The sequence below is a fragment of the Miscanthus floridulus genome, unplaced genomic scaffold, assembly GCF_019320115.1.
Source record: "Miscanthus floridulus cultivar M001 unplaced genomic scaffold, ASM1932011v1 os_1960_2, whole genome shotgun sequence".
In the NCBI taxonomy this organism is placed as follows: domain Eukaryota; kingdom Viridiplantae; phylum Streptophyta; class Magnoliopsida; order Poales; family Poaceae; genus Miscanthus; species Miscanthus floridulus.
In genome coordinates, this window is record NW_027098013.1 from 37,663 (window position 1) to 98,611 (window position 60,949).

Below are 60,949 nucleotides of genomic sequence, written 5' to 3' on the forward strand. Positions count from 1 at the left end.
CAAACCCCCTGGTCCGAGTCGGCCCAAGCCTAGCCGTAAGGGTATAGGGGTTAATACCCCCACACTCGGCACTGGATACACAAAATCAAGAACGACGCCGACATCATCCTTCGAAGGCTCCATCGCCTCCTTGATGTGCTGCGCCACTTCGGAAGGGGGAGCGCTTCATCAACAAGCGTCGTCCCCTCGAGTGATGCTCCGGGCACCATAAGGTATAGGGGAAGCGCGTGACTCATCAGCGGTGCCACCCTCCGCGTATGGTAGGCGTCGATGATCCCCGACCCCTTCATGCTCCTCTCCTTCAGAATTTTGAGGGCAGTGAGATGGTCCTGGATTTTCTTCTTGTCTTTATCCGAGACCCCCACATCCTCCATGATTCTGGGACCTCTTCGATGAGGTGTCCGGTGAATGCTGGCAAGGGGGCGGCTATGTCATTCTTGACATAGAACCAATGCGAATGCCACCCCTTGTTGGAGGTCAACAGACGCATCGATAGGTACTCGTTGACCCGGTTGTTGCAGAGCGAGATGCCGGCACATCCCATCGGCACGCTCAACTCTCGCTTCTTCCCGCTTCTTCAATAGGTTGACGGTGAAGAGATATCGCCACAGGTCAAAGTGGGGTCTAATCCCCAAGAACCCCTCACACAGGACGACGAACGCCACAATCTGCTAGACCCCATTAGGAGTGAGGTGCTGTAGCTCCACCTTATAGTAAAGCAACAACCCTCGAAGGAACTTGTGGGTGGGGGTGACGAATCCCCGCTCGTGAAAGCGAGCGAAGGACACCACGTATCCTTCGGGCGGCGATGGTGCATCTTCATTATCGGGCAGCCACCACTCCTCGGTGGTGGTCCACGGGCAAAGGAGGCCACGACGAATGAGGCCCTCCAAGCGCTGAAGGGTGATATCGGATCTACACCATGGCTCCATTGAACGATTAGGAGGGGGTGGATGCGATCTTGACAACGGCTGCGATGCGGGTGTAGGAGGCTCAGGCGATTGGCGGCGGAGGTTGTAGACACAAAGGCAATGAGGCAAAGTATGGAACCCTAGGGTGAACCCCTTAGTTTTATAGGGGCGATGGATACGAGAAGGGCAACCGTCCGCCTAGGTCTCCGTGCCTACCACGATACACCACCATGTCACGTTACGGGATATGCGCCCATGATCCTTATCCTTTCCCACCAAAGTCACGTCGAACGTTTCGTCTCCCCGGGCAGACCAGGACTCTTTTCCAGTAGAGGGGATACGGGTAAAAAAACATTTCTTTGGCTCGCCCGAGCCTAGGAGTTCAAGGGTTGGCCCAATATTTTCGACGGCCATCCCAACGAGGGATGGGCCCACGAGCGGCCAAAACTCAGGCGCACGAGCCTCAAGGGAGTCTCGATCCATAATCGAGTCTCAACCGGGCTGACCCTGGGCGAATCCCCATGAACGGGTTACCATGGTTCCCTTTAACTATCCGGTTGTCAAACACCAAATCTCACAACCATACCCACGAAGGGTCCGAATTACCCCTCGGGTGAGGTCAAATCACCCCCCGGGCGATTCTGTCTGAATCACCTAGGGGCTTAGGGGCTACTGTCGGGGACCTAATACTGTGGTGCCCAATGAGGTGGAGTTAATAACTATCAAACGTTGATGCTTCCAGACAGACAAAAGTGCAACTGCACTTCTTGCCCATACGACCGAAGGTTGGCCACGCCTCGCCCGCCCCCTGAGGGTTGGCTCCGCCTCGCCTGACCCCCAAGGGCTAGACTCCACCTCGCCCGACCCCCGAGGGCTAGACTCTGCCTCGCCCGATGTCTAGGGGCGAACACCGCCTCGCTCGATGGCTGAGGGCTGGCTCCACGTCGCCCGATGACTAGGGGCAGGCTCCACCTCGCTCGACGACCGAGGGCAGGCTCCGCCTCACCCGACGGCCGAGGGCGGGCTTCGCCTCACCCGACGGCTGAGGGCGGGCTCCACCTCGCCTAACCTCTAGTGGCAGACTCCGCCTCTCCCGATGGCTGAGGGCTGGCTCCGCCTCGCCCGACGACCAGGGACTGGCTCCGCCTCGCCCGATGTCCTGGGACAGGCTCCGCCTCGCCCGATGTCCTGGGACAGGCTTCGCCTTGCTCGACGACTGCACCCTGCTCCTTCATAATGATGAGCACAGGGTAAGACAGGACATTCGAGTCAACCGCAATACCGAGGACCGTGCCCTACACGCCTATAGGAAAGTACCGTCAGGATATGACAGGACGGGCGCTTTAAGCCTTTCTAGGCATGACAGAGCCCAAACTGTGTTGTAGGCGCCGACTTTTGTCTTACAGTTTTGTGGGCGCCGCCATCAGCCCTCGGACGCGGATCCTGACATAAGCATACGACAACCACTACAATCCAGGAGGAAACTCGCATCATCTATAGTTACGGACGTATAGTCACTTCCCCCTCTGCTCCCCGTAGGGTCACGGCTCGGCACCCTAGCAAGTCGCACTGTCCGTCGGAGTAGGATGGGACGTGACCACTTGCTGAAACAAAGCCAGAGCATGGCCCTATCAGGATCAGCGAACGTGCTATTCCTGGCATGGTCTGCCATGTCAACAGGGCAGGCTCACGGAAAAAGAAAGACACGGCACCTTCGAAGGACCTTATCTACCTTTGGTTTTTTTTCCTCTTTCTCCTATCAGTAACCCCTGCTCCCCCTTGTCTATAAAAGGGAGGGCAGGACACCCCACTAAGGGGACGGATCAATTCAACACACATCACACATACAGCCAAGCAACAATCGAGCTCTTGGCATCCTTTCGACCATTTCATCAAAGACTTGGGGCATGTTCCTCTCTCGACCGTTTGTACCCCTACTATGAACCATTTTCAGTGCTAATAACACGAGCATCAGCAAACTGGACGTAGGGATATTCTGCCCAAACCAGTATAAACCTTGTGTCCTTTAGTACACCATCCAGACCAAACGCGCAACAAATATAAATTTACTAGTTGGTGTTTGTTGAAGAGAAATAAAATAGTAGTCAGTGAAAGTTAATCTAATATTTTGTAGAGTATCTCTAGTAGTTAAATGGGACTAATTTAATAGCACGTTCCAGTCGTTGAGCATATTTTTTAAAAAAATATATAGGTAAATCCAAATTTGAAAAATGAATGGTCCACAATTTGAGAAAAAAAAACTAATGCGGATTAGCCCTCAATGTCCTCGGCCATATTAGCATCGCCAAGTTTTCATGCGGAGGTGTCAAAGCATTTTGCTGCTATGATAGGCAAAACAAAAGTGGAAGAAGTTAATATTGCCTCCCCTAACTATAATGAAAAAAAAAATATCACATTTTACTTCTCCACTTTGTCCATGTTGGTGCCACATCTGCCGTGGAAAGGGAGAGGGGGCAATGGGCCCACATGTCATACAAAACACAAGTGAAAACAAAAATGCTCACACCATGGACTGCGATCATAACTGGACCAAGTGGGCTATTGGGCCATGAAGCAGACTGCAGACTTATGGGCCGTCCAACAATGCAGAACTCGTCTTCATTCAAACTTCAAACAATCTCCGAAAACAGTGACCACAACATTTAGGGCTGGTTTGGTTCATTGCCATACCACATATTAAGTCGTTAGTTCCCCTCAAAAAAAAATATTAAGTCGTTAGTAATACCACATTTTCTTAAGCAGCTGTTTGGTTCATTGTGGCAACCATAGCTCGCCATATTTTCTTAACACCATGTCCCACACATCATAAACTCATCTCTTGCTAAACATAGGCACCAACCAAACAGGACCTTAAGCTGACAAGAAGTAATCAGCATCTATCAAGTCAGCGAGAATCAGCATATTTTGCCAAACGACCATGTAGGCTCTGGCTGGTTCCGCCAACTAACTCATCGGATAAGGTAGGGCAGGCGGCAGGTAACATGAGAAACAATGACAAGCAGTAACACTAAGACCACAACCTCATGTGCAGCATTGCATCATGGAGAAGTGAAACTGATTTAAGAAGGAAACAATGCAAAAAATCAAAGAACCGAACAATTGTTAAATACCCAACCAACCCAAGATGAATTCCTTAGGTGCCAACATATAACCTATACAAATAACAGGAGACCAGCAGGTTCCTCATCCAAGAATGCTTCTACTCCACCTGAAACCTAGGCCTAACACTTAGGTAGCAATACCTGGGCTTGCCTTGCCTCGGTTACCTACCAGCATCCCCTATCACGACAGCACGTCACCTTGGTGATTTAACATCGTTTCTGAGACAGTTCATGATATAGCTTAGATTTCCAGGCCTCATGGTTGAGATCTGTCAGATGTTGAGCTTCCAGTCCTTTCTACCTTCTTTCCAAACTCCGCCGAGTTTGAACCCTCTGCAATGGACTCAATATCCATGCTTCCAGTGCGACTTCTACGATTTCTTCGATCCTTTTGGCAAGAGAACATATACGTTAAGCAGCCATCTTTACTTATAGTATACATCAAGGTAGGTATTTTTCTTTAATCATTACCTCCCGGTATGGAACTTCTTCTGACTCAAGCATCCTAACAACCTGGCCCATCTTAGGTCTCTTTTCAGAGTCAGGATCAACACACCTCAGTGCCACCAAAAGAGCCCGCTTGAGAACCCTAATACTGGGTCTAACCTCTAAGCTTGGATCAGCCACTTCCTCTGCCCTCCGATTAGCCACCATTGTTTTGAGCCATTCAACAAGATTGACCTGATGGAAGGGTGGGTTATCATCTGGACAAAATGTATGTTCGCAATTTGCGAAAGGGCGTACCCAGTGCAGAGAGCTCCCGCTCTGTGCGGAGTCTGGGGAAGGGTGTTAGTGGCAAGCCTTACCCTCGCCTGTGCAATGCAAGGAGACTGCGACTCGAACCCGGGACCTTCCGGTCACAGACGGTAAGACTCTACCGCTTGCACCAGGACCGCGACTCTACCGCTTGCGAAAGCATAAAAATATTTACTGTTTTGATAGGACGAACAAAAGCCTAAGGATCTAGGAATGCAAAACTGATGGGAATGTTCATAACAACTACATTACAAGAAAGTCCAGTTAAATACTGTTGTATTGTCAATTGTGACACTGGTCCTGATTATTAAAATGGTACTATAACAAATAAAATGATGTAAAATCCAAATGGATACAATTGGATACAACAAAAGACATTCGTGTTCGGCTGAAATTATTTGCAGCAGCAGCGGCTGCAGCTGCTGAGAGTTTATACACACATTGTGTAATTCGAAAAAAAAATGTATCAACAGTGGGTTCCTGCAGCTGCAGCGCTGCCAAAAATAAGCAGCCGAAAAGACAACGAATAAAAGTAAATAAACTCCAACGTTATACCTCATTGGAAGATCGGCTGTAGTCAACAGGATTCCTTCCTGTCACAGTTTCCAACAAGAGAACACCAAAACTATAAACGTCACTCTTTTCATTTAACATTCCAGTATTAGCATATTCAGGTGCAACATATCTGAAGCAAGAAAAATGAATGAGGAAAGTTAAACTCTATAAATAATTGTAAAGATACAAAGGAAATGGACAGGTATGGGTTAGAAAAAAGAATAATACCCAAATGTTCCCATCACTCTAGTAGTAATGTGGCTTTTGTCTGATCCCAAAAGTTTAGCCAATCCAAAGTCAGATACCTTGCCATTAAATTCATTGTCAATCAATATGTTGCTTGATTTTATATCTCGATGTACAACTTTTGGCTCTATAGCTTCATGAAGGTAAGCAAGCCTGCAACCATCAGAATTAGAAAAATAAGAACCAAATTTAAATAGCTAAAACAGAGCAAACTATGTAGGTAACTTGCAGATTAAGTTTGAAACTTACGCTTTTGCAGTGCCTGTTACAACCTTCATGCGATTTTCCCAGCTGAAAACACCACGCTGATGCATAGCTCCATGAAGCCACTGCTCTAAATTACCATTGTTCACGAACTCATATACTAGCATCCTATTAAAAAGGAATACTGTTGTAATATTTACATGACATAATGATAGACCCTATGAAAAAGCTACAACAGGCTATTTAGAACCACTACACTTTTGGCAGTTGGTAGAAGCCTACTACAATCCAATGGATGATCAATCAACTCGATTCCATTCAGTAGAATAAAAAACGAACACTAGCAAAAGAAGGCATTGTTTAAAACTTAGCTGTTAGTTCACAGAAACAGAAAATGCAGAACTTCTGCTAATCCATTTACATGGTAGTAGCTAATATTCAGTTTTGAATAGTCCTTACAAGGTTTAACATAATATTCAGATTAGCATACTTTTAGAAACTCTTACCTAAATGCACACATCACTGAAAGAAATGGTTGAACAAGCTATTCATGCCTTGCAGTTGAACATACCTGTTTACCCCCTCAACACAATATCCCAACAGTCGAACCAAATTCTTATGTCGGACATGGCCAATAGCCTCAACTTCCACTCTGAATTCTTTTTCTGCCTGGCCCCTACAAACCCGGAGATAATATGATCATAATTAAGTATCCTAGTTCGACCAGAACAAACAAATTACAAAGATCAATGTGATAGTCAGAGACCACAAGGTGAGCTTACATGTTGTTAAAGATCTTTTTGATGGCGACTTCAGCTCCATTCACTAGACGTCCACGGTACACAACTCCATAACCACCCTCTCCAAGCACATTCTCCTTAGAGAAACGGTTGGTAGCAAGCTCAAGGTCACGCTGAGTAAACCAGTGACCCCAACCAAGATGAGAGAACTCTGGAAGGCCAACCAAGGGCGACGCTGACACAAACGCCGCAGGCGAATTTGGTTTCCTCCGAGGTCCTGAGCTCCCATCCTCCCCGGAGTGCACGCTGCCAGCATGGTCGACATTGCAAACCGAGCTCCCCTGGCTCATGTTATCATGATCCGAGGATTTGCTGAGTGCCAGGTGGCCCAGCGGCGCCCCGGCCGGCTCCCGGTTCGCGTACTTGTCCGGCGGCGGCAAGCTCGGCTGCTCGCGCTCATGCATTGTCTGCGCAAGGCTGCGCCCGCCGACCCGGTCGACGGGGATCTCCTTGGAGTAGATGGGGATCTGCGTCTGCCTCAGGGTGTCCATGGTTCTCTTGGTCCTCCGGCGGGACGCCACCCAAATGCAGATCATCAGCAGGATTGCCACGAGAAGGGCGACCACTCCGATGGCAATCCAGACCCACAGCGTCAGGCCAAGAACCTTCCTCTCCATCTCCGAGCTCAAATCGCCTGAACCCATGGTGCTGTCAGGCTCAAACAGTTGATTCAGTCGCGCTTGTGGGATTCAGCTGTATATTATCAGCACGGAACCGATCCTCTTATGCACATCAGCAACACGTGCAGATGAAGTTTTCTCCCTGCAGAACGCGAACGAAGCGGTTAAAACGTCACTTATATAGGGGCTAAAATTCCGAGGATAAACAAATGGAGACTGCGCCGCTCCCGCAAATCAAGACAACCTACGAACAAGAACAATATCTGCTCCTTACAAAAACTACCGTCAGAGATATTAGATGTGACCAAGATTGCGCCCCCTCTCTTCTTCCATCGATGCGTACAGGATGCTGAATTCTACACCCAGGGGAAAAGGAAAACAGGTCCCCAAATCCTCTCGTGATCCCAATCCCATCAGGATACCAACGCTCGATGGAATAAAACGAGAGGACAGTTTAAAGCTTACCTCTTTCTGCAACCGGGCCTCCTTCCACTCATCTCACTCCCACAAGCAAAGAACCTGAAACCACAAAAAGGAGAGACCGAATCGTGCACTTCGCCAAGTCCCGGCTAGAATCTCTGAATCAGGACAGAGATCGTACCAGTAGCAAGGCAACAACCGCGCGGCGCGGCGCGGGGATAGACAGCAGAGAGCGAGGGAGAGAGAAAGAGGAAGAGAGAGGAGAGAGATTTGGGGAGGAGGAAGAGGAAGGTAGTGATGTATAGCAGCTGGTGGCATTAATGGCTGGATCAGCGAGGAGTGAAGGAGGGGTGCGATGCGAAGCAAAAGAGAAACGGGTGGGGCGGGCCGCGGGCGCTGGGCGCAAGGAAGGCGGCAGTCAACGAGAGAAGAAAATGGCTGGCGCGGTAGACTGTAGTAAAGTAAAAGCGGTGAAAACTGAAAACCGGAGGAAGATCTCGACGACGACGAAAGAGGTGAGCGAAGGAGAGGGGAGAGTTTTGCGCGCGCGTCTCGTGTGTGTGGAAGGGAGAACAACGTGCTGGTCTGCTGACAGAGCAGATTAGAATAGTAACTGAAGGCGCATCAGCACGACACCAACGAGGCGTTTGGATTCAGGACCGAGCACGGCAGCTTTTGCCACGCCGCCCCACCATTCCCCGACCTCGACCTCGGCCAACCTGCATCGCCTCATCTCAGGTCAGCCTTCAATTCTGCGCTGCGGCTGGTTTCGTTGTTGTCTTCCGCATTTTTTTAAAAAAATTGGCCAGGTCTGATGGTTCTTGGTTGCATGCCGCCGGGTCACAGCTGTCGCTGCTCATCAAAGTCACATGACAGATTAGGCGGTCGGCGATTTGATGCCTCGACGTGGGTGACTGGATAGATGTTTAGGAATCTGAGCACATGTTGGGTCCGGAAGCCATCAGTCACCTGACAGATTAGGCCAACCAGGGTGCACTACTCCACTCTTTGACCCGTCAAACCACGACGCCGAAACGATTTTCGCAGCAAGTTTTAAAGGGTCGTATATGGATGCAGTCATGCTACGTTCTATGTTTGGATCATTTCCTAGTACTTTCTCCATTTTTTTTTGGTGACATGTATCAGCATTTTTTTATTTATGCTTTAAGCTAGTGTTAGTAGAGGTTTCATGTCACTATTCTTAAGACTCATTTGTTGGAATAGTATAGACAAGTTTTTTTTATTCTCGTGAAACTTATTTCATGCCACCAAACTTTTCTAATATCTCTTTTTAATACTATGTCACATCAGCTTATTTGATGCTCATAAAACTCTTATGAAATCTCCATTAATACTGGCCTTAAAATAGAATGTTGCGTCGTTACCAAGATACTCCCTCCATCCAAAAAGAATGACGCTATGAGATGCGTACGGGTCAAACTTTTTAGAAAATGTTACAAACATTTGTATTACTAAATAAATTTATTATAAAATGTATTCACAATTTATCTAATGATACTAATTATGCATTATAAATAATAATATTTTTTATATATAGTTAGTCAAAGTTAAAAATATTTGATTTCTCAAAAAAATGAGAATGATATTCTTTTATGGGATGGAATGAGTAGATCATTAAAAGCTCGTTGCTGAATGGTGAGCCTAGGTCACTGGCAACAGCGGCGGATCCAGAAAAAATTTTAGGGGGGGCTGAACAACACATATCTCCGACTACTGCTCGATTTAAGTCTCAGCTCCTCCTACACTAGAGAACACTATAGAACTTTGCCTAAAAATTCATGAGAGCTCCAAGGGGGTTCCACTGCTCCGGTTTGGGTAAGGGGGGGCTCGAGCCCCCCCCCCCCCCCCCCGCCCCACCGTTGGATCCGCCCCTGACTGCCAACAAGCATGTGGAACGCCCAAACGGCGCACAACATTTCGTGGATAACTGGCACTCTCAATGCACAAACCACATAGTTTCTATGTTTATTAATTAGAGTGCCAACTAAATAGAAAAAAAGTGATGTGGCACTGTAATTAAAGAAAGAGAGGAGGAAATAGTTTCTTTAAGAAATTATATCTACACGAGAACCAATGCAGGAAAATAAGTGATATGTAGATGAGTGGGAGAGAAGACATGTGATCCATTGGAGACATAGTTTATATGTGTTGTGTCTACATAAATTAAATAGACATTATGTGGTTTCTAGCATAGGACTTCCCTAACTAATCCACCATGATGACATCGTATCTAAGTAAAATCCATGCACGCCTAATAAAAAACATGAAAAGCAGTAGTCAACTACTAAAATTCAGTGGAGAGTCCAAAACAACTGGATAATAGACAACTCAACTCTTTATTAGTGCATGTTTGACACTCTACGTGGTCCTTCGGAGGAGTCAGAGCCAGAGGGGGTGCCACAAATTGTAGCTCCTCCCTACACCTAAAAGGCTAAAACGGCTTTGGGCCCTTTTCTCCTCTTTCTGGGGTGTTCGGTGTGGTTCCTCAAGCTCCTCTGTCGAACCTGCTGCCGGAGCCATAGCTGAAGTCGTGACAAATAGACCCTTAGTTCTAGCTCATCATAAGTCTATTAACCACCCAGCTGAGAAACTAATGGTTTGGGAAAATAACTCTTTTGCAATTCACTTTAGTCAACACCTCAGCTCATCATGAGTCCATTAGATTCCCTAGCGTAGCTAATGTTTTGGAAATGACTCTTATACTCTTTGCTATATCCTTTATCCGACAAGCATTGAGCCAGCAGTCAAGCTGCTTGAAAGGATCATTAATGGGTTAGAGGAGGTAAATAGCCTAATTAACCTTAAAGTTCACAGAACAAAAAGAAGTTTTTTTAGGCCTTTTTCATCATTGCGCCTATCATTGAGTGGGCTAGATATTTAACTTATCAACTAGCAAATCAATAGGGATTCTATTTGGGTATATGCACCTGAATTGTCACCCGAATCGGATTGAACCGGTTTTTGTCATTGTCGGGATATTGTTCTTCTATTCTTTCGAATCCATGAAGTAAGCATTGGTTCTAACACTTCATCTGGGAATCCTTCGTGACATTATCAGTCCCACGTGTTATAGAAAAATAGGGTTTGGATTCGAAGATTACTAGTGGAGTTTAAAGTGAAATTTAAGTCTCTCAAAAGTAAGGGAGTCAACAGATAAAAAAAAATTGTATTCTTAGAGTTGGGACAAAATCAGGTTTGGCTCATGGATCACGTACGTATATCAGCTTACATACCCAGGCTGGCATGCACCGCAGATGCTAATCACCAGCCGGGTGATGTAGACGATCGTGCCGGTTCCAAAAGTCATTCGTACCAGCCCCGGCGGACCACGATGCTGATGCAAGATAATGCGACGCGAACTGGAAAGGCACGCAGGGAGGGACACAGGCCGGGGCAGGCTCGCATGGCACAGGCGGGCACCACCCCGCGTCTCCCTCTCATGAGCAGCCGCAGCCGCATGGCCATCCGAGGGGAGCGGAGAGGGAGAGGCGAGCCCGGACATTCTTGATGTCCGACGACTGCTTATTCGTCGAGAATGCGGTGTCAGACAAGGAGCGGAACGAGCAACACTCCCGAGTAGGTTTGAAAAGGGTATGGATATTTTCCGACCGTATTTTAAACCGAATCTGTTTAGAGGTATTGAGATCTGTCCGTATCTGAGTCCGGATATCCAACATCCGATACCGTATCCGTATCCGAATACTCAAATCGTATATTTATGATGTCGATATCCAATCGTATCCTATCCGACATAGTTGACACTATCCGTATTCGAATCCGAATCCGAACAGAAATATAAAAACAAATGTAATATTGGTGATATCCGTCCGTATCCGATCTGTTTTCATCACTGCTCCCGAGTCGAATCACTTGCTGGCCTGCTGCCTACGGAGTAGGAGTACTAGGTATACCAGCTGCATGCTCTCGGCCGCCGATGTGGACCCAACCGATGGAGAGTCATTGCATGGGTTCGTTCGATCCTAGCTTCCCGGACACCACCAACGGGTGCCTGCTGGCGCCCTCGGCCGTCCGCCGGCGCGGAATTCTGATCACGACGCCCGTGCGCGCCCGCTATCGCCAGCTGCCACCACCCGCCCACCCCGGCCGGCTCCACGGATGATTGGATCGCGACGACACACGCTGCTCGCTCGCCGCTTTCGGTTGGCGCGTGTCGTTTTCCCGAGCTCGGCAGGCATGGGCTGGTAGCTGTTGCTGGTTGACACGAGTCGCGACGTCTGTTTGTGTGTCCGGGAAGTGGAGGCCGCCGAATAGTAGTAGCTCGCATCGCTTAAAACATAGCAAGCAGTATATATACGACGACAATCGACAACGCTTTGGTTGAAGTAGGTGACGCGCCGTTCTAGTGGACGGATCGGATCAGAGTAATATACTCTACCACAGTAAGTAGTACGTTCAACAACTACTAATCTACTGCTGCTATGCTATTATTAGTAGTAGTAGACTAAGTAGTAGTAGCTGCTCGTCCATCTACCAATCCTAGTACGACCCAACCAACAATAATGGACGTTGTTTTAGTGATCTGTCTGAGCAGCATGCAGTGTGTCGTGTTGGTGAAACATCACACACGTACGCAGGGCGCCTGGCATCTATCAGGCGATCAGAAAATCCGTGCGCCGGTCGAATGGTTAGCGGAGTACGTACTATATATTCCTTTATGCTGTCCAGTTACTACTTGACTACCACCACTCGCGACGTAGATTCGTCTGCTGTGCAGCGCTTCGCTAAGTGCCTAATGCACTCGATAAAGACTACTTTGTCCTTGACAAAGTCTTTGTCGAGGGCAGCATTTGGCAAGGAGCTTCCGATAAAAAATTCGTCGACAAAGAATTCTTTGCCGAGCGTCTTTTATCGGGCACTCAGCAAAGTCTTTGTCGAGTGCAATCTCGGCACTCGGCAAAGAAAAGTGACCGTCACGACGCCGGTTGCGTTAGCACATGCTTTGCCGAGTGTCATGTCAGAGACGCTCGGCAAAGATTTTTTATTTTTATTTTTTAAATTTCTTTGTCGAGTGCCCTACCGGGGAGACACTCGGCAAAGATTTTTTTTTATTTTTTTTAATAATTTCTTTGCCGAGTGCCCTGCCAGGTCAGCGCTCGGCAAATATTTTTTAATTTTTTTTCGTAATTTCTTTGCCGAGTGCCCTGGCCCTGGCACTCGGCAAAGCTGGGATTCAAATCCCAGCTTTGCCGAGTGCCAGGGCCAGGGCACTCGGCAAAGAGGCTAATTTTTTTTATTCTATATTCATAAACACAGCATATAAGAGATATATATAACATCTGTGACATCACAAACACAATATAGCACATATATATCATATCCATCTCATCACAAAGGCAATACCACATATATATCACATGTCGATCACACAATATCTCACATACACGACATCACAAGCATAATAGGTCAAATATCCATCGAAACAAGTCGATAGTTGATCACAGTGCATTACATGTCCATCAAACGGTGAAAAAGAGATACAAACTACCGGTGGGGAGGAAACTGAGTGCTTGGTGAAGGAAAAGTGCCGTCGCATGCTTACGCCTGAGATGGGTTATTCGAACCCGCCAACGGAGGCTGCATAAAGGATAAGAGATTGCATCTGTTAGAGTGGTCATCTAATGAAAGCACTAGTCGAAGCAGTTTGGTTTCATACTCACAGGACTAGCTATAACTGGCGGCAACGGTGGAGCGAACTGCGGCACAGCTACACCGTGCATTTGCTCAAAGTTCTGCAGGAACGTCGTAATCTCCGCCAGCTGCTTGGCCTGCCTTTCCCGCTCGGCCCGCTCATCCTGTCTTTCCCGCTCGGCCTGCTCGGTCCTCGTCGCCATGTCCCGCAGCTCCTGAGCCATCCTCTCGTTCTCGGCCTACAACATTTCAATCGAATGTTTCAGTAATGCAAAGGTAACTAAGTTATTTAAAGATCAATGTATGAAGAGTTAAACGGGACTAACCTCCAACCGTATATCTTTCGGACGGGAGACACCTAACTAGGTTACGCGACCAAAGACCACATACAGATAGAGGGGTTATACCTAGGGTGCCGGTGAGGTCAGGGTAGCGGGGCGGTGGAGAGTCGGTGCAGTGGCGAGTCGACGCGGTGCAGGAAGACCCGCAGCGCCGACAAAGACGATCGGGGTCGCCGAGTCCCTCCCACAGGTCCTCCTGCAAAAAAGGGCAAAAATGGTTAGTGTCGACTCAAAATTTCGACAGCACCTCCCCTGTACGGGGAGGTTCTCAAAACCTGCAAAAACATGGCACAAAGGCCAACAACCACATATATACCAAACATGGGCACGAAGGCCAACAACCACCAATATATCAAGAGGAGATGTAGGAGTTCTTTCCATGCAGATGAAAGGAGGAAGGAGACAACAACAATTACTACTAACCCTACAACGACTACGAACAACGACGGAACGACGAACAGGACGAAGACGAAGAACGACGGAACGAGGAACAACAACGACGACGACGAAGCACGACGACGACGAAGACGACGAGGACGAACGACGACGACCACGAACCCGACAACGAACACGACGAACGACGACGACGAACCACGACGACGGACGAACGACGACGAGGGACGAACGACGACGACGACGAACCCGACAACGAACACGACGAACGACGACAACGAACAGACAACGAACACGAAACTACGACGACGACACTACAAAAACTACTACTAACACTACTAACTACTACTACTACTAACCCTACAACTACTACTAACACTACTACTAACAACTACTTAACTACTAACAGTACTAATACTAAGAACTACTTAACTATTAACAACTACTACTACTAACCACTACTACTTACTAACTACTACTATTTACTAACTACTACTACTACTAACCCCACAACTAACACTACTACTTACTAACTACTACTATTTACTAACTACTACTACTACTACTAACCCTACAACTAACACTACTAACTACTACAACTAACACTACAACTAACACTACTAACTACTACTACTAACACTACAACTAACTACTACTAACACTACTAACTACTACTACTACTAACACTACAAGGGTAGGGCTTACCTTGGCGGCAAGAACGGCAAGAGCGAGGGCCGGCGACAACGGCGGGGATGACCGCAGCAGCGCGAGGATCAACGGGCGATCGGAACGGTGCGAGGATCGACGAGCGATCGGGTCGGCACCTTCCTCTTCTTCCTCCTCCCCCTTCTCTTTCTTCCTCTTCTTCCTCCTCCCCCTTCTCTTTCTTCCTCTTCCTCCTCCCCCTTCTCTTTCTTCCTCTTGCTCCTCTCCTTCTCCCTCTGCTGGCCGGCCACAGGGCACGGCGGGGCCGATGGAGCTCGGGGCCGGCGGGGGAGCTCGAGGCCGGGGGAGCTCTAGGTGGCTCGGGGCTAGCCGGGTCGCTGTCCCCGGGGAGCTCGGAGCCCAGGGTGTCGGCGAGCGCCACCGGGACAGGGGCGGGGGCGCCGGGGAGGGTGAAAGCTCTAGTTTGGTTTTGGTGAATTGATGAAACCATAAGTGCTAACCTAGTTTATCAAGTGATCATGAGATAGGTAGCACACTCCAAGTGATGAAGCAAATGAAGATCATTGCATGATGATGATGATACCATGATGATGATCAAGTGCTTGGACTTGGAAAGAAGAAAGAGAAAAACAAAAAGCTCAAGGCAAAGGTATAAACCATAGGAGCTATTTTGTTTTGGTGATCAAGACACTTAGAGAGTGTGATCACATTTAGGTTTGATAGCCATACTATTAAGAGGGGTGAAACTCATATCGGAATGTGGTTATCAAAGTGCCACTAGATGCTCTAACTCATTGCATATGCATTTAGGATCTAGTGGAGTGCTAACACCTTTGAAAATGTTTGTGAAAATATGCTAACACATGTGCATAAGGTGATACACTTGGTGATTGGCACATTTGATCAAGGATGGTGAAGTTTGGGAGCAAGGGTAAGAAACTCCACCGGCAGAGTGTCCGCCCGTAGAGTGCGGATAGTCCGACGGTGCCACCGGCGCCCTAGACAGAAAAGAAGAAGGTCACTAGAAGTGACCGAATGCTGGCCTCGGTTGGACCGGTGCGTCTGGTCAGGTGTAGCAGCGAAGACGCTGACGTCGGTCAAACGACCGGACGCTAGGTCGTTCTGCGACCGGACGCTAAAGGGCTGCGTCCGGTCGTGTTATCGGTCAGCACAGTAAGAAGTTGGTGATTCATTGACATAGCAACCTTGTGAGCTTAGCCAAAGTCCTCCCACTCATCTCCATCATTGATTCATCATCATAGTAAGATTGGGAGAGAATCCAAGTGCATTGCTTGAGTGTTTGCATCTAGAGGCACTTGGTGTTCGTGTTTCGCTGCGAATTTCGTTTGTTACTCTTGGTGGTTGCCGCCACCTAGACAGCTTGGAGCAGTGAGGATCGTCAAGCGGAGGTTGGTGATTGTCTCCGGCTTTGATCATGGTGATTGTGAGGGGTTCTTGACCTTTCCCCGGCGGAGAGCCAAAAGGTACTCTAGTGGATTGCTCGTGGCTTGTGTGATCCTCATCTTGTGTTGGTTGTGCGGCACCCTATTGAGGGTTTGGCGTGTAAAGCCAATTAGCGCGTGAACCTCCAAGTGAGTGAATCGCCACAACGAGGACTAGCTTGTCGGTGAGCAAGTGAACCTCGGTAAAAAATCATTGTGTTCATCATTGATTCCGAGGTGATTGGTCTTCATTGTTATTCATCCTTGTGATTGATTGGTTCATCCTTCTACTCGACGGTATAACCTTCTTGATCACTCTCTTTACTTTACCACAAACTAGTTGACAAGCTCTTTAGTGTAGTTAGTTATGAGAGCTTGCTTGCTTGGTTAGTGTGGCTCTTTAGTTAGCCTTTGAGAGCACACTAACATAGAGTAGTGTCATAGCTATTGTGTGAAAAGATATTATCTAAACTAGAATTGTGGTAGGTGGCTTGCATTTTGAGTAGGCTAGCGCAACACTTGCTTCGCCTCATAATAGTCTAACCATTTTGTTAAGTATTGTTGTAGAAATTTTTATTAGGCTATTCACCCCCTCTACCCATTAGGACCTTTCAAGTGGTATCGGAGCCGAGGTCACCGTTATTTGAGGCTTAACAACCTTCGGTGTTAAAATGGCTCAAATCAACAACACCAAGAAGCCACCCCAATTTGATGGCTCCAACTATCCCTATTGGAAGGCCAAGATGATAACTTATATCAAGTCAATCAATAGGAAGGTTTGGGAGGTGGTAGAAACAAAAATTGAGATTGAAGATCCGGAGAATCCCACCACGGCCGAAGAAGTACTTCTCTAAAACAATGACATTGCTCTAAGTGCTATTCATGATGCAATTGATGAAAGAACATTTGAGCAGGTCAAAAATATTGAGATGGCTCATGAGGCATGGAAGAAGTTGGAAGACTCATTTGAGGGCACTCAAGCCATGAAGGGTGCAAAGGCTTACATTCTCAAAGAAAAGTTTGCAAGCTTCAAGATGAAGAATGATGAGTGTGCCGGAGATGTTCCATAGGCTTCAAGTGCTTATCAATGATCTCAAAGCACTTGGAGAAGAAGTGAAGGATAAAGACTTCTCCCACAAGTTCTTAAGATGCTTACCCTCAAGATTTGGTACATTGGTCACTATTCTAGTGAGGAGTGGTTTGGACACCATGACACCAAACTAAGTGTTGGGAGATATAATGACCGATGATACTTATAGAGATGATGATAAGGAAGAAAAGAATGAGAAGAAAGATGAGAAGAAGGATGAGAAGAAGAAGAGCGTGGCATTCAAGGCCACATCATCCAAGGGCAAAGCTAAGCAAGAAACATGAAGTGAAGAAGATGAATCATTAGATGATGATGATGATGAGAAGATGGCTCTATTTATCAAGAGATTTGGCAAGTTCATGGTGAAGAAGGGCTACCGTGCAAAAAGAAAGAAATCTTCATTCAAGAACAAAGAAGAGTCAAGAAGGTGCTTCAAGTGTGGAAGCAAAGATCATCTTGTTGCTCAATGCCCATACAATAGCAACAATGATGATGACAATAAGAAGAATAAGAAGAAGGACAAGAAGGAAAAGAAAGAGAAGAAGGATAAGATGGCATTCAAGAAGAATAAGGGTGGTTCATATGTAGTCACTTGGGATAGTGATGCTTCCTCAAGTGATGATGATGATGATAGTGATGATAACAAGACCACCAAGAAGAAGGCTCTTGCAAGCATTGCTATCAATGAGAAGCCTTCTCTCTTCGAATCTTCATCATGCTTCATGGCTAAGGCCACTAAGGTACAATCTTGTGATAATGAAAGCGATAAAGAATATGATGATGATAATGAACATGAAAATGAAAATGATAGTGATAGTGATAATGATGAACCTACTAAGGATGAATTATTTGACATGCTAGAAGATGCTAAAGAACACTTTGACATTAAGAGAAGGGAATGCAAGAGCTTGAATAAGGAGGTAAAAGCCCTTAAGCAAGCCCTTGATGAGCTCAAAGCAACTCATGAGAAGCTAGAGGAAGCCCATGAGAAGCTTGGTAAGGCTCACAAAAAGCTTGAAAAGGCTCATTCCATTTTGCTTAATGAACAAGATAAAAAGAAGCATGTTAAAACTTATGATGTAGGTTTAACTTGTGATATAATTGATGAATCACTATCTATGCCTATCATTATTGCTCCTACTAATCCTTCTTGTAGCATTTCCACTTCTACCTCATCTAGTAGTGATGGTCTCACTTGTGATGCGTCACTAGTGGTTGAGAATGAGAACCTCAAGAAGGAGGTCACTAAGCTCACTCACACCTTAGCTAAGGCTTATGGTGGTGAGGACCGCTTGCTTATGTGCTTGGGTAGCCAAAGAGCTTCCCTCTACAAAGAGGGATTGGGCTATACCCCCAAGAAAGGTAAAGCGGCCTTTGCTCCTCACAAGATTAGTTTTGTGAAGAACAACGATCGGTTTTGCACTAGTTGCAAGCAAGTGGGTCACAAAGAGCAAGAATGCAAAAACAAGAGCAAAAATGCTAATGTATCCTCCATTAAGCTTGATTCATGCTATATGCTTACTAAGAGTACAAATGGTGTGAATGCTAAGTTCATTGGTAAACCATGGATGGGCTCAAAGAAGAAAGCCATTTGGGTATCAAAGAGCCTAGTGACTAACCTTCAATGACCCAAGCAAGTTTGGGTACCTAAAAAGAATTAATCTTCTTTTGTAGGTCAATTATAAAGCCGGAGGAAGACATTAGGTTCTTGATAGTGGGTGCACTCAACACATGACTGGTGATGCAAGAATGCTCAACTCAATCAACACCAATAAAAATGATGGTTATGATAGTATCACATTTGGTGACAATAGCAAAGGCAAGGTCAAAGGGCTTGGTAAGATTGCAATATCTAATGACATGAGCATATACAATGTGTTGCTAGTAGAGAGCTTGAATTTTAATTTGCTATCCGTGGCTCAATTATGTGATCTTGGATTCAAATGCATATTTGGGATAGATGATGTAGAGATCATAAGTGTAGATGGCTCTAATTTGATCTTCAAAGACTTTAGATATGAGAATCTATACTTGGTTGATTTCAATGCTAGTGAAGCTAGATTATCTATATGCTTGTTCACTAAGTCTAGCATGGGTTGGTTATGGCATAGAAGGCTTGGTCATGTTGGAATGAAACAATTGAATAGATTGGTTAAGCATGACTTAGTTAAAGGCTTGAAAGATGTTGTGTCTAAAAAGGATAAGCTTTGTTTTTTCTTGTCAAGCCGGCAAATAAGTTGGAAACACCCACCCTAAGAAAAGCATGATGAGCACTAGCAAAGCATTTGAGTTATTGCACATAGATTTGTTTGGGCCAACACAATACACTAGTATCGGTAGAAACAAATATGGCTTTGTGATAGTGGATGACTACACTAGATACACATGGGTATTCTTTCTAGTGGACAAAAGTGATATGTTTGCAACATTCAAATCATTTGTCAAGGGCATTCACAATGAGTTTGAAACAACCATCAAGAGAGTTAGAAGTGACAATGGTAGTAAGTTCAAGAACACTAGAATTGATGAGTTGTGTGATGAATTTGGAATTAGACATCAATTCTTGGCCAAGTATACACCTCAATTAAATGGCCTTGTTGAGAGAAAGAATAGAACACTCATTGATATGGCAAGGTCTATGCTTAGTGAGTACAATGTGAGTCAATCTTTTTGGGCCGAAGCTATCAACACGGCTTGCTATTGTAGTAACCGTCTCTATTGTCATCCATTGAAAGAGAAGACACCATATGAGCTCTTGAATGGTAGAAAGCCCAACATTGCATATTTTCGGGTCTTTGGTTGCAAATGCTATATCTTAAAAAAAGGCACAAGATTGGGCAAATTTGATAAGAAATGTGATGAAGGATTCCTACTTGGTTATTCCACTACAAGCAAAGCATATAGAGTTTGGAATTTGGATAGTGGTACTCTTGAGGAAGTTCATGATATTGAATTTGATGAAACCAAGGGTTCACAAGTAGAGAACGAGAACTTGGAAGATGTTAGAGGCATTCAACTTTCAAATGCCATGAAGAATATGGATATTGGTGAATTGAGGCCTAGGCAAGTGAATGATGATGAAGATGATCAAGTGCAAATGCTCTCTAACTCAAATGTGCAAGATGATACAAATCGAGCTAGTACAAGTGGATCTCATGACAATGAATAAGATCAAGTGGCTAGTACATCATCTCAACCCAATGATCAAGCAAGTGCAAGCAATCAAGTTCCAATCCTCCAACCAACTAATGTTGCAAGAGATCATCTATTGGACACTATCATTGGTGATATTTCTAGAGGTGTACAAACAAGATCAAGATTGGCATCATTTTATGAACACTTCTCATTTGTATTATCCATTGAACCAAAGAAGATAGATGAAGCATTGAAGGATGTTGATTGGGTCAATGCTATGCATGAAGAGCTAAACAACTTCACAAGAAATCAAGTATGGGAAATGGTAGAAAGACCAAAGAGACACAATGTGATAGGAATCAAATGGGTCTTTAGAAACAAGCAAGATCAAGATGTGATAGTAGTAAGGAACAAAGCAAGATTGGTAGCACAAGGCTATACTCAAGTTGAAGGTCTTGACTTTGGAGAAACATATGCCCCGGTTGCTATATTGAAAGCAATTAGAATCTTGCTAGCCTATGCTTGTGCCCATAACATCAAGCTCTATCAAATAGATGTTAAGAGTGCATTTCTTAATGGCTACATCAATGAAAAAGTATATGTTGAGCAACCTCCTGATTTTGAAGATGACAAGAAGCCCAACCATGTGTATAAATTGAAGAAGGTATTGTATGGCTTGAAGCAAGCACCTAGATCATGGTATGAGAGATTGGGGGATTTCCTACCCTCTAAAGGGTTCACAATGGGCAAAGTTGACACCACTCTTTTCATCAAGAAGATTAGAAAAGATCTATTTATATTGCAAATCTATGTAGATGACATCATATTTGGATCAACAAATCAAGACTTTTGTGATGAGTTTGGAAAAATGATGGCTAATGAGTTTGAAATGTCCATGATCGGAGAGTTGAGTTACTTCCTTGGTCTTCAAATCAAGCAATTAAAGAATGGTACATTTGTGAGTCAAGGCAAGTATATCAAGGACATGATCAAGAAGTTTGGCATGTGTGATAGCAAAGTCATTAGCACACCAATGGGAACCAATGGCAACTTGGATAGTGATGCAAGTGGAAATATGGTGGATCAAAAATTGTATCGGTCTATAATTGGAAGCCTACTCTATGTGACCGCATCAAGGCCGGATGTCATGTTTGGTGTATGCATGTGTGCAAGATTTCAAGCCTCACCAAGAGAAAGTCATTTGAAGGCTACAAAGAGGATATTGAGGTACTTGAAGCATACACCAAATGTTGGTTTGTGGTATCCCAAAGGAGCAAAGTTTGAGCTAGTTGGTTACTCCGACTCGGACTATACGAGATGCAAGGTTGAAAGGAAGAGCACCTCGGGCACATGTTAATTGTTGGGAAGATCACTTGTTTCATGGTCATCAAAGAAGCAAAATAATGTTGCATTATCAACCGCCGAAGCCGAATACATATCCGCCGGTAGTTGTTGTGCATAAGTACTTTGGATGAAGGCCACTTTGAGTGACTTTGGAATCAAGTTCAAGAAAGTGCCATTGCTATGTGACAATAAGAGTGCAATCAAGTTAGCCAACAATCCGGTTCAACATGCAAGAACAAAGCATATTAATGTCCGCCACCATTTCATAAGAGATCACCAACAAAAAGGGGACATTTGCATTGAGAGTGTAGGCACCGAAGATCAACTTGCCGATATATTCACCAAGCCATTGGATGAGAAAAGTTTTTGTAAGCTAAGGAATAAGTTGAACATATTGGATTTCTCAAATATGTGTTGATGCACCCCCCACTTATATAACATGCCTCTCATTCGAGCAATCCAAGGTAAAAGTTGATTGGCATGACATACATCTTTGCTAAGGACATGATTAGTGCATCTAGTCACATTTTCAATTTTATTAGGACCTTTCAAGTGGTTCTATTTTATTAGGCTCATTCATGAAAATCAAATGAATTTGATGTTTATATGGTATCACTATTGCTTCTATGCTTGACTTGATCTAGTGATAGCATATGACATGTTTGTGGGCTTGTAAACCTAGTGTTTAATCTAGAAAATAAGCTATAAGTGTTTAACTCAATATGGTACAAGATAACCTTTATTTGGAGGTATGAAGAAGCTTGTCCTTGGATCAAACCGAGTTAAATATCTTTGATAAATGATCTAGACTAGACCAAATTTGAGAATTTGATCCTCACCCCATTGATTGACATTGATAATCTCAACCCTACAAGTAATACTATCTATATTTAGAACCTTTGTGGTCATTGATGACAAAGGGGGAGAGAAACAAAGATAGTAGTGAAAAAGGGGAGAAATATCATAAAGGGAGAAAAACATAAAGATATCTTGATATATGACATAGGGAAAGAGATATGACAAAGAAAAGGGATCAACTAAAATTTTGAACACACAAGTAGGGAGAGCAAGCTCATGAACTTGGATGATGCATTTGAATGTGCATTTCATATGTTTGCTTGCATGGCATAAGTTCTAAATTTAAAATATCCATGCTTGTGTGGTGTATGCTAGTAGTAGGTTTGAATGATGAAATGAAAAACTAGCATGCATAGAATATCTAATGATTTCATTGCCAAGTGTTTCCAAGTGGTATTGAGCTAATCATGGTGCTAAGGATGGTATATTGGTGCACTCCGATTGGTATCACGCTTCAAAGGTCCATCTTTTATACCTTAGCATCATGTGGTAGACATTGACTCCTATATTTTCTATCTAAGCATATGTGCAAGCTACAATCCAAACTCTTGGCACATATGTAGGGGGAGCAATTGCTACATTTGGGGTTCATGAAACTTGTCCATATCCTTTTACACATGGTAAATATGCTTGGGCAAGCAACATGGATTCAATTGAATTTTATTTCATATCTTTGTATGAGGGTTGTCATCAATTACCAAAAAGGGGGGAGATTGAAAGCTCTAGTTTGATTTTTGTGAATTGATGAAACCCTAAGTGCTAACCTAGTTTATCAAGTGATCATGAGATAGGTAGCACACTCCAAGTGATGAAGCAAATGAAGATCATTGCATGATGATGATGATACCATGATGATGATCAAGTGCTTGGACTTGGAAAGAAGAAAGAGAAAAACAAAAGCTCGAGGCAAAGGTATAGACCATAGGAGCTATTTTGTTTTGGTGATCAAGACACTTAGAGAGTGTGATCATATTTAGGTTTGATAGCCGTACTATTAAGAGGGGTGAAACTCATATCGGAATGCGGTTATCAAAGTGCCACTAGATGCTCTAACTCATTGCATATGCATTTAGGATTTAGTGGAGTGCTAACACCCTTGAAAATGTTTGTAAAAATATGCTAATACATGTGCACAAGGTGATACACTTGATGGTTGGCACATTTGATCAAGGATGGTGAAGTTTGGGAGCAAGGGTAAGAAACTCCACCGGCGGAGTGTCCGCCCGTAGAGTGCGGACAGTCCGACGGTGCCACCGGCGCCCTAGACAGAAAAGAAGGAGGTCACTGGAAGTGACCGAACGCTGGCCTCGGTTGGACTGGCGCGTCCGGTTAGGTGTAGCAGCGAAGACGCTGGCGTCGGTCAAACGACCGGACGCTGAAGGGCTGCGTCCGGTCGTGTTGTAGGTCAGCGCAGTAAGAAGTCACAGTATGACCGGACGTTGGCAGGGTCCAGTCAAGTATGACCGGACGCGTCCGGTCGGCAAAAATCGGTTTTGGAACCTTACTGTAAACGACCGGACGCTGGGTGTTCCGCGTTCGGTCAACTTAGGCGCAGTGTTCGGTCAAGGTAGATGACCGTTGAAGTCGGGACACGTGGCTGACTACGAGCGACCGGACGCTAGAGGCTCAGCGTCCGGTCAACTGACCGAAGCATCCGGTCAGCCCGCGTTATGCCCAGTGAAGGGGTATAACGGCTCTATTTCGTGGGGGATTCTATTTAAGCCCCATGGCCGGCTGTAGCTCATATCTTTGGCCATTTTCATTGACATAGCAACCTTGTGAGCTTAGCCAAAGTTCTCCCACTCACTCCATCATTGATTCATCATCATAGTGAGATTGGGAGAGAATCCAAGAGCATTGCTTGAGTGTTTGCATCTATAGGCACTTGGTATTCGTGTTTCGCTGCGGATTTCGCTTGTTACTCTTGGTGGTTGCCGCCACCTAGATAGCTTGGAGCAGCGAGGATCGTCAAGCGGAGGTTGGTGATTATCTCCGGCTCCGATCGTGGTGATTGTGAGGGGTTCTTGACCTTTCCCCGGTGAAGAGCCAAAAGGTACTCTAGTGGATTGCTCGTGGCTTGTGTGATCCTTATCTTATGTTGGTTGTGCGGCACCCTATTGAGGGTTTGGCGTGTGAAGCCAATTAGCGCGTGAATCTCTAAGTGAGTGAATCGCCACAACGAGGACTAGCTTGCCGGTAAGCAAGTGAACCTCGGTAAAAAATCATTGTGTTCATCATTGATTCTGAGGTGATTGATCTTCATTGTTATTCATCCTTGTGATTGATTGGTTCATCCATCTACTCGGCGGTATAACCTTCTTGATCACTCTCTTTACTTTACCACAAACTAGTTGACAAACTCTTTAGTGTAGTTAGTTGTGAGAGCTTGCTTGCTTGGTTAGTGTGGCTCTTTAGTTAGCCTTTGAGAGCATACTAACATAGAGTAGTGTCATAGCTATTGTGAGAAAAGATATTATCTAAATTAGAATTGTGGTAGGTGGCTTGCATTTTGAGTAGGCTAGCGCAACACTTGCTTCGCCTCATAATAGTCTAATAATTTTGTTAACTGTTGTTGTAGAAATTTTTATTAGGCTATTCACCCCCTCTAGCCATTAGGACCTTTCAGCGGGCCCGGTAGGACCTCGCCGGAGGGGGACGACGGCAGGGGCGGTGCGGGCGGGCGAGGGCGGCAGCGGCGCGGCAGGGAAACGCGGGGGCGGGTGGGAGAGGAGTGAGGAGGGGGTGGGGTTGGGCTGGCCCATTTTGGGCCTTTAGGTTAAAAGATTTGTCGAGTACCGGGCCCAGCGACACTCGGCAAAGGGTTTTTTTTAATTCTTTGCCGAGTGCCCTGTGACCTGGCACTCGGCAAATTAATTTTTTTTTTGTTTTTTTCGCCCATTTTTTTCTGGGGCCTTGCTACAGTAATTAAAACTCCATTTCAAAATTTAGGACAATTTTGAGTTTTTTACTATATTTCCTTAATTATTTTTGTTTCGTTGAATTTTTCCGACTATTTCAAATTTGAACTGCATGTACATGAAATAATGGAATTTGGTCATTCAAAAAATGGTATTCATGATGTTTGGCGTATGTTGAGGCCGTATCCAGGAACTCGCATAAAATTAAGAGCATATTGTTGTCGTAACATGACGATGTACTTGCGGGAAAAGTATATTTAAATTATAAAAAATCCAAACAAAGTCCGAAAATCACGAAACTTGTTGAGCTGTCTTGTTATCGCATGTGGAGGCTGTGGTAGAAAATTGAGAAAGTTTGAAGCAAGTTATGACGTCGGATGCCTAAAAGCCATGGACAAGGAGAAGCTTGGCTGGAATATGTGACTGCTTGTCTGTGCTCGGATTTTGGAGGCTCGGTTTGGTTTCATGTGGTTGTTTGGATTGCTGATGTCATTTTGCTTCTGTGATTTGCAGGCTGCAGTTTTTTTTCGGCTTTGTTCTTCAGCTACAACACTGCAGGGTGCCATATTGGGTGAATGTGGACACCAACCTCATCAACTTCTCCATACAAAATACGGTTGGTCGTTGAATTGTATGCTGCTATGTTATTTTCACTGGTTAATTCCGTGAGACCAAGCTTATTTCCAATTGCACAATAATTTAGTTATTATGCACCAGAGGTTGCATACTTTCATGTCCATTGCCTTACTCCATCAGTTAAGAATTTGTCACACCCCAAAATTTCTAATTTTGGGTTGTGCATAGAAAACACTAATTAAAATAAATGTTTTGATATTTGGATAAAATTTATCAATCTTAGTTTGAACTAGCGTAAATTTAGTTATAGGAAAAATATGAATTTTCAAGCTTTTCCAAATTAATTTGACGAGCTATTGCTTGATGTGATGCTTGGTTGTTGATTTATTTCATGTTGTGAGAAAAAGATTTTTAAAATGCGTTTAGTAAGTCGATCTTCTTTCTCCAGCAATTCTTAGTCTTTCTCACGGATCAAATTCCTTGTTTTCCAACTTAATATTTGCTTGAGAAGTATCCTAAAATCTTTTCCATGAAATCCAAATCACTCCTTCCTGCTCACTATTCATCAACCTATCTCCATGGTTACCTCGGGAATTTCTTTGGCTTTTTTCGGAACTTGTTCTCACTTGTTTGTGAGCATAATCTAATTTTTAAATGCTCCAAAATATCTTTTCATGAGCTCCAAATACTTTATTTGGGTTCATCATATTCCAAAGTGACTCTGAGAATTTTCTCCAAATTTTCGGAGGTCTCAGAGTATTTTTCGTGGCTTAAATATTAATTCTAGACTTTTCTAAAATTATTTTATCCATGAAATTAATTAATTCTGAAAATAATAAATCTCTCATTTTTTCCAACGCTCAAAGCCCATGTGCAATAATCCTAATAAATCCTAAAGGCCCATGCATTTATTTATTAATAGGCTTTAATGATTATTTAGGTCCATTAGTAAATGTGGAGGGTACAACATCAATTAGTACCATATTGCTAGTTGATGTAGATGTGGGGAGTTTTTCTTCCTATATATATCTACCAACCCCTTGGGCAAAGCACACCAAAACTACCGTATGGGGAGCCCCTAGTTTAGAAAATCTCTCGTGTAGTAAATTATATACTACCGTATGGGGAGCCCCTAGTTTAGAAAATCTCTCGTGTAGTAAATTATATTTTTCCCTCCTCTCGCCGTCGCCATCGCCGTTGCTGTCTGCTGCCTCGCCGCCGTCTGCAAACCGCTGACGAGCTTCGCATCAAGCAACGTCCGCTGCCGCCCCGTCGAGTTGTATGTCATCGATCTTCTACTTATTGCTGGAGCTCTTTGTCCGTGAAGACGCGCCGCCGCCGCCCCGAAGCCCAGTTCTGCGCCCGACCGAGACCCAGCGTCGTGAGGCGTGAGTCACCGAGATGCGCTTGCAACCCAAGCCGGCCATACTGCTGTACCCAAATAAGCCAGCGAACGGCATGCACGAAAAGCCAAGTAAGCACATACATCCTTCACGTTTTTCCTATAATTCATTCTTTCCGGTATGGTCTTTTTGTTTAAATAAATAGCTACCGCTTTAAAACTCTCCTAGCTTTGTTTTTAGTGCGATCAAGTGCGGAATTTATAATGACGTGATCGCGGCCTATTGACGTTGTTTGGTCTATCACGTGCTTATGTGTTTTGAGTTAAATATTAAATTGATTAATATGGATGCAATACTTTGTATAATTGAAAGCAATGTAAGTAAACATCAATCTTTCGTAAATAAATATTAATTGGATTATTGAAGGTTATGTAAATATCTTTCTAAATTAAAAATAACATAGGGTTTAACATTCTCCTTTTCGTATACTAATGTTAATTTGATTACTACTGATATGAACGTGTTTTTAAATTATAAACTACTTAAGGTTAAACACGGTTCATATGTTAAAACTAAATTAGATGCTCTCACATGAAACTTTCTTGTTGCACGGTTAACTTTAATTTGCCTAAACTATATAATAATATTTATAAATAAAATATGATTAGTCTAACCCAGATTTTAGAATTAAAATATGTTTTGTCTAATCTGAATTAACATGCTTCATATAGTTTTGCTAAATTAAAATAAATCAAGCAGGTAGGCTTTTCTTTACTTTTATAATATAAATCTCCCGGTAGTCGTTCCTTTCAACGGTAGTTTCGTTCTCGACGTTTCTTGTGATTTTGTGACTGTAGTGACGAGCTCTCTTTTAGTATGTTGTCTCTCTCGTGTGGTGAATTATTCTTAGTTGCTTTTATTTGTTGCTTGTATGTTTGCCTATGCGTTGTGCTTGCTATGAGTAGAACGAGAATCGTTTGTGAGCGATGAAGACCAGAAGGTGATAACCAGAAGCAAATTATGAGGAAGTTTGATCAAGTGTAAAAGGCAAGTATAGCTTGGGACCTTCCTTGTTGTCCTATTCATGAGATACACTAAAATTCATTTGCATGTGTCCACTTTGTTATCCTATGTAGGAAATCCTAGAATTTGATCTTGAATACCTTGAAACCTGGATTTATACATTTGGGTAGTGTTATGCTAGCGCTAAACAATAACCATGATCTTGATACTTGACTGATAATTGAGCTTTAAATAATTTAAGATGACTTGTTAGCAATGACAGGAGGGTTTAATTCCCTCTCCTGAAGGACTCATTTGTAAGTGATCATCCGGGACTTACAGTACATCTGTGAGAGCTACATGGCTCTGGCTCTAGTTGCTTAGAAGACCTTTTCTAGCCGACTTAGAGGATACTGCGAGTTGGGTATAGGACAGCCTCTGTCCTGTTGAGCCTAGCTATGGAAACGGCATTTTATTTTTAGAAGGGGGGTTTCTATATCCGATGACCCTGCGGCCCTTCCCGGTTAGACGAACTTTTGAGTGGCTTTATATGGTTCTCTATGTTTTAGGCCTAGCTAACCCGGGCATTTGAGAATCATGACTCACAGTGAAAGTGTACACCTCTGCGCAGAGTTTAATAAACTGATATATCAGCCGTGCTCTCGGTCACGAGCGGCCAAGGGGTTCTTATGCCAAAGATGAGCACTTGTTTAATTATGCTTAACTAAGTTGTCTTTGAGCTATTTATTGTTCTTGTATAATGATCATGTGTTATGGGAACTATGGTGCTACCTTGTTGCTAATAAATGCTAAAACTTGATCATACACTTAAAAGCTACTTGCAGTTCAACCAGTGTCAGCTATTTGAACCTCATAAACCTCATGTTATATTTGCTGAGTTCGACATGGACTCACCCTTGCAATTTCCCCCACACCTCAGGCTGGATATCAGTTTGCTAGAGTCTGAAGGAGTTAGGCTTGTGATCAACCAGTCAGTTGGATCCAGTGGAGTGAAGTCTACACCCGGAGATCGGAGTTGTCTATCCGTTGATTGCTTTCTAAGGTTATCTCTTTTGCTAAGTACGCTATATATTAAGCATTATGAATTGATACTACCCCTTCATTTGTAGCTATATGTGAGATTTGATTTCCAGGGCTCACATATGGTGTGCATTCGGCTTTGTCTTTGAAACCGGGTGTTACAGAATTGAAGACACTTTGCATTGGGATTAAATGTTACTTAGAAAGTCTGGCTAACTAGCAATACAAAATATATGTAATTTGATACAGCTGCAGAAACATCCTGAACTTTGGTCTGATGTTTGCTGTTCTCATTTGTAATTGCTTTGAGTTCAGATTTAGTTTAAATGGCAGCTTATTATGATATATTTGGCTCAAGTAATTGAAGCACATATTTTTAGTAAAAGCTACATGCTAGATGATTTAAACCACACAATGTCCTAATTAACATGTATATGAATTATGACAATTTTCAGATTTTCATGAACTGCTTTCATCTCTTTAAGTTATAGATTTCCATATTGACAGCCTCCAAATAAATAACAGTTGTGCTGTAGAAGCTACATTCGAATGGTGACTTTGCTTCCGGTTGGTATCTTTTTCCTTGTTTGCCATACCGAGTCTAGTTTATATTGGCATACCCTGCAACTCACAAGACCTGAGTTTTATACCCAGCGGGCACACGCCAGGTGGGGAAAATAAACAACCTAGTGAAAAGAAGGAAAACTAATTGACATCAATATATATCTGTCAAGTTAGTTTGATTCACTTGGTGTAGCCTAAGTCTCTGAGATTGCACATTCACTTTAACTAACTTTTGGGACAACTAGTATTTGCTGGCAGCCAGTCTTCTTTCATGCTGATGAACAGCTTACATCTGAGCTGATCAGCTACTGAAAATATCGAATTTCCCAAATCAACTAGATATGGTTGTGTACCAAAGGGAATTGTTTGCAAATTCACTATAACAATCCGTCGCTTCTGTTTGTTTTTATACATACATTATCTGACCAGATCTGCAAACACTGGAATGATTGTGTTTTTAATAGTGTCACTCCTTGTGTGAGTGCTATAGTGTGGCCAGTGGAAGAAGAGGAACTCTTGTGGTGTGCTGCGGGTGCTCATCACCTCTACCAGCTACTCTAGAGGCCTTCCTGTTCTTGCTCTTGGTTGTATTGCTAGTGTCTTGCATAGTGTATAATCTTAGTGCAGTGTGTTGCTGGTGTGTGTGTTGCGTGCATTGGTTTGGGTGCTTAGTTATGCAGCTGTGTCTTTTTTCTCTCTTTAATGAAGATGACAAGCTCTCCTGCACGTCCGAGAGAAAAAACTGAACATTAACTAATAAGATTATAATAGCTGAACTTTAAAATATCATATTCTTGACAAAGGTAGTCCTTTTAGTATATATTTTATTACATCTTCTCAATATACATGTTGCTCAATCTCAATATATATGTATTATGTGCATATGGTTAACATATTTTGTTCTATGGTGTTCTTTATTGATCAGTTGAAAGCTGTTCAGCTCTACCACGGTGTAACCAATTTCTATAATCTTGTGGAACTCCTAGCTAAAATGCTAAATATATGAGCCGGCATTATTGATAAATATCTCACATATTTGAGTTTTTGATAACTCACACATTTATTACTGTAATTCATAATATCATCTGCTTTGTTGTTGTCCATTTAACTTATCAGTTTTCACTGAAAGCATGTGGCCTACTATAACTTGAACCACTACCCTGATTGTATCTGTGTGCTTTTAGCAGACGATGTCCACTGCACAACGAGGGGATAGGCCCTCCGGCAGTAAGGTGAGAAGAAGCCCTTGTCTGTTGCATTTCTGACACAATGATGTCTTTGAGTTGGACAGGCTTTCACGTCTTTGAGTTGTGTTTTTTCCCCTTAAAAATCACAGCCATGGGAGATGCAGCAGTACTCGCAACAGAGGCCTGGTTATGGATCCAACTCCCAGTTAAGTGATGATGGATCATACTCTGATGCCCAGCACAGCTATGCTCCTTCCTATCACCAAAATGGAAAGGCCTCTGATTTTCAAGCAGATGAACCTAGGCCTTTGACCAACAACACTGGGGGTGAGGAAAGACCGCCGCCTCAGCGCCGCTGGGTGCCCCCTCAACCTCCAGGTGTCGTGATGCCAGAAGCAGCTGCTGCCATACGTCAACCAAAGACCCCTCCAAAGCAATCCTCCGGCAATGCCTCTTGAGGGAGCTGGTGAGATGCAGGTGAATGGTGCCTCAAGTGCATCGGATGCTGTGACTGAGGTTCCTGTTAATGGTGCTACGGCAAGTGATGCTGGACACAGCGAGATCGAAGAACAATCGGTGGCCGTCTAAGTGAAACCAAGACCAGCCAAGAACTGGGAAGCAATCTTTAAGAGAGATTCTTGATTTCTGGTACATCTAGGGGTTTGTCATACATTTCTGAATAACATCTGTAACAGAACAGCGGGACAACCGTGCAAGATGGATACCTGTAATAATGCAGTAAGTAGCAGATAGTTTGTGTATTTAGATTAATGCTACTTGTACATGGGAGAACATATCAGTAATATTTCTATGGCTGTTCGATTGAGGCTGCTTAAAAAATGTGCTTGTGAATTGTTGACCTACAACACATAACAGTGGTGTTGTAGAAGTTCAAACCACACAATGTTTGTGCATTGACAAAAGATAATTTGGGATTCATTATGTACTGCTAATTAGCAGCATATATATTGTCTCTATATGAATGATTCGTGTTGGACTGTTAGTTACTAAAAGTATTTATACTCAAACTATGTGTCGGTATTTATAGCCCCTAAGGCATCAGACTGGTCGCTAAAAACATGTCAGTTGGCATAGGCTATACCGACACCACTTTCAGCGACTGTAAGTGTCGGCATACATCTATACCGATCCATGCAACGTCGCTGTATGGGCCGACGGTACGTCGCTATTGGGGTGTGGTGTAGTGGCGGAACGACGCAGCTTGGTCTTGGCAGGCGGCAGCGCATGTTACGCCTCGGCAGGCCGAGCATTATTGGGGCCAGGACCGCCGTCGCCATGCCATACCTTTGCCGCCGGCTGGCAACATGTGGTGTGGTGCCTGCCCGAGGTGGTACGTATGTATCTAGTCTGCTATACGTACGTCTACAGCCAGCTCATACCTGGTAGTCCTGATACCCGACGTCGCCGTCGTTGTGATGGATGAACCCGATCCCGGCCCCATTGCGCCATCCTTAGCTAGCTAGCTAGGCATCTCTCGCTACTGCAGCTGGTTGTTGATACAGCCGTGTACTGCTCCCTCTCGTGTGTGCCACACAACACAAGTTGCCACTTGCCAGGCCGGAAAAACTTGTCGCGTCCATCCGTTTTGGGCCCGTGACCCAAGGTTTTACATTGCCTCCGGGATGTGGCCGGTATAACTAGCTTTCCAGCCGATGGAACTCTCAAACAAGATAGATACTAGATATACGTGGGTGGACTGGATAAAAAGCTCACTTCATGACCTTTGGGCTCACCAAATTATTCAGGTTTTAAACATCTGTGCAAATTTGAGATGACTTGGTATGTACTTATGCCCACACTTGGCCCATTATCTCGTAATCGAATCTATAACGTTATAACTGATATGATACTTGGCCTAGGTAGCGCCGCCGCCATCGCGCCTAGGGCCCCCTCTCCTTCTTCCTCTCTAGTACATCTGCCGGAGACAAAGAAGTGGAGGGGACCCATCCTTTCCCCACAATTTTCTAGTGTTTTAGGGCCTGAGTCCAATAAATTTCCGACGAAGATGATTTTTGGTCAGGATCATGTGTCCTGCGACGACTTCGGCGATTGACACGACGAGATCGCGGTTGCAAGCATCGATTTTTATCGGCAGGTAGCCAATTTGTGGATTTTATATGCAAGGGGAAGGGTGTTTCTGGGAGCACCTACGAGGACAACGACTCTAGGTCATCGATCTCATTATCGATGATCGCGGAGAGAAAATTAAGATCTCGAGGTAATGATTTTGCATCATATGTCGTACCCGTCGATGCAATTGCCAATATTCTTTCAGCGATTTAGATGCGTTTTGGACTGGTTCCAAAGCGTTGGATCTTGCGGCATGTCCAATGTTTTGACGTTGGTCGTTGGATTTGGCATAAGAACTGCACTTTGGCTCCAGCGTTCGTGGGAAGATATTGAGAAAGAAGACGATAGAAAAATCTGGATATAATATTATGTATATTTTATTTCAGTTTTTTTCATGTGTAATTTGGTACTGTATCAAGATTTAATATGAGTCCTCCTCCTTTTCGGAAAAAAGATTCCAACGGAAATTGCTAGATAGGCTTTGGTTTTTTTTTAAAAAAAACAGAGAGAGATAGGCTTTGGTTTAGTCACTCACTGGAACTGGACAAGCCAAATCTCAGTAGCCTGCCGACCTCACACGTAGTTTCAAATTTTCCGAACTTCCGAGCTCAGACTGGACCTGAACATGTTAGCCCTTCACGCAGACGGGCCCACGAACCTAAGTTGGGCTGGACTAACGAAGTTATTTTTGCATGGGCCCTGGTTTGTTAGTTTTCGCCACCGGCCTTGGTCGTGAACCACATTACCACGCCTGGGACCAGATTCCGAGCGGACCAGAGCGGAAGTCCAAAGTTTTCCACGGAACCGAAACTCGGACACAATTTTCAAAATTTAAATGCATCTGTGAGGTAATAGGCCAAGTCATATTCGGCTTAGAGGCTAGAATAGGTTTATGAAAAATATTTTTTTTTATTTTAATTCGAGCGAATTAAAATTTTATCGAATCCTATACAAACTTGATTTTTTTTTTTGAAAATTCACAAAAAATATGTTGATGTCTGAGAAAATCGAATATGAGATTTGGGGACTTATTTGCTTAGTATTTTGGAACGACCGGGATGAAACATATCAACACTTGTTTTCTAATTATTATTTTACCTAGCCAAATTTGTTTCTCTCGATGAAACTTCTTTTTGGGGTATTACAAGATTGTTGTTTGATATCTAGCAAAAATTCAGTTTTTTTAGAAAAAGAATATGTATCATTATTAAATTTCAGAAACTAATGGTGAATTGGTGACTAACATCCAAATTCCCGCTCGACATTGAACTAAGCTACGAACGGAATCGGTGAGGTACAGCTGTAGAAGAAACAAGCCATGTGCAAGTGCAAGTGCAAAAAACTTAGAAACAACAACAAATGCTATGAAACAAAATAACTTGTTAGGCTCAAAAGAGAGATGGGCTTAGAAGATTTAGCCCAGAACAAGTTAGGGTAAGAAGAGAACGCTGGACATTGGCTTTATTTTCCAGAAATTCAAATCAAGTTCGAACAGTCAAATTTCGTTCAAACTTGAACCACAATTCATGGAAAAATCACCAATCACCATAGAATAATGGTCCCATGGATTGTGTCATCCTTGTTGCTGCATTCTTTTGTCCCGCATGATGTATTTCATCTGCCTTGGAACGGTAGGGTTAGGAAGTTACTACACCATCCCAAAACATACTATAGATAAGTTAAGCCCCACGTAGCTCACTAGTCGTGCTGGCCTGTCTCTAACTATATTTTCTAGAAATTGCATAAAACAAAATGACGACTCTCTTCTATATGAGGTTTTTTTTACTTATTCTCTAACTACCGTGTAATGAATATTTCAGTGACAATCACCCTGTTCGTTGATGCTGAAATTTGGCTTATGCTGAAATTTTGTGAGAGAAAAATAATGTTTCATGGCTGAAAAGTTGTTCTGAATAAGGTCAAGTGAACATGACGAATTTCTAGTTGTTTATGACAATTAAATAATTATGAGAATATGACAGATAAATGTTGTTATAAAACTCGTCATCAATATGACATCCAAGTAGGGTATGATAATTTTGGGTTGGTGGTATCACTAACAAACGATACATTTTCGTTATTGTAAGTTGAACCGGTTCCAAAAAAAAACATTTTATACATTTAATGACCAATATCTCTATTATCATTGCATATTCGCCATAGAAGGCTCCATGTGTTGTAGCGTAAGAAAACATTCAAGACCCAAAGAATAAATATGCCAATCGCACTTGTGAGTGATGACATGGTCTTGCATGATTGCATCACTATGGCCATGTAGGCTAAACCCTACCCAGTAACTATAGTTTTCCAAACGGACGACACTGGCACTACACGGCACTAGCACTACATGGCACGGCACTATCAGGCACGGCACTATCAGGCACGGTGTCACTGTCGTGCCGTGCCGTGTAGTGCCACCGTGCCCAGACTCTGGCCCAGGCACGGCACTAAAGCCCTCAGATAGTGTCGTGCCGTGCCACAGGGCACGGCAGCCCAGCGGACTAGTGCCATGCCTTGGCACTAAAACCATATCACCACTTCAACAGATCAGAATCAAAAGAACAGTTCAAAAACAAACGTGAAATCTGATGAATCTGAAATCACAAAGAAGAAAACACAAGACAGAGATAACAAAATACCAAATTAAAGGAGTTGTGCAATGGCTGCCTCATTAAAAACCTGTCTAGGTAAAACTCACCCTTGTGAGAAACCCTAGACAGGGAAAAAGAGTGCAACCAGCTCCATAAGTTCAATTGTTCATTACATCCACAACCAAAGGTCCAAAGCATCCAAGTCTTAAGATTACAGAACCATTACATAAATGACTAATCAAGATAAAGTTGTTCAAAGGCCTCCTCGAGCTCCTTATCCTCCACCATATGTTGTAGCCTTGTCTCTGCAGCTTCCCAGTCCTTGATGCATGTGAGTGCCTCCACAGTTTCAGGGTTCAGCCTCCGCCATCGGTCTTCAATGATCCTGCCAGTGGTACTAAAAGTAGCTTCAGAAGAAATGGTAGAAATAGGTGCACACTGAAAATATCTCTAGCAAGGGTAGAAAGAACTGGATATGCTAGTTTATGCTGATGCCACCAGTTCAAGATGTTGAAGTCATCATCCATCTGGCTAACTGTGTCACAGTCCAGATAAGCTGAAAGTTCAGAACCAGTGTTAGATGAACTTGCTGCATGTAACAAAGTAGTAGCAGGAATAGTCCTGGACATATCAAGATTAGGAGGAAGAGAAGAACAGCCAGCTCCAAGCAAACCACCACCACCATCATCATCATATATCTCAGCCCAAGCTGTTCTTTTCTTACCAGATAGGCTTGGAGGGTCAGGCCTTTTCGCTCCTAACAGAGCCATACAAATCATCATACTTATGATACAGTTTGAAAAGAAGAGTTCTAGTTTCCACCATCTTATTAGAATAATCAGCATCAGTAAGCAAATTTAACTTCCTAAGAACTTTGTTAAAACCTTTAATTTTAGCTCTTGGATCCAAGATAAATGCAATGCAGTAAAGTTCAGGTATGGTTCTCCAATATTTATTGTACTTATCAATCATAGGTTGGACAACAGTTCTAATATGCTCATCATTTTGATACCTATGCAGGTGTATAGCAATCTTAACAATATGATGAACCATAAGTGGGGCAGTAGGATAGTACACACCAGACAAAGCAACTGTTGAGTCATAAAACAGTTCAAGGAATTCCAGTATTTTAGTTGCCATAGCCCAATGCTCATGAGTCAAAAGAAAGGGGTCAGCTCTTTTTCTAGGATAATTAGACTCAATGAAAGTATGGAAAGTTTCCTTGTGTGGTAGCAAATGCCTAAGCATCAGGTAGGTAGAGTTCCACCTAACCTCCATGTCCAATCCAAACTTCCTAGGTCTAATACCAGATGCCATGCAATAGCTCTTATATGCAGCAACTCTCTAGTTAGAAGAGTTAATGAATGATATAGCAGTTCTGAAAGCATCAAGCATAGGACTAACAGCAACCAGAGCCTCTTTAACAATCAGGTTTATGATATGACAAGCACAGCGTTGATGCAAAAACAGATCAGCACCCAAATACTCTCTAAGTACAGGTTTCAGTTTATCCATAGCTTTAGTATTAGCAGAGGCATTGTCCAAAGTAACAGAAAAAACCTTCTTCAATATACCATAATCATTAAGCACATTACTAACACGTTCAGCAATGTTATCAGCATTATGTGATGCATCAATAAGCCTTAAGCCAAGCACCCTTTTTTCAAGTTGCCAATCAGCATTAATGTAATGACCAACAACACTCAAATAATCTTCTTTTGCATTTCCAGACCAGATATCAGAGGTAATAGCAACAGATGAAATGGCATTACTCTTCAAATCATCAATCAAACGATCACTGCTTTTCATTGAAGTACTTAAAAAGATCTCTAGCTATAGTTTGCTTAGAAACAGTTGTGTACCTAGGGTTATGAGCAGTTTTTATGTAATCTTCCCAGGCCTCAGTTTCCCTCAAGATGGAGGGGAAGATCTAACCTAGCAAGCAAACGAACAAGCTGAACACGAGCAACCTCAGCCGAATACTCCTAATTACGCATAGTACCGTCCTTATTGAAAGTAATGTGGGACTGAGCCATGCGACATTTCTCACGCTTCTTAGGGCAAGAGTCTTGATGACGGAGAAGGTGGCCAGTCCCAAATCTAGAGTACGCAGAATACTCCTTACGGCAGTGAAGACACCGAGCGCCATACCTGACAACCTTACCATTTACCTTCTTGGTGAGCTTCTCGAAATCTTCCCAGCATACTGAGGTAGAAGGGCGGTTAGGCCTGCTGCTGGAGCCGTCATCAGCAGCGGCGTCGTCCTGGATGGCGGCGTCGTCCTAGACGGCGCCGCCGGTGTTGGGGGCGTCAGTGTCGTCGACGGGAAGTGGGTCAGCAGCAGTACGGCCGTAGAGTTCCTCGGCAGCACGACGGCCGAAGAGCTCCTCGGCATCCCCAGCGACATCGTCCTCATCGTCTCCGGTCATCCCGCAGAGGCGTAGCTCATCGTTGGTGGTCATGGAGAGACCGATGTCCTCCTGCTCGTCCGACATCTCGTCGTCGCCGGCCTCCGGTCCCTCAACACCAACGCCTACCAAAACCAAGAACAACAAGAACACCTAGGGTTAATAGAAGATCATGAAGAAATCAAGAAGAAGAACAAAAACGAACAGATCTAGGGTTACAGCTCATCTCTCTTGACGGAGCACCAGAGACAACGGCGACGACGACGTCGCGGAGACCCGACACCCTGGTACCTCAACGCATCAGAGCGGAGCCCCAATGATGCCGGACTCCGGCGAGATCGATGAGAGCAACAAGACAGAGACGAAGACGAACGGTGGTGGATCTCGACGAGAAAGCTACATCGACGGTCAGGGAGAAGGAAGAGTGGTGTAGAAGTGACGTGTGCCCGTGCCAGCAACCGCCGCCTTAACCAGCCACTGGACGGCGGGAAGAAGAGAGGAGAGCGGCTAGGGTTTCAGTCGATGGGAGAGCTCGATGCGGCTGGAATGGGGACGGAAGAATGAGCTAGGGTTTGGAAACGCTCCGAGCCAGGAGCGGCGGCTGGCTTATAAAGCCGTCCCACCCGACCCCTAGATCCAACGGTCAGCAGGCGGGGGGCTCCATCCAATGGCTCGAGGCCGTGCCGCCCCCGTGCCGGCCGTTGAAGCGGGTCGTGCCCGTGCCATGCCATCGTGCTGGCATCGCGGCCCAGGCATGGGCACGGGCCATGCCGTGCTTGGCACGGGCACGGTAGCTACCGGGCCGGGCCGTTTTCGTACCGGGCCAATTCGGACCGTGCTCGTGTTGGCCCAGCGGGCTTGGCCCGTTTGGAAAACTTTACCTGTAACCAGAGGTCGCCGGTGCACCGTGGTGGCAACGAAGAAGATGGCGTGCATGGTGAAGGGGTTGCATGGCAGTTTGTTAGGCTAGTGGAGGGGAAACATTGACACAAGGTGGACAGATGCTCCTTAATCATAACTGTACCAACTGCAGAAGCTACATCTGAAACTGTCGGTATATCGTTGCTAATAACAATATTATTCAGCATGAGCAAATGGAGAGGGCATGTAAACAAATTTTCTGATATACTCCTAAGTACAATAGTGGAATGGCCAATATATATTTATGTATAAACATCTGGTGCTTCTGCTAGAACTGGGGCGCCGCTAGAAGCTCGCCACATTTCTTATAGTACAACACTAAGCAGACTTGCGACGACTCGACTCCCCCGGCGCCGGGCAGCAAGCACACCACCGGAGGTCCTCGGTCATGCACTCTTGCAGCGTCTTTCAGACACCACGTACGGGGCTGGCCCGCCGCCGTGTAACGTCTCAACTGAAACTGCCATGTGCAGCGCTCTCATTTGGAGACGTGCAGCGATACTGTCGCGATGAGGACGCACAGAGGCGCCAGCGCCGCCGCACTGCCCTGCCCCACCGTCGCGGCGGCGCCGACGTCGTTGTAGTCCGGGGGAGACGTTGATCCGTAGCCGGGACCGGGAGGGGGCATTGAGCCGTAGTCGGGTGGGGACAATCCGTAGACCGGGGTGGTGTCCGGCGTTGGCGGCGTCGGGGTCATCGGGGTGGGGGGGACTGTCGGCGGCATGGTCGTCGGGGATGGCGGCGGCATCATGTTCTGACCGCCGCCGCTGCCATTTCACAGCACATCAAAATTTTAGCCACTGTTTCGAATAACAGTTATGTTTTGTTTTGTTTTTGTTCTTGCTTGGATTCACATGAACGCAGAACGCTTACCTTGATGATGGGTACTGGCACGACCCTGAACCTGCAAGTTGGAAGAGAAAATCGCTTGAGAGTGAGAAGATCTGTTACTAATCAAATACGAAATAATTCGGCAAGACATGCATCATGATTGCGACTAGCTAGAGGCATTGATGAGTTTGCTTACTGGGATCAGTGTTGGTGATGGTGGCGGTGCCGCCGAAGTCGCAGCTGGTTGGGGCGGGGTTCTTCTGGTAGTAGCTGTTGAAGGCGAAGGACGCGTGGTCGTGGACGGTGTCCGGGTTGAAGCAGCTCCCGCCCTGCTGGATCGCCGAGCAGTCCGCGCCGTAGCCGCAGGCGTAGTCCAGCGCGACCTGCAGCGCCGTCGGGCTCGCGCTCGGGCTGGCCACGCACCACGTCCCGCCGCCCCCGCCACCGCCACTGCCCCCACCTGCACCAGCACCGCCACCGCCACCGCCACCGCCACCACCGGCACCTCCACCGCCACCAGTACCGGCACCGGCACCTGCACCGCCGTTCCCGGTCGCCAGCGACGGGAACGTGGAGTACGGGGTGCCTGGCGTGGAGACCGGGTCGGCGTAGGCCGACATGGGCGTGGTGACCGTGGGGTAGGACGGCTTCGACACCGAGATGGTGGTCAGCAGCCTGTGCGGGCTCGCTCCGTCCGCTGCCTCTGCTCTCCGCTGCTCTGTTCCTATTGTGATCAGATGGAACGCTCTGATTATTTCCACCGATCTAGTCACTTCTTGATGAGGATGTACTTTTTCACCTATACTATCTTGTTTGTTCATCAGAAAAGAACCGAATAATGTTTCCTCAAGAATTCAGGTGAAAAAGAAAGAAGAAAAACGAACGGTTCAAGTAGTACCAAACGTCACCACATTCTACAGAAGAAGTTTAAACTTGATCTTGTCCTAGCACGAAAGAGTTTGGTGCAAAAAAGAATGCGAGGACGAATCGGCAACTCACCACCATAGAGGACAACGATGGCAAGAAGGAAGCCCAAGGGATTGAACAGCCTATGACCCATTTCGTCTCCCTGGACAGCTACTGCACGAAGAAGCGGTGTAAAATAGGGCCGTGCTTTCTCTTCGTCCATGGCGTATATATAAACATGACGCCAGCACGTCGAATCACAGGTTCCTTCCGCGGCAGGGGAGAGAGAGAGAGAGAGAGAGAGAGAGAGAGAGAGAGAGAGAGAGAGGGAGACGAGGAATAAGAGGAAACTTGGGAGGGGAGGATTGGAGCTTTGCGGGGTTGGAGCACGCAACAGCTGCGTGAACATATGGCAAAGAAATGCACGGGCAAAGCGAAAGGCGCGTTGGTGGATCAGGGGGGGTGAAGATCTAGCAGCGCAGGGAGCCGCCGGAGGGAGGAAACAGGAAAGCTGCCCGGGCCATCGGCTGCATGTCCATGATCGCGTCGATTGGATCGAGGACCATCGGGATTGGGGAGAATGTTTGGCTTTGCGGTTTAATATCTGCAGAGCCCCGTACGAGGTTGTTTGTTTTTGTAGATTTCCGTTCCCTCAAAGTATACTAACCTGTGTCTGTGTGGATGAGAAATGGCCGGTAAGATTTTACAGGTCTGTTTAGGAGTTAGTAACGTTAGATTGGGCTTTGTTTTAGCAGGAATAAAATACGTTGCCCTAAAAAAGAAGCAGGGATAAAACACACACATTAATCATGTAATGATGATTGTAGTCGAGATTAGTTAGATGATGAAAATGGCACATTGTATGGTCCATCCTCTTTTGATTTTAAATAATATTAGTCTGAGCTTTTGTTCTGTCGACTATAATCATTCTTCCGTTTTGTTCTTTCAAGTTCATTATGTGCAGGAATCATCAGGGATCGGTGTGCAAATGAGTATCTTACGACTTCAGCTAATATGCTTTGCTTCTGAAGGTGTTAACCAATCACCTTCTGCAGAGCAGCAGGACCGTCCTCTCCATGCACGATTCATAAAGAAACTGAAACAAAGTGGAGCAGAAGGGAAATCATGCATGGTACCGAAAACAGATGGATATATAATACAAGTACTACTGCTTCTCTGACAGACATGCCTTTCTAGAGGCTGTTCCATTTCAACAGAGAACGAGAAACTAGCGTTTCTCTGCAGCCCACAAACTAGCCCACCGTGGATTCGTTGTCCGTTATCATCATATATCGTCGCCACCACAGCTTTTACTTGCGCTCGTTATCGCTAGTTCGCTACGCATCCGCCAGCAGATGGGTGCCGCCGGAGCACCGACGAGCGACGGACCGACGGTGGCGGCCGGTGCATGGAGCAGAGAAGCCGCAGGTCTTGCAAGCCTCCGCCCGGCAGAGCCTCCGCCTTTCACTGTAGCGAGCTACACGAGGAAAAGGTCCACCTGACTCCCTCCCTGATTTCGGCGCTCCTCTCCAAAGACGGCGATGCCGATTGTCTCCTTTTGCTCCCTTTTCGCTGTGCAGATATGATGGTGGCCAAAGCGTCCAGATTTGCCTTTTGTGATCCGTCCAGGCTATGACCCTGAGTGAAGCGCCAATCAGATGGTGGACTGGGGCATAGTAGCTTGGAATGTTTTCTGGTGCTTGAGTTGATGGCAAATGGACAAAAGTATACATATATATAGGGATGCGCAAACCTGCTGGGCTGTTTCCACAATTGGTTCTAACGGATCCCCACCATTTTGGGCTTCTCATGTTCTCTGACCCCACAATGTTTGAGCCTTTCTGTGGGCCTCAACTGTCCCCACTCTATTGGGCCTGATCTAAAGCTCCTAGTAGTAGTAGGAAGGAATATGTATGTCTAGGGGATCACACAAGATACGATTAGAGACGGTACAAGTGGACTGCTTGTTTGTTTCTTAAACAAACCATGTTTTTCTAGGAGGAATCTACATAAGTCGCTCAAAAAAAAAAGAGAGGAATCAATAGAAAGTAAGCAAATACTTACTCCCTCTATCCCGAATCATAATTCATTTCAACTTTCTTAGAGAGTCAAGACATCTCAAGTTTGAAAAATTTTATATAACAAAATAATAACATTGATGATACCAAATAAGCATCATTACATTCTTCGTTAATTATATTTTCATAGTATATCTTTTTTTATATTATAAATATTTGTAATTCTCTCTATAATTTTAGTAAAATTTAAGATGCTTTGACTCTCTAAGAAAGTTAGAATGACTTATAATTTAAGACGAAGGAAGTATATAGTAGACTCAGAAAGTTCACGCTGTCACTTGCTTCATCATCCAGTTGGTTACAAAATCACGAGAGAGAGGAGAGTTCAGAGTTTGTATATTCCCTCTATCCCTGAATAAATAAATTCCTAGAGTTGTCTTAACTCGAACTTTTTAAACTTGGGATTTTATGACATCAAATTAGAAAAAATAGTCATCAGATTTATGACCTAATTTCTAGAAAAAATAGTCAAGATTTATGACATCAAATTAGTATAATTAGATATACCATAGAATGTATTTTCTTAATGTGCTCATTTTATGTTATGGATGTTGTTACTCTTTACTATAAAGTCAATCAAACTTAAGATAGTTTGACCTACACGGATTCTATGGATTGATTCATTTGAGGATGGAGTGAGTATTCTAGTATCTCTCTTGGAGTGGTGGGTTGAGTGTTTTACAGTATACATTATGTATAGGGATACCCCTAAACAATTTGTTCAAAGGTTTCCTGTACCCGTTGCACAATTAGCTGGAGCACTATCGGATACAGGAACTTTGCCGAGTGCCTGCCAGAGGCACTCGGCGAAGCCCCAAAATCACTCGACAAAGGGTTTACCGAATGTTACACTCGGCAAACGACACTCGGTAATGATTTATCGGCAAACACTAGTTTGACGAGTGTTTTTTATCGCGCACTCGGCAAAGACGTTGCCGAGTGGGTAAAAAACACTCAGCAAACTTTTTTTTCGAAAAAATAAAAAAAACAAGCCGCCGCCCACCACCACCACGCCGCCGGCCACCACCACCACAGCCGCCGATCACCACCACCAGCACCACCACCACCACAGCCGGCCACCAGCACCACGACCACCACCACCACCAAAGCCTCCTGCTGTCGCCGCCACCAGCAACACGCCGCCGCCGCTGCTGCCACCACCACCACCACAGCCGTCGCCCACCACCACCATGCCGCCGCCAGATCCGGGAGAGGGAGAGCCGGATTCGGCCGGGAGAGGGAGGGCCAGGGAAGAAGAAGGGGAGGGAGGTCCGGATCCAGCCGGGAGAGGGAGGGCCGGGGAAGAAGAAGGGGAGGGAGGGCCAGATCCGGTCGGGAGAGGGAGGGCCGGGGAAAAAGAAGGGAGGGGAGGGGTGCCGGCCGGCGGCGGCGGCAGGGAGAGGCTCGGGTCCGGGAGGGGAGGGCCGGGGAAGAAGAAGGGGAGGGAGGGCCGGATCTGGCCGGGAGAGGGAGCGCCGGGGAAGAAGAAGGGAGGGGAGGGACGGGGCGGCGGCGGAGGGCAGCAGGCGTCGGCGGCAGGGAGACGGGAGGGGCGCTGGGGAGGGGAGACGGGCGGGGTGCTCGCGAGGGAGGGGCGCTGGGGGATAAGTACGGGATTTTTTTTTCATTTGCCGAGTGTCCTGGATCTGGCACTCGGTAAACTTTTTTTTAATTTTTTTTCTTCTCCTTCTATTTTAGAAAAAAGATTTTTTTGTTTGCCGAGTGTCCTAGATCTGGACACTCGGCAAACTTTTTTTAATTTTTTTTCTTCTCCTTCTATTTCAGAAAAAAAGATTTTATTTCTTTCGCCGAGTGTCCTAGATCTAGGCACTCGGCAAACTTTTTTTATAATTTTTTCTTCTCCTTCTATTTCATAAAAGAGATTTTATTTCTTTCGCCATGTGCAAAAAAGAAAACACTCGGCAACCCCCCTCTTTGCCGAGTGTTTTTTTTACACTCGGCAAACCCCCGTTTTGCCGAGTGTTTTTTTTTTGCGAGTGTTTTCAGCGCAGCACTCGACAAATAACTTGTTTGCCGAGTGCCCGAATTAATACACTCGACAAATATAAAAACACTCGGCAAATTTGACGTTTCCGGTAGTGGAGGGGGTTGATACTGTAAATAATTTGACGAGGGTTGCAAATGATTCTGCAAAACGATCAGACGAAATATATACTATTTTGATTTGAATTTAAATCCAAGCATCTAGTAGTATTTGATTAGTTTTGCAGCTAATCAAATTTGCTTTACACAACGGAACCAAAAGATCCATTACTGCCATGCAAATTACAGTAACTAGCTTTTGACAATAATTCACCCAGCATGTATGCATAATAAAAACACCCAGCTGTTGCAGCGCACGCCCGGCGCTCGGCGCTCTCTACTTGGCGACCACGCCGTCGTTGCCGGCCAGCATCATGTACTTGTCGCGGCGAGTCAGCCCGGTGCACTCGAACCCCAGAGCCTCGCCGAGCCGGCGCTGCACCCAGTTGGCCACCTCGACGCCCGTCCTGCCCCCGGCGCGCGTCCACTCGCGCGGCACGGCGCCCAGGAACTCCACCCGGTACGAGGGCACCGGGTTGGCGAAGAACGCCACGGGGTCCAGCCACTTGTGGCCGCTCGCCGTGGTGCCGTAGAGCGTCGTCACCTGCGCGTCCAGCGCCACGGGCTCCATGTCGTCGGCCAGCTCCGCGAACAGCGGGCTGAACCGCAGCAGGTAGGGCTCGCGGCAGGTGGTGCCCTCGGGGCAGACCGCGAGGTCCCCTTGCTTCAGCAGCCTGGACATGGTCTCGGCGTCCCGCGCGCGGTCGCGCGTCAGCCGCACCGTCCTGATGGGCGCGATCAGCTCCGACAGCCGGCTGAGGCTGTACGTCAGGGCCGGCACGGGCTTCTGCAGCGCCGTGGAGAGCATGATGGGGTCCACCAGCGTCCGGTGCGTGCAGACGTACAGGACACCCCTGCGCTGCTGCTGGTCGCCGTCGTCCGCCGGCGCCGGCGGGGCGCGGAGGCCGGAGGCGCGGAAGCGGACGCCGAAGACCGCGGCGACCGCGAAGTTGATCTTGTAAGGGAGGACGATGCCGATGTTGATGCGGATGACGGAGAGGATGACGCCGAGCGGAAGGAAGAGGAAGAAGGCAAGCATGGCGGCCGGGGTGGGGAGGAAGGCAAGGCGCCCGTCGTGGAAGATGAGCGGCTTCGGGTATTTGTCCCGCGGTAGCTTGTCATTCTCTGCGCTCTCTCTGCTCACGACATAAACTTCCTGCGAGAAACCCAATCGTACTTGTCAGTGAGTTAATTCAGACTTACATGTCAATTTTTTTTTTGAAATTTACTTTCATGTCGAATTGATGAGTGATAAAACATGAATAAGATGACTACTACCATGCATGATTTTATTATTAAATGCAGAAATCCAAAGTGGACTGATGACCACGCACCAAACTAAAGCCCCTTTTGAACGTACCTATTGGTTTTCTGCATTTTTCCTATGAAGATGACATTATTGATTCCTATAGAATATCTGTACGATTTCTATAAAATTCACGTGTTCCAAAAACACCCTAGAATCTGAAATTCCATCAATGGAAGGGTGGACCAAGTACTGTACATTTATAATTGCCGAAAAGAAGCCTCAGCTCTTCGTGAATGACTTTTCCGACTAGATATCACATTTATGCATTTAAAAGAGGGTCAAGCTATTAATAAATGTTATTTTTTTTTGCTGACTATTGCATATACTTCCAACTACTTATTTGCGGTAAGGACCAATTATTTGTTGTTTAAAGATTTCAGTGTGGTCCCCTACGCTATGGATCCATGAATGAGTAATAACCCCCTTTTTTCAGAACTGTGCTAAACTAATCCTTTAACTAAAAATAAACAAACGGTATGCACCCAAGGGTCTAATTATATGCCCAATTGTATATTAAAAAAACACAGAGTAGTGAGAAATCAAGACCACAGGCATCTCACTCCCACCAATCATGTGCAGGAGTACAATATTAAGACACTGTTGAGTCCTATGTTGATTGAATCATCAGCATTAAACACAGACAGACCAATCAACTTAAAAGTTTCTTTTTCAGACATTAATATGGATCACAGGGACGACACAACTCTGAGGATATTTGATCTACTGATAGTGCTGTGCACTGTCGATGTGTCCAACACCACGGTTGTGTGCAGTGTGCACCGTCGATGATCACGATCACTTTGTTGTACGCATCTGAACTACTATAACAAAAACAGAAGGGGGCACGCACCTATCAGTAGTCTGTTCGCTTGTTCGTATACGATCGTAGATTATAAACTAGAATATTATTTTTCTCTCACATCAAATCAGATAGCAGTAAATAATCCACGATCATTTACGGTGTACCGAACAGGCTGCAGGTCAGGTCGGCAGGTCTGGAAATTTCCATGCATGAATGAATTGCACCCGGATGGCTCCTTTTCCTGTCCCGTACGTACGTCTTAGCCCGTAACTTTTGAAAAAACCCAGCCTATCGGTGCTTGGAAACACATGCATGGTCTTGCAGTAGAGGTTGTAGTAGAGCTAACCGAGCATGGGCAGTCATGTTCATTTATGGACTACAATTATAGCCCGTGTCGGGCGGGCTTGCCTACAATTATATCCATGGTGCCAGATGAATGAACGAAGTGCTTTTCAGTCGTGGAATAGCGTTTTTTCTCACACAACATTTCAGCATAAGCATCAGCGTAAGCCAGATTTCACGAGCAGGGTGAAAGTTGGGTGGTGAGCAGAGGAAAATACTGCTCCAGTCCAGTGCCCCGCTAGTAGGTTCCAACATGGTAAAACATTCTACCAGTATCTAACGCACACGTTATTAGCAGGTGGTTTATACGGGTCTACTCTTGCTAATTGTTACTAGTATTTTACAGTGGCATGCTGTATTAGCAACATGCATGGATGAAACATGGGGTACGCTGTACTGTACGCTGACCTGCAGCTTTCCTACTCACTGAAATGCAGGTGCTGTACGCTGAGGGGGATGGCCGGATGGGCACTTGGGCAGGGACGCCGCACATGTCCGGCAGCAGTCAGTTACCACTACCACAAAAGAGGAGACACAGGAATACCAATAGTGGCCTCGCCGATCATCAATCACTCACTTCCCGGCCAGTTCCCAGTAGCAGTAGGTCTCCGTTGCCGCGCTGGTGGCCGGCCAGGTGCGCGCGGCACAGCCACGGCGGGCCGGGCAGGGAGAAAACAAAACAACAGCACACTCGCTTAAATGCCACCAAACGCACCGTAAATGCGCTTCAATGGGGTGCGATGCCAGGCAATGCATATCATGCTCCCTCCCCGTTCTGCGTCCTTCCGGCGGCCGCCGATTTACCATCGTTTTTTTTGGCCCTTCTTCAGGACAACTCGTGGCTGTGCGAGGCTGGAATGCTGGATGTGCATGCTACTCCGGCAGTAGCAGTACTGGTCCAGGTTAGATTAAGGGGCTGCCACGATCCAGTACGTCCAGCCGTCCAGCGGACGCGGGGCGCCGATTCGTGCTCTCACGTGTAACGTCGGCTGCACAGGCTGCGGTCAGTGCGAACTCTGAACATCCACAGTGTGGCAGTGCCTGTGCCTCTAGCTACTACGTACGTTACGTACTATAGAGTACATACGTCCGATCAATCTGCTCGCACTGGAGTTCTCCGGTCCTCCCTCGTGCGTCGCTACTACGTGCCTACTCGGTCGTCCAAAAATAAATGTGCATCTTGTATTTCAACTTTATATACGTACTCCCTTCGTCCCAATGAATCAACTTCTATGGTTATCTTTCAGTCAAACTTTTTAATGATCGACAAAAATTTTATAGGAAAAGATAAACAATAGTTATGATACCCTATAACAGTATATTATGTGGCATTTATCTAATGGTGCTAAATTGGTGTCATAAATTATGGTGTTTTCCCCTACAAAATTTAGTGAAATTTATAAAAATTTGACTTAAGACAACCCTAAAAATTTATTAGTTCAGGAACAATGGTAGTAGGAAATATAGTATCAAACATTTGTACAACCAAGTTTACTATAAAAATGTATAGTGTGATTAATATTGATATTTATTTGGTATCATAAATATTGGTGTATATATTTAGTCAAATTTAAAATTAATTAACTCCTCAAAATGCGAAATATGCACTTTTTTTGGTATAGAGGGAGAACGAGATTCGTGGACTTATTTTTGCCGGTTGATTTTGCGTGTGCTTACTGATGTTCAAGGGATTGCTGTAGACGGTGGTTAGTTTTTCAGTCATACAGATTACCTCCCTTTATCACTAACAGCTAACAGGTGAGCCCGTCAGGTCCACCTGCCATAGGTGCACCATATAATACAGATTCCGGTTAACTAGCTAGTAGACCCTTCAGGTCAAAGGATATTTATGCTGGTATCTGTACTATCGTTTCACACTTTCACAGATACACCCCTTCCTCTTAGTTTCACGCATCTAACCTATCCGCGATAAAAAAAAAGAGAAGAAGAGAAGGGCCCGTTTTGGATTCGATAGTGATTCTTAGAATCCATTATTTTTTTATTATATATTATCCGTGTTTAATTGGATTCTAAGATTCTAAAAATTTGGATTAAAATCCTTATAGAATCTAGCTCGTTTGAATGGGATTCTGGGACGTGTCATCGTTAGGTCCTGTTTGGTTCAGTCCATGGACTAAAAGTTTTAGTCCTTTTTAGTCATGAACTAAAAGTGGACTAGAGTGGTGTTTGGTTTTTTGAATTAAAATGGGCTTAAAGTGGAGAGAGAGGGCAATAAATAAGAGACATGGGTGTCCCCAACACTTTTTAGTCCAGATTTGTGGACTAAGTGCTTGTTTAGTTCCCAAAAAGTTTTCCAAAAGTGCTACAGTAACTATCACATGTAGATAAAAAAACTAATTGCACAGTTTGGTTGGAAATCGTGAGACGAACGTTTTGAGCCTAATTAGTCCATGATTGAACACTAATTGCCAAATAAAAACGAAAGTGCTACAGTGGCCAAATTCCCAAAATTCACGAACTAAACACAACCTAAAGGACTAAGGATTTTAGTCCACTTTTAGTCAAATGTTTGGCTGTTTAGGTTCAACTAAAGTACATATTTTAGTCCAAAATACTTTAGTCCATCACAACCAACACCCCTTACTTCTTTTTTGACGGCGGTATATGTCGTTGTTACTTTGACATTTAACCTAGTACGTACGTGTTTGGCTGATTGGCTCTCCCCCTGCGTTTTTGCCACAACAATCCTTCCTACTCCGATTAATGATGCTTTTGTAGTTGGTGGTTACTAGGAGTACTGCTTTTCTTGAGATGTTAATGATGCATACCGGTGTTACTCCATATTAATGCCTTGAAAACAGGCCCCCGTATTATAGTAAGGTCTATCTACGGAAAGTAAGTAAAGAAAAAGCTGCTACATGCATGTACGCACGCACCTTGCAGTAGGGGACGAAGAGCTGGTCGAGCAGGCTGGAGTGGCTAATGATGCCCACGTCGGCCACGGGGTCGTCTTCGGCGCCTAACGCTTCCTGAGCGCCTTCTGCCTCATCAGCTCCGGCCCCGTCGCGGGCCCGGACAGCAACCCAGTGAAGTACCGGCGTCGGCCGACCGTGACGTGCTGCAGCTCGAGTCCGACCACCGCGTCGGCGGCCATGTACTCCTTGAGGAACCACTCGGACATCACCCGCGGCGCGCTGGTCACCGCCACCTTCCGCCTGGCCGGGAGCCACAGGCTGCCGTACACCAGCGCGTTGAGCTGCTCCATGTAGTGCTTGGGCAGGACGGCGCGGGCCACGAGGTCCACGTCCCTGGGCGTGAGCCCCGCGAAGGTGACGAACGCCATCACCCGGACGCCCGCGCCGGCGCCGGCGCCGCCGCGGCGCTGCTCCCCGAGTGCCCAGACGAGCGGGAAGGCGCAGAGCAGGAGTATGGCGCGGAGAAGGCTGCCGCCCTCGCACGCCACGAGCATGAAGTAGGGGAAGAGCGCGGTGGAGCGCAGCAGGGCGCCGTGCATGTCGCACACGACGGTCCGGCCGGCGGCGTCAGGGATGGCGGCGACGGTCTTGAAGGCGGCGGCGGCCTGCTGCTGCTGCGAGACGGCGGAGGTCGACGGCGGCTTGGCGGTGGCTGTGTTGCGGTAGTAGAGCTGGAAGGCGTGGCGCCTGAGCTTCCTGGCGGCGCGGTAGAACGTGAAGAGCCATCGTGCGGCCACCTTGGGGAGGATGGCAGGAAACACCATCTCCGGCGGTCCTCGTTTTCTAGGTATACAGTACAGGCAACAAACACCCTGCTGCTCCGATCCTCTAGGCTCTAGGTCAGTTCCGGCATATAGCTACGTGCTGCTGGCCTGTTTGTGGCGATGGTGGTGGCTATTGCTCTAGGTCGCCGGACCTTTGCTCGGTTCCTATTTTTATCGCTGCAAATGAAGAAGGTTCGGGTGGGCGACGAAGCTGGCAGTGCCAGGGGCGGGTGTGTGGTGCAGTCTGCAGTGGAGCCGTGGAGGGCATGGAGGCTGGGGTGTTTATATATAGCGGCAAGGTCGGATCGGATGCGTATGCACCGGGAGGACTAGACGAGTAGAGAGGTCTACTGGCCATCCGCAGGGGAATTTAAGGAGGTGGGTGGGGGAAAGTGAAAGGAGGAGGCGGCGATGCACACGCAGCAGTATATGCCCTGTTGGGCTAAAGACCAGGGATCAGCAGCCTGTTCGGGAGACCGTAAACGATCATGGATTATTTACTGCTGGCTAGTTTGGTGTGAGAGAAAAACATTGTTCCCGGCTGGAAATTTACGATCGTTTACGAGCAAGCGACCAGTGATTAGTCCGGTCTCTCTTTTTTTTTATCCACGGGCTAATAAATAGTACTATCTCAGGGGCTAATAAATAGTACTATCTCAGTATATAGACTATTATGCCCTTGAGTTCGTCTTCTCCATTGTTCTCCTAGGTCTTCAATGCTGGCAAACGGGGTACCTCGTCTTGTCCATGGTTCTCTTGGATCTTGTTGGAGGCGTCCGCGTGCTTGGGGCCTCGGTGGCCAGCAGGATGGAGGACGCGGGCGTGGGGGGCCGTGGTGGCCGGACTGTTGGACGCGGCGGGGCAGAGAAGAGCGTTGCCGGCAAGAGAGAAGAAGAATGGCGAGGGCCTAGAGAGGGGCCGCCCCAACGCCCCAGCCGCCGCGGCCCGGCCCGGTGTCCGCGCCCCACGCCACCGTCCCGGCCGCGCTACATCGGCCGGCCGCGTCTGCGCCCCGCGCCACCGTCCCAGTCGTGCTGCGCAGGCCGACTGCCCCACCGCCCAGCCGTCGCCGCGTCCCGCTCGAGGCGGCCTCCCTGCCCGTCCCGCGGTGCTGGGCCAGGCGCTGCTGCCTCCCCGTCCTCCACGTCCGGCCGCACGCTTAGGTCTTTCTCTGCCACCCCGTCCCACGGCCCTCCACTGCGCCCGACGCCTCCTCCTGCTCTCCACCGCATCGTGCACTGTCATCGTTGGACAGGTAAATTTCATGTATATGCAATGTAGTTAGATAGTGAGGTTGAATTGTGGTGTAGTAGTTAGTTTATTAATGTAATTAGGATTGCAATGTGATAACCTATTAAGTTTAATTAGTTGGTGATCTAGAGATTAGGTGATAACCTAGTTATACTATTTACTTACTTAGTTAGCTATCTATTTAGTTAGTTATGATAACCTATTTAGTTTAATTAGTTGGTGATGTAGTGATAATAAGGTGATAACCTAGTTGTTGGACATGTATGGAGCTAGCTATTATGTTATTTGTGAAGCTAGCAGTTACCTAGTATGTAGTTGTTGGCACGTAATTAGGACTAAACGAAATACATTTGGATTTGTGTATGAAATAGATGGACAACCTAGTGAGCATATATCATAGAGGCACCATAGAAAGAGATCGCTATGGATATGTTGAGTTTGTTGAGATACAAAGCGTGCCTGTGTTATTCAATGAGAAGCCTTCATTTAGTGATTTGGTTGTAAGGGCTCGGGAGGAGCTACATTGCCATGGAGATGATGGCATCGCAGTGGAGGGTGTACTTCACCTAGGTCCCCCTCCCAACATCCTAAGGAAGATGATCCCAATTGGGTGTACAGACCAGTGGGAGAACTATGTGAGATCGGCTATGAAGTGCTAGTTCCAAAGTTTGGATATGGTTGTGCGTCAGGTGTTAGTTGATCCCATCCCTCGTGGGGTTTTTCCACCAATGGGTCAGCAGGCACACTTTGACCTCCCATCTCGGAACCTGATATGGATGTGGAGGTTGCACCTACGGTTCCCAATGCTCAATCTACCCTCAATGAGCTAGTCAGAGATGCTTGTCGAACTCATGATGTTTTGGCAGATCCTCCTCATGAGATCCCTTTAACACAGAATCATCTGAGTAAGTGTCTTATCCACATGGTTATTGGGAGCTTACCCCCTTCCTTACATTCATTTTTTCATTCTTTCCTCATTTTTCTACTTATGTTGCAGGAGACATTTCTAACAATGTGGATGTTCCCCCTGTTGCTGCGTAAGTACACTGTGGAGATGGATTCTATGGCTTCAATAGTGTTAAATTATGAATGATTCAGAGCCATATGAAATGGCAAGGGCTCTTGATTCTGATAATGATCGCCCTGTTGGAGAGCTGACAGAGAGTGATGTTGAGATGCTGAGGCGTATCTTTCCTGACCGCCGTGATCCAAGAGTTCATGAGTTCAGTGATCTTGCTCATTCCGATCAGGCATGTGCAGAAGGACGTGATGATGAGCTCCTAGAAGCTCCTGAGACCGGCCCTAACATGGTAATTAAGAAGGGTAGGGTATTCAAGGATCTTCTTGCATTGAAGAGGTGGTTGTAGGTGTTTGTAGTGATACGAAAGAGACCTTACAAGATCTTGCATTCATATGCGGAGCACCGTTACATAGTTGTATGTGACAAGGAACACTGCCCATGGAGGGTTTGTGCAAGGAAGCAAAAGGTCACCAAAAAGTGAAAGATCACAAAAGTTGTCAGGCCACACAATTATGCTGACCATGTGCTGACACTAAAGCATTGGCAGTTTACATCTACCCTCATTGCCAAACGGTTGATTGGAATATTGTAGGGTGAACCCAACATAAAGGTTAGAACAATTATTAGGACCATTGAGGCGTTGTATGGAGGTTATGTGATAACTTATGGTAAAGCTTGGAGGGCTAAGCAGCGAGCATGGAAGATGATATATGGGGATTGGGAGGATGGGTATGAGCCGTTGCCAATACTTTTCAATGCAATCAAAGCGGTGAATCCAGACATGCATTATGAGTACATCCCAAAACCAAATGCATGAAAGGATGGGAGGCAGATATTCTTACGTGCTTTCCGGTGTGTCCCTTAGTGTGTCGAGGCCTTTAGGCACTGTCGTCCCATCTTCTCCATTGATGGTACATTCTTGATTAGCAAATACTAGGGCACACTTCTTATAGCCATATCCTATGACGCGAACAACAAGTTGGTTCCTTTGGCATTTGATTTGGTTGAGAAGGAGAACAATGATAGTTGGGGATGGTTCTTGAGGCTAGTCTGGATACATGTGGTTGGGCCTGGCAGGGAGGTTGGCGTCATATCTAATATGCACCAGGGCATACTTAATGCCGTGTGAGAGCAGATAGAGGGGTAAGCACCTTTGCACCATCATTGGTGTACTTGGCACCTTGCCGAGAATCTACTCTGGAAGGATGGTATGAAGGATAACTTTGATCTGTATCAGAAGGTTGTTCGATAGCTTGAGGACAAGTACTTTCAGAAAAAGTTGGAGCAGGTCAGAACCGCATCAAATGCAAAAGGTAGACAATGGCTCACAGGTTTGATAAGGGATTTAGAGAAATGGACAAGAACTCACGACATCGATGGATGGAGGTACGAGTTTCAGTGCAGCAACATGGTGGAGTCTTTCAATAAGTTACTATTAGGGATACGTGGTATGCCCATGAATGCAATCGTTCAATTCACCCTCTACAAGCTTGTTGCCTTGTTCAACGATAGACACTCTCATGCATTGAAGTTGCGGAGTGATAGAGAGATATGCGCTCTGAAACCAAAGGCACACCTAAAGAAGGCAAATGAAAGGGCTAGCACACATAAGGTTACATGTTTTGACCACACCACATGGACTTATCAGGTCGAGCATAAGGGCCGTACAACGTCCGATGGTGAGGTCCAAGAGTCGAGGATGCATGTGGTAATCCTCTAAGATTTTACATGCACTTATGCTAAACCAAGGCAGTACCACTATCTATGTTCTTATTTGGTGACAGCAGCTAGGCATCGCAACTTTAACTTGCCTTTTGGAGAGATGATAGTCATGTTCTAGGACTGTCAGAAGATGCTAGGTCTGAGGATTCATGACAACGTAGTGATTGGACAGTGTAGGTCAGAAGGTTGGAGAGCACGAGTAGATGCCTTCCTTAGGCGTGAGGTTGGCGAGCAAAGGGCTCGCACTTCTAGAGTTCTAATCTCCTGGCTCCGACAAGAGTTCATATAGTGCCCCAAGGAGGCAGATGAGAAGACAGTTGGGTACTACTACAGGGCGTGGATCCTACACATGTTTGCCTGCATTGTCTTCCCCGACGCCACGGGTGACACTGTGTCGTGGATGTGGGTCCACTGTCTCACTGACTGGGACCAGGCAGGTCAGTACAGCTAGGGCTCTACAGTGTTGGGTTTTCTTTACCAGTAGCTTTGCGAGGTGTGTCGTTAGACTTCGTCCTCATTATCACTTGGTGGATGCGTGTACCTGCTCTAGTTGTGGATGTGGGCTCGTCTACCAGTTGGCCGTCCCGAGGTTCTGGCTCATCGTGAGTGGTTCCTAGGTCAGCCTCCATGTCGACAGCCAACGTGGGCATACCTTTGGGACCAGGTTAGGGTTCCACACGCGAGGTTAGAGCGGGCATACATTGAGTTCATGAATGAGCTAGACAGGGTCATGGCGTCTAGTGTAAGTAAATTTTATTTCCCATGCTAGTTTAAAATGGTTTAGTATAGCATCTAACATCTTGTTTGGACATGTTGCAGGTGTCATGGAAGCCATATGATGGAGAGAGGGCACTTCCTTTTCAGTTGAGCAACATGTGTGGGTGCGACGACGACTTCTACAGGATGGGTGCTCTCTAATATGTTTCTATGCTATCAAGTTTCACCTGCTAGATAGAGTTGCACGCCAATTTAGAGTAAGACAACTTTGGCCAACGGCACCGTTCTCGACTGGCGTTGACTTACACAAGTAAGTGTTTTGCTATTTTAATTGTCTTGTGATGGTTCATTTCCATTAATTCCTATATAAGATGAAGTAATGATGACATACGTGCACTTTTAATATGGTGACATGTACATGGATTGAGATGAATGTGTGTGTTTCGGCATTTCTTGTTCTCATCATTATGTCAAGTTATAGGACTATGGGTTCAACCCATGTCGTGATCTATTTTCTCTTCTTTCTTTGGAACCCACATGGTAACATTTTTCCATAGTGAAGCTTACATATGATGATACTGTTACGTATGATTTCTTCAATCACTCTGTACTTTTCTTGAGAAGCTTACATCAAATAGTCACGTCATATGGCTTTGGCGCCATCGTTTTATGGCATCAATTTCATCCCTAACAAACTAACATCTTACATGACGTGCAGGTTGGATCGCTAGAAGAACAGGAAGATTTTTTTATTGGGAGAAGCACCACCAGTATTACATTGAACAATGGGAGCTGTTGCATGACAACGTGGACAAGAACAACGAGCCACACACGAACCATGAGTATAGGCGCTACCAAGCTTGGTACCAACGTGCGATATGTTGCAGGCTGAATCTACAATGGACAGAAGATGACTACGCTGACATTAAGTCCTTCGACGATGAAGACACGGCGTACGACCAAACTACTCGTGTAGGAAGGCAGGTGGAGGCTAGACCAATCTTGAACAGAGTGGTAAGTCAATTGCCTTATTTTTCTATGTTAAGTTGCATACCAAGCTTTCGTCTAGCCTAGAGCATAAGCTGTCAAATTATTTCTTCCATTCTTTAGAGAATCCGTTCTGTTCATAAACCAATCATTTAGCTAGGTTTCCTTATAATTGGTCTGGATGCAAAAAATAAAAATTGAACAGACCTACTACTAGCAGTATATGTCAATCAGCTAGGCGTTTTGAAGACAATTCAGTACAACAGATGGAGTTGAGGAACTGGTCAGGAATTAACTAGTACTCCATACTAGATTAGTAGCGTCCTTATATTTTAATGCTCGGTTAAAGACATTGAGCGCTTTCGTCCGAGAGTCAGGGACGACGACACGCGTAGCTTCCTAGACGTAAGATTCAAAATATTTTTCAAATATATTATTAATATATTAAATTCTTTTAGTTAACATTATTTGTACAACAGAGACTGTCACGTCAGCTACGCCGTGCGACTGCTCATTGTGGTTGCAGGACAGCCACGATGCAAAATGTGCACGTTCCTTCAGCAGACAGAGAAGGCTTAGGTTTATCTAGCCAAACACATGGCATTACGTACGAGGACGAGGACGACGACGAGGTGGACTAGAGGCACGAGTAGCTTGGTCTGTCTCAGCTCTAGGACGCTCCCTCGACTCAGCCTACATAGCCTTCAGGCACTAGGCGACGCTGTCCACCTGACCCTTACACTCCAGGCACCGACGCTCTAGGTCACAAGGGTAAGGGTAAGACTAGGAGGCAGTGAGGGTTTATGGTAGATGTTATTATGTACTATTATGGACTTTGTGGACTTTCATTATAACTATTATGGACTGTATGGACTATTATTATCGAATATGAACTACTATGGACTATAATTATAGACTATGTCGACTATTAATATGCTCATGTATATAGTTTCAGATGAATGTGGCATATATTTGTATGTTTGAATATGTTGTATTGAGGTTAAATATTTATCTCATATTTGTGTATGGATTGCATAAAAAATAGGGAAAATTTTACCGAAATTTTCTGCCTAAAGTATGTATTAATCAGCGGCATCAGTTTTACCAGTTCAAAATAGTGATTGAAGTCTGAAATCAAATAGGCTTTTCAGTTATGGAATCTAGGGGAAATAGTCTTTATAGCAATTTGTCATGTCACCGTCGAATAGACTTTTCAGTGTCCTTCGAAATAGTGATTGAAGTCTGAAATCAAATAGGTTTTCAGTCATGGAATCTAGGCTCTCCAGTGTCCTACGATGTAGGCTTTTCAGTGATTCTGAGTAGACTTTCTAGGAGCATTTACAGCACAATACAATGGCTAGCAAACCTGCCTTCGCCTATATATATGCATTCTAGGATGCAATGCTAAATAAAAGGAAAATCAAACTAGTATTCGATTTCGTTGAAGTAGGAATATCTGGAGGGCCATCTAGAGGAAAGGGTTTTGGGAGTGGGAGAGGAAAGGGGGGGGGGGACAAAGGGAACTCCCATTGTGTGGGAGGGATCTCTTGGACCTTGTTTCTTTGAGGAACCAGTGTATCAGTTTTCCCCCGAGAGCAAAAGTAATTTCACTAAAGAGTGCCCTCTTAGAGGATATGATAACATGAAGGAAGATTGACCAAAACGCATGCATGGTGAGGACTGCTTAGTGCAGATGTTCACCGAAGGGATCGACGGAGGTCGTCGCTTCTTCAAATGCCCGCGAGCATGGGTAATTGCTATTACATTACATTTGTTAAATATGTTTCTCGAATACTCTTACAACTCACAAGACATACTTATTGTAGTCTTTCGAATCCGAAGAAAACTATGGGTTCACTAGGTGGGTTGATCCTCGACCAATTTATCTGCGTCAACAGTACATCTACTACCTGCAGGACCAAATCTTTGATCTACAAAGGGAAGGTAGCAGCGGGTACAAGGAAGACGAAGACGACGACAACAATAATGGTGCAAGTTCACATGAGGCACTTTGTAATGATCCATATTGCACCTGCCCTAATCATAAGAACAAGGGGCCTCTGCCGTCACCCCCGCCACCATCACCACCAACAATGAGAGGCTACTGTGGAGAAGGTGCAAACACAATTGCTATGTGGCCACACTACTAGGACGATCTTATCTTATTCACATGGCACATTCATGTGTTTGTTGTTTGGTTTAATTACCAAGGCATGTTAGGTTTAGTCGAAGAAACTATGTACCCTAGTTTGGTACATGTTCTCACATGCCATTTTATGTGCTTGTTGTTCTCTTCAATTACCTAAGGCATGTTAGGTTTAATTCAGGACCTCTGTACCCTAGCTCGGTACATGTTCCCACATGCCATTTTATGTGTTGTGTGTGTTGAATTATATAATGCCCTATTTCATTAGGTTTTGTTTGTAGCACGTGATCACATTTCACTACGCCCCGCAATATTAAGCTGAATATTATGACCATAAATAATAAAAATAACTACATAATGAAAAGTTCAATATTATAACACATTAAACAACATAATAATATTAGAAGTACGTGTCGACAAACTAAATAACACAGTACATGACCTGAGCATGCCCACATTTAAAGTGCATTACAAGATAACATAATGAAAAGTCTAACAGTAGACAACATTGTTCATGACTAAACTATAGAACTAGCAAATAATGGAGACTACCGAGTGCAACGAGGCCACTTTCTCTTCCTCAGGGCATTGTGATTCTCCTTCATTACTGCTTTCGCTCGGCATGCACGCTGAAGCTTCTTCCCCCTCTCCCCCCTGTACGCAGCAACACGTCTCCTTTTCTTCTCTTTCTTGTGCTCCTTTTTTGCAGCCCCCTCTCCGTGTCTCTTCTCCATCATCTCCTTGTCCTCTGTCTCCCATCGCAACAGTTTCTACATCCATTTCTTGTCTTCAGGCTTGATCTCAGTGTCGATCCACTCCTCAAAATCACAGAACGGTGGAGGGGTCTACAACAAATGCAATTGTTACAAAATAAAAAAATCATACAAGATTTATATGACACAAAATAATTCCTCACAATCTTGTTAATGCGGCGCTGACGAAGTGTAGGCTCAAACGCAAAATTAGAACACATCCAATACCTCTGTCTATACGTGTCATCTTTATCGGACTTGGCTACCTTGCAAGGATCGCCGCAAAAGCACATGGGCACTAGAACACCACTAGGTAGAGGCAATGGGTCGAAGGCATTTCCGGTCAGCCGGCCATAACTACAATTTAGCCACTTTCGTTTTAAGATACGAAAGGCAATTAACATTAAACCCTACACCTAAGGTTTTTCCATTTGAAACAACCCCAATTTCTACGAAGGGAAAACTACAGAGTTGAAGTGTAATAAGATCGTAGTAGATCATATTACCCAAATCCCAGTCGAATATCACATCCATACAATGATAATATCAGAGTACAAATAGTGCAGAATTACATAAATTATTACATCGCCGCATTGGCGGAATCAAAAGTAGCATTCATTCAGAACAACTTGAAGATAAGATCGCCAAACTCGAGCGTAGGCATGAACCCCTCACCCATCAAACTCCTCGGAGCTATACTCCTCAGCAGAACCTGTATGCCAAAATTTATCAGTACGATTTGTACTGGCCACTCCCGACCCTATGAGCATTGCTTTGTGGAAATTGGATGCAAGTTGGATATATGCAAAAGGAACCTATAAGGCTGGGGTTTCCTATGTATTTTAGCATATCAAGTATATAACAGTATAGTCAAGTTTTTAACTCCATCCCCACTCCTATTCCACCCATTCCATTCCAGAGCCAGGTTTTCGATCCTGGGATCGATATACCACCATCTCCACACCATCACCATACCATAACCATTCCATCGCTCAGTCGACAGGCCAACTCCCTCTCGGCACTGTCTCAAGGCCCGTAGCCCCTGGCTATGACCGAACACTCACTTC

General features: G+C 45.3%; 3 protein-coding genes across 3 annotated transcripts; all 3 read right to left on the reverse strand.

The window, feature by feature from the left end:
- Window positions 1–3,968: 3,968 nt before the first annotated feature.
- Window positions 3,969–7,997, reverse strand: LOC136534469 (probable receptor-like protein kinase At2g42960). Its single transcript, XM_066526891.1, has 8 exons — window positions 7,680–7,997; window positions 6,577–7,356; window positions 6,366–6,470; window positions 5,840–5,962; window positions 5,573–5,743; window positions 5,345–5,474; window positions 4,505–4,714; window positions 3,969–4,421 (listed from the first exon to the last, which is right to left on the reverse strand). Exons 2-8 carry the CDS (start codon window positions 7,236–7,238, stop codon window positions 4,290–4,292), a joined length of 1,533 nt encoding a protein of 510 aa, XP_066382988.1. The 5' UTR covers window positions 7,239–7,356; window positions 7,680–7,997; the 3' UTR covers window positions 3,969–4,289.
- Window positions 7,998–39,401: 31,404 nt separating this feature from the next.
- On the reverse strand, window positions 39,402–41,133 carry LOC136534471 (PLASMODESMATA CALLOSE-BINDING PROTEIN 1-like). The gene is made up of 4 exons (XM_066526894.1): window positions 41,046–41,133; window positions 40,243–40,770; window positions 40,089–40,119; window positions 39,402–39,982 (listed from the first exon to the last, which is right to left on the reverse strand). Exons 1-4 carry the CDS (start codon window positions 41,104–41,106, stop codon window positions 39,694–39,696), a joined length of 909 nt encoding a protein of 302 aa, XP_066382991.1. The 5' UTR covers window positions 41,107–41,133; the 3' UTR covers window positions 39,402–39,693.
- Window positions 41,134–45,191: 4,058 nt separating this feature from the next.
- On the reverse strand, window positions 45,192–51,503 carry LOC136534470 (glycerol-3-phosphate acyltransferase 1-like). Its single transcript, XM_066526893.1, is given in 3 exon segments — window positions 45,192–46,289; window positions 50,484–50,572; window positions 50,575–51,503. Coding segments are annotated over 3 exon segments (1,680 nt in total). The 5' UTR covers window positions 51,287–51,503; the 3' UTR covers window positions 45,192–45,410.
- Between the last annotated feature and the right edge of the window lie 9,446 nt (window positions 51,504–60,949).

Coding starts and splice junctions, on each gene's coding strand:
- LOC136534471 (XM_066526894.1), bottom strand. CDS start 41,106: ATGGGTCATAGGCTGTTCAATCCCTTGGGCTTCCTTCTTGCCATCGTT. Junction 40,771..41,045: donor CATCGTTGTCCTCTATGGTG/GTGAGTTGCCGA, acceptor TGATCACAATAG/GAACAGAGCAGCGGAGAGCA. Junction 39,983..40,088: donor TGCCAGTACCCATCATCAAG/GTAAGCGTTCTG, acceptor GTGAAATGGCAG/CGGCGGCGGTCAGAACATGA.
- LOC136534469 (XM_066526891.1), bottom strand. CDS start 7,238: ATGGGTTCAGGCGATTTGAGCTCGGAGATGGAGAGGAAGGTTCTTGGC. Junction 5,963..6,365: donor TGTGTTGAGGGGGTAAACAG/GTATGTTCAACT, acceptor CCTTTTTAATAG/GATGCTAGTATATGAGTTCG. Junction 5,475..5,572: donor AGAGTGATGGGAACATTTGG/GTATTATTCTTT, acceptor TTCTTGCTTCAG/ATATGTTGCACCTGAATATG.